Here is a 72089-nt window from a genome sequence, read left to right as displayed (position 1 = left end):
TAACTCTCCTTTGATCCATATGCTATCCTCTCCTTTTGGCCCTTCAGGTCAACAACAATATGGCTTTTGTGTGACAAGGTGGTCCCTCTCTGGGGAAGAATCTTCTGACTACAGTCTTGCCTTGTTTGCCTGTTTCTCCTTTCCTCTCTGCCCAAGGAGGTTATTCATTAATTCATGGAAGACTCTAAGCCAGTGACTGTTCCCATTGATGGCTTTGTCTTGGGTGAGGTTCAGAACCAGGAGGAAGAGAACATGTATTAATTCATCCGGTAAACATGAATTTAGCACCATTTGCGTACAAGGCCCTGGTTCCCAGAGATAAAAGAAGCCGTCAGGAAAACAGAGGAAGATATCTGGAAGTCAATGGGGAAGAGATAGAAAATGGCTATATCTAATTGATGAGATTTCTGCCTGGAGATCAAGGTCTGTTTGCTATGTATACATCTAAGTGCCAGTAAACATAGCTGAGAAAAGGTGAAAAGACTGTCTAAATAAATGAAGCCTTGTTCTATTTCTACAGTAGACTGTAAGCTCCTTTAGGACAGGGGACTGTACCATTTTCATCTTTATAGCCTTAGCATATGTTTTTCACATAGTAGGTACTTAACCGATATTTACTGAATTGAATTGCAGCCTTGGTCAGGAGGCCCCACTGAGACCTTCTTCAGTGATCTTCCCATTTCAGCCATTATGAAGAGGCAGTAGTCCACAGAAAGTGGCCACAAAGGTTAATCAGAAGAGCTGCCAAAGATAAAGAAATGAAAAATCACTACAAGCAAGTCTAGAGGGCAAGGAGAATTATTATTTTTTGTCTAGCAGAAAACCTTATGTTTGTTTCTGACACTACTGAGGAAGATCAACGCGTATGTACAGATTACAAAGCGATCTCTGACTTGGGCAAGAGGATCAACATTCTAGGTTATTGAGAAGAATGAAGTGTTCTTTGTGTGAGTGAAGGGGAAAACATTTCAAAAAGAAAATCAGAATGAAAAAAATGTAAGGGGTAATTAAGGAACATATCAGAAGGTTAAAGAATATGACCTAGAGAAGGAAGGGAAGAAGGAACATCAAACATAAACAAGAATGAGTTTTCTATGGGAGGGTGTTGGGGAGCAATCAGCTGGACACTTTCAGAAGCAAATATCTTCTTGTGTTCCAGGCAAGAGGAACAAATGCAGAGGAGCAGAGGCGGTGCTTGGTAACTTTCTCCTGAGGGTTACTGAGGCAGATGTCAACCCCTCATAAATAGTTGAGCAGTCTACTGTCTTGCCAATCTATGTATTTTGGATACTGCAGAAACTCTCAAGACTCGTCCAGCCTGTTGACTACTATTCACTTTTTGTGATTCATGCAAGGGTATCGCCGAAGGGAATGTAGAAAGCACGACCGAGGATTAGGAAGTCTTGGGCAAAAAAGCTAGACATCTGAGGGTCACAGGTGGTGTTTTCATCCCTATCTCTGACTGAAAATAAAGGATTAAAAAGAGAAAGATAGATTTGAGAAGCAAACAGCTGGCTAAGAAGATTGATTTCTGGACCATGGCTTAAAAACATAGGCACGATGGGCTCTCAGCCAGAGAAGAGGACTTCTCGAGGGATGACAAAGATGTGGTTTTTCTTGTAGTCTTGTGAATCTGATCAAGCGTGCTTAAAATTTAAAAAGGGAAGGAAAGGCAACAGGACTGGATTGGGATCACAAGAAAGAATTGCAAAGGACTGACAAACTTGGTATCATGGAGAGAAAGATCCAGAACGAGGGAAGAAGAGTAAAAGAAAAGACCAATCAGTCACAGGAGGCAGTAACTGAGAAAATACCCAGCAATAACATCCATGACCTCACGTGTCTATATGCAAAAGCAAAAAGGATGACTTATGAGCAAGGTAAACGAAAGATCCTAAGATGAGATGGTACTCGTGGCAGGAATATAGTTCTGGAAGGGTGTGCCTTATTCAGAAAGAATCCAGTGAGATAAAGTGGGTCAATTCTCAGTACTTATTAAGAAGAGTTATTCAAGGAAATCCAGGCATGCAAAGGTAAAAGATGATAAGAGACTTTGAGTGAAGCTCAGTGGAGGGAGAAAGAGTAATGCTTTTTGAAGACATTCTCTGAGTTCCAGTTTTAGCTCTACTACTTTCCACCTACATGACCTTAGGCACATCACTTCCCTTTCAGAGGGCCTCAGTTTCCTCATCTCTCAAATGAGGGACTAAAAGAATTCTAAAGCCCCTTCTAGCCCAAGATTTATAATTCTATGATCCTGTGAATTTTACAGGAAGAATTAGTTAGGCAAGGAATTCAGGAAACATCACAAATTTAGTGAAAAGAAAAACAGAATGGCTATGGGGAATTTTCCACTATCTGGATGTATATTAAAACATGACTCTTAAAAACATGACTTGTCCCAAACTTGAGGCCTAGATTTCCAAGCTCTGGGTTTACACAGATTAAGAGCTGACCCAGGATGACAGTTCTCTTTGGAGAACTATTATATCCTCACCCAGAATTGACTTAGGGAAGGGAAGAGGGGAGGGAAGGAAATAAACATTTAGATAGCACCTACTATGTACTGCTATGTAATTAAACACCTTTCCCCCAAAACAACTAAGATCTCATCTGGGCTGCACAACAACCCTAAGAGGTAGATGCTATTATGATTACCATTTTACAGTTGGGGAAACAGAGGCAGAGGTGAAGGGACTTGCCTAGGGTCACACAGCTAGTATCAGGTCTTCCTGACTGCAGGCCTGGGACGCTGTTCACTTTGCCAACAGCTGCCTCTTTCTGAGTATAAATCTCCACACATAAGGATAAAGGGCCTTGAAGAGCCTATATAAGCACTCGAGATCACTTTACACATACTGGGTACAGGATAGATGTTATTCTCTTCCATAGAAAATGAGAAAGGACTTACAGGGACCTATTAATAATGCAGAAAATTCATCCTCTTCCACCCCCACCTCCCAAGCAATAGCATTTAAGCTCTCTGAGCACAGGGATTCTATCTTTTTTGGCGTCTCTGTTCCCAGCCCAGCACCTAGCACACCACCACCTACTTTGTGCCAGGTAGTAAGTTAGGCGTTGGGAGGCAAAAGACAAAAATGGGACACTACCTGGCATCAAGGGATTTGCCTGCTATTGTGGGACACAATGTATATGTGAGTAAAGAAATATAAGATCATTTGGAAGGGGGAGAGTCCATACCCCTATAAACTAGGGATAATCAGGAAAGGTTTCCTGTAGCATCTGAGCTCAAGCTGAAAGGAATCTCTAGATTCTAAGAGAGCCACAGGAAGGAGCTCAGACCATGGGAACCACAGGCAAAGGTGCAAGATGTGAGGAATGGAAAGACTAGTTTGGGGAACAGCCATTGGACCAGTTTGGCCAGTACAAAGAATTGGTGAAGGGAAATCACGTTCTGCAGGTCTGGAAAGGTATACAAAAAGCAGGTTGTAGAGGGCCCTAAGTGCCAGGCTGAGGATTTCTTATTTTATCTTAGAGAAAAGAGGCAGCCACAGATTTTTGAGTTAGGCAATGGCAAGTCTTTTAGGGACTATCAGCTTGGTACCTGGGTGGAGGGTAGTTTAGAGCAAGAAGACAAAAAGCAGGGGAGACTAATTAGTAGGCTATTGCAGTAGTCCAGGGAAGAGGTGATAAGGGTACATAAGACAGTGTTGACTTTCATCACACAGCAGGATAGTAACCTTCCCACTAAGCTCTGTGTGTGGGCTGGACAGCAATCCCTTTGAGTTCGGTTTCTGTTTATCAAAGGACAGTTGAGAGAAAACAGAACAAACCTTGGTGTTCTTTGGTGTTTCCAGCCTTCTCTTTGGGGGCTCCATTTCTCCCCTAAGGGGGAATAGCTAAAGAAATGTGACCGTCTACTTACAACTTGAAACAATTATAGCGAACACTGGTTAGGATGAGAGTGGATTCTCTGAGTCTCGTTCAGTCATCTGTTTACTTCTGTAATATTTTACTTGGTAATCAGAGGAAAAGAGAAGAGATGCATATGTAGCAGGGAGGAAGAAAGCAATTTCACTGTATTTTTACAGCCCAAAGAGGTGTATGCAATAATGGAGGACAAGTGTCCCATTTTTTAAAGAGCGTATTTTGTCTTTCAGAGCTGTTTTTTTCCCCAGGACTTTGGTAGTTAGATATAATTGCTGTATCCTTGGGTAAAGCAGGCACTAAGAAAGCCCAACGGAAGGGTTCACAGTTGGCAAAGATAGGGTTTGATGAGTGCAGTAGCAAAGCTTTTTCTAGAATCTTCTGCTCTCCCACACAGTGACTCATCTGTTGGTCAGAGAGACATTCACATCTGTAGAATTAAAAGTTAGCTGGATATACCTTTAATTTAGTTGTCAAAGTTTTGCTGAGCTCAATCAGTCTTTCCCTGGGATTGAGCTGGGGTCATTTCCTACACAGCTTAGTCAATTGTGGTTAGAATGGGGAAAAGGACTAAATGGGCATCATAAGACAGAAGTCAGTATCTTGGAGGAACCTCAGGACCTCAGAGACTATTCAGTTCAACCCACACCTGAACAAGAATCTTCTTTATATAATGGGAGACTGACCAGCCAAGAAAGGGTTTGTGGGAGTGGGTGTATTTGGTGAGCCTATACCTGGAAGTAAGTGATGACATGGACAGAAATCTGGGTCTCAAGGCAGAAAAACCTGAGATCAAATCCAGCCTCAGACACTTAGCAGCTGGGTGACCCTGGGTGGGTTACATTGCCGCTATTTGCCTCAGTTTCCCCAACTGTAAAATGGTGCTCATAATAGCACCAAACTCCCAGGGTTGTTGTAAGGATCAAATGAGATAAACATTGGTAAAAAGCATTTACATGATGCCTCACACACAATAGATGTTTAATAAATGCTTTCTGCCTGGTTCCCTGCTGTGTAGCCCAGTCACTCATGGCCCCGCTAGTGCTTTGGTCTCTTTGTGGCGTCTCTCCTTCCCATTGTTTATGTGAAATAGGACTGGGGCTACCGGAGCCCCTGCCAGAGCAGGCCGGCAGCTGATTCTGGGGCACCCATACAATCTCTAGAAATGATCTGCTCGATCCAGAGTAGCAGGGAATCGATGGCCCAGGAGCCAAGGTGTCATCTTCTGCAAGCACAGGAGTGACTTTGTTCATGGGTTATGCCATATTTGGAAGTGATCTTGGTAGGATGAATGCTTTATGAGAACTGCTTTAAGTACGAGCCCATTTCATCTAAGGTCTAGGGGAGATGGTCCCCATGAGTGGTGTATGGAAATGCTCTAATTTCTCTTCTTAATATATCTTCTTGGCAAATACTCTGTATAAAAACTGATGCTAAGTGGTTAAATGATTCGGGAGTACTAATCACTTGGCTCAATCAGTGATATAAGAAAGGTACTAATTGTAACTGGTGATTTATGTTGGGACAAACACACTAAATGGGTTGCTCAGGATTGGATACCCCAACCTCTCAGGGGTACTCCTAGAATCCTGAGGGGGAAATGTATGAATGAAGGACCCATGTTGTCAGTATAAGTGGGAGTTGGGGTAAAGACCCCCAGAGTCTATACAGAGTCTATACTTACCATATACCCACATATCTTGGGTTTCAACTTCCTTTAGCCATTTTTATTCTGTTTTCCAATACAAATGTTTTCTCTGGCTGAGAAAATAGAAACAAAATAAAAGTTAAATAGGTCTGCATTCTCTCTGTTGTCTATCATCATTTCCCATCTATCCTAGGAAATTGTTCTGTCCCTTCTTTGATCTTCTTTTCTTCAATTTGGTTTTTAACAAATCTCACTTTTGTTGCCATTATCTTTCCCCACTATCTTCTCTTCATTCTGAGCTTTAGTGCCCCAGACGTTATTCTTCCAGCACCACATCACGCTTTGGTATTGATCCTTTGTTAGCTGCCCTTGCTCTCATTACATGTCTTTAAAATCTAAGTTGATTTGATGGATCCCCAAGGCAGTCACATTGGTCTCTCTAAACAGCTTCCACACTTCCCCCTCTTCTAAATTGTTTCATTTTGTTATTTCAGATTTCTTTTTTTTTCAGATTTAATTCTTAAAAGAGTTTCTCATCTCTCCTGGGTGACTTTCCCCTAAAGAATTTTAATCCATAGGATCTTCCCTATTCTCTCTATAAACCTTTTGAAATCTGCTCTCAAAATCTAGGGTACGTGTCAGGCTTTCCTCTTTTTCCTTTTAACAAATGGAGATGAGGTTTGTCAACATCTTGTCAATCAAACTTGTCCTCCTCTTCCTCATTTTCCTATTCTTCCTTCTTCTCTGTCACTTTTGCCTCCTCATTATCATCACCCCCATCAAAGCCCCACCCTTTAACCATGCTATAAAGGTTGAGGACCGGCAGCAGGGATGATATACAGTAGGGGATCCAGGGGCTCTAAGTGTGCTACCCTGGCTATTAAAACATGTCAGGTTCCCTTAAACACAAGAAATTTGGAGTAGTCTGCAGAATATTAAATAGAAACAAAATACAATAGTCTGATGACTTGGCTCAGGTCCGTTTCCATCTAAATCCCACCATAAAAGATCAGGAGTACAAGATAAAGTTGGAAGGGGGGGGGGGAGGGACACTCGCCCTAAAATGCATATTTGAGGAAGGACTGACTAGGCAGAGGAATGGGCCATGGGGGTGTGGTTAACTTTGGGGATGGAGTGGGGTGAGAAGGCCTGCAATGAAGGAATCTAGTCTGAAGTGGAACATGAGCTGGGTTCTAAAAGAAGCCCAAAATTCTAAGAGGCAAAGGCAAGCAGGAAGGGAGAAGGAGGTAAAGAGGAAGATGATGAAGAGGAGAGTATTTGAGGGAAGATTCTGCAAATGGTCTCAGTTTTGAAGAGTGAAGCAAAGTCTTTGGCCAAAAGGGTGAGAAGAAGGGGTGGGTGACGTGGGAGATTGACGGGAGAAGACTTGGAGCAGCAGCTGTGGTGAGATTGATGGGAAATAAATTAGGGAGGAGCAATAAGATTGCTTTACTACAGTGAGTAGCACTGAACGTGAATATAAATATACAAAGAGAAAATCCTCTTTTTGACTTGTAAAGTCCCTTGTGTAGGCCCCCTCCTGCCTTTCTAGCCTTCTTTATAGCTTCCTCCCCACCACAAACTCTGTGATCCAGGAATTGCAGCCTGCTTGCACTTCCATTTCCCACCTCCATACTTTTGCACCAGCTGTCTCCCCACGACTGGAATGTTCTGCCCCTTACTTCTGCCTCTTAATTTACCTGGCATTCTTCAAGACTCATCTCAAGTCTCTACAGGAGACCTTTCTTAGTCCACCCCCCATTACTAATGCTTTGCCCTTTCATCTCCAAATTACTTTCATTTCCTGATTTACCTCAAGTATCTCCTTAGCAACCAACCAACACACACATACACACACATACATTTAGAATTAGCGCTCCTTTCTGAAACAACTCAGAAAATTAAGTTCATCAGAAAACTGAAAGAGAAGTTAGCGACTTCTCTTTTTCAATGAAGACACTCCAAATTACTTGATATGAGTTAGGTGTTATTCAAAATCCAAATAGCAGAGGTATGGATTCCTATAGATTAAGGGTTCTTAACTAGGGATCTGGGAACTTAAAAAGAATTTTGATAGTTGCATGTCAGTAAGACTGGTTAACTTGTAATTTTGAAATTGTATTTCGTGCATTTAAAACTATGATACTGAGAAGGGGGCTGTAGACTTCACCACATGACCAAGTGGTGTGGCACACTAAAACAATTAGGAACCCCCAATCTACTCTGTATACATCCTGTATAAATAATTATGGTCCTAGTTACTTAAATGTTGCTTCCCTCCTTAGAATGTGCCCTCCAAGGGAGCAGAGACCTTTTTCCCCCCTTTCTTTGTATTCCCGGAACTTACCATAAAAGGATTTGTAATATAGATGTGGTGACTTAATAAATGTTTTTTGAAATTGAAGGAAGGTGATAGGATAGGTTAAGGTATAGAAAGAAAGTAGCTAGGTGTCTCAACGGACAGGGCATGGGGCCTGGAGTCAAAAGACCAGAGTTCAACTCTGACCTCAGATTACCAGCTGTGGGATCCTGGGCAAGTCTCAGCATATTTGCAGGAGCACAGTGCAGGAGATAATGACTTATATTTTGGACTTATTAAATTTGAAGTGCTTGTGGGATATTAAGGTGGAGATATTCACCAGGTGGTAGGTGATATAGGATTGGTGCTCACAAAAGAAATGAGTGCTGGGTGTGTAGATTTAGGAATCATCTTCATGGAGAAGACAATGGAACACATGAGAGCTGATAAAATCATGAAGACAGTGTAAAGAAAAAAGGAAAATGGCCCAAGACATTTCCCAGTTAGTGGGCATACATTTATTTTGTTTTCAGTTTTTGCCATCCCCCCCAAAAAAATACGAATGTAAATCTTACTCACCCTTATGTGTACTTCCTCCCTGACCAGAAGACTTTCCTATAATGTGCATTAAGCTATGTCTAGAAATCCATATCCCATTCTCAGATATAATTTTTTGCATAACCGAGGCCTGTGGCCTAATTTATGTGGGCTCCAGTTGAGCTGCTGGTGACCCATGGCACCCCAACTGAAGATGAGAGACAAAAGGAGGTCTTCAGTTTCTTACCGAAGCCTTTATAATATTACTTACTTTCTCTTACTAGCTTCCTTTTTCTGCTAGAGTCTTATTCCTCTTTCTCCTCCTCCTCTTCCTCAAGTTGTTCTCCTTCTGGTCTTCCATTTCCTCAGTTCCTTTTGCTTGATTCCTTCTGAAAGAAATTCCTTCTGAAGTATTAAATGAGTTGATATAAAGTGAGCAAAATTAGGAGAACAAGGTACATAGTAATAACAATGTGTAACAATGATAAACTGCTCTGATTAGCTGCTCTAGAGACAATGATCCAGGACAATTCCAAAGGACTCATAATGAAAAATGCAATCCACCTCCAGAGGGAGAACTGATGAACTCTGAATACAGGTTGAAGCATATTTTTAAAAATTGCTTTATTTTTCTTAGGATTTTTTTGTCTATGTCTTCTTTTACATCATGGTTAATATGTAAATATGTTTTTCATGACTTCACATGTATAATTGATAACAAAGTGTTTGCCTTCTCAAGGAGGGGAGAAGGACAGGAAGGAGAAAGAATTTGGAATTAAAAATAAATTTTTACAACTTATTAGAAAATATTTAACAAAATAAATAAAAATACATTGTGGGGAAAAAGAGCTACCTCATAACCTTTGATCATTTGTCAATTAGGAATTTAGAATAACATCTAGTGGCTCATTCTCTTTGTGATCAGCAATCTCTCCTTTCTCATAATTATCTCATTAATTCCCTGTTCTAACTTCATTCACTCTTTTATAACCTCAGCCTTTTAGTTAAGAATTTAAAGGATGCTCCCACAATGATTTAAATCTCACAATCCATATTCCTTCTCTGTCTCCTTAAGAAAAAAAATTCCTGCATTTTGTCTTGTTGCTCTACCACTTCATTGGGCTATCATGAGGCTCATCTATGATAATGATTGGGAAGATGCTTTGACAAGTATTAAAATATTATTAAAAAAAGAAATTCCTTCTGGAAAAACCTCAAGTTTTTCACTTTAATGTCTAACATGTCTCCTTCAGCTTGTGTCCATCTTCTACTGCTTTAATTTCTCAAGTCCCTCCAGATTCCTCCTCCCCAATTCAATCTGTAATCTTTTTTACAACTCCTTGAATCCTCCAGCTCTCCTTCACAATTCCTTCTGTTTCTTCAGCCCAGTTCCTTCCCCTGCTCTTTCTTCACCCCCACCTCAGTGTTTTTCCTTCCAAAGCCAAAAGTCAAATGACCTAAGTTTGAGTTGCAGTTCTATCACTTATTAGCTATATGACATCAGGCTTACCTGAGTTTCAGTTTTCTCATCTGTCAAATTGGGTGGGATAATAATATATACACTACTGCTCTCAGAGTTTCTGTGAAAGAATATTGCATGAAATAACTGTATGGATATATATACATATGTTGTATTTAACTTCTGCTTTAACATTTAACATGTATTGGCCAACCTGCCATCTGGGGGAAAGGGTGAGGGGAAGGAGGGAAAAAGTTGGAACAAAAGGATTTGCAACTCTCAATGCTGAAAAATTACCCATGCATATATCTTGTAATAAAAAGCTATAATAAAAAAGAGAATATTGCATGAGATAATGTATGCAAAGTGCTTTATAAACTTCAAAGCACTGCATGTTAACTACTTTTTTATTGTACCATGGAAATATGGTATTGCCTTAAAAGGTCTTAGTTCATTTGCTCAAAAAGTTATCAAACTGTGCATACCCTTTGATCCAGCAGTGTTATTACTGGGCTTATATCCCAAAGAGATTTTAAAGGAGGGAAAGGGACCTGTATGTGCACGAATGTTTGTGGCAGCCCTCTTTGTAGTGGCCACAAACTGGAAACTGAATGGATGCCCATCAATTGGAGAATGGCTGAGTAAGATGTAGTATATGAATAGTATGCAATATTATTGTTCTGTAAGCAGTGACCAACAGGATGATTTCAGAAAGGCCTGGAGAGACTTACGTGAACTGATGCTCAGTGAAATGAGCAGAACCAAGAGATCATGAGATACTTCAACAGTGATACTTTATGATGACCAACTCTGATGGATGTGGCCATCTTCAGCAATGAGATGAACCAAATCAGTTCTAATGGAGCAGGAATGACCTGAACCAGCTACACCCAGTGAAAAAACTCTGGGAGATGACTAAGAACCATTACATTGAATTCCCAATCCCTCTATTTTTGTCTGCCTGCATTTTTGATTTCCTTCACAGGCTAATTGTACAATATTTCAGAGTCTGATTCTTTTTGTACAACAAAATAATGTTTTGGTCATGTATACTTATTGTGCATCTAATTTATATTTTAATATATTTAACACCTACTGGTCATCTTGTCATCTAGGGGAGGGGGTGTCGGGAAGGAGGGGAAAAATTGGAGCAAAAGGTTTGGCAATTGTCAGTGCTGTAAAATTACCCATGCATATAACTTGTAAATAAAAAGCTATTTAAAAAAGAATGTATTAAGACCAAAAAAAAAAAAGGCTATTAGTTCAGGTGAGGGAAAGGTTGCTATTCTATGGGGGGAAGGAGAGAAGGTTTCTTAAAGAAGGTGGCATTGGAGCTGAACTTTGAAAAGTATGGGTGGTAACTATGAGCACAATTCATGATGTATTGATCAGTCTTGATTTGGAAGTTCTCCATCATCCTTTGGCTCTTCATTGTCCTTCACCTCTCATATCTAATGAGGCACAAAATCCCATCGATTCAACTTCTGGGACATCTTTCCCATCTATCCCCTTCTTTCCTCAAAGGGCCATCAACCTATCTGAAGAAGTGAATCAGAGCTGCCCACCCAATGATTAAGGCACTTGGAGCTTGGAGGGGCTCTCCAAGATTTAAGGGAGTTTTTGTGGTAGGGGCGTCCAAAATTCTTAATCTAAGGTAGCTCCTCCTCCTTGGAAAATTCTCTAAAAGTCTAAAAACCCATCTAGGAACTTGTGACTTTTTTGATTAATCTTAAACTGAACCAAACCACAATAAGGTTTGTTCAAAGTGTGCTGAACTTTCTAGAGGATCAAGACCGGATTTGTCCCAAAAGAAAGAGCAGTATTTCTGAGTGAAGAGGTAAGCATTTGAGGTGGGCCAGAGTCACTGGAGATAATTGTCTAGCTGGCCATGGCCAGTCAGAGTGGGGGCTTCGCTATTGTTCCCCTCCTCCCTGTTGAGTTTCTCCTTTTATAAGTCATCCTGAATTTAGGTTTTCAATCAATAACTTCTGCTTTAACATGACTGGATCTGAGTTCAGAACAAGAGGGCAGTTAACCCTTCTGTTCTGAAGACATAGGTCATAACTAATAATACACTGTTGTTTCTTTCACAACTTTGTATACTTTAGCCAATTATAATAAAGAAAGACACACAACAAAAGAAGTAAGTTGAGAAAATACACTATAAATTTTATTAAAGGAAAATACCTAACATAATTAGCATCCCACTAATAAGGGAAAGTGGGATAAGACATTTTGTTCATCTGTCTTTTAAATAGCTCTCTCCTCTTCTTATATACAGCTTAATACTTCCTCCTTCTGACGAAATATCTGAAAGTAAAAACAGAAAGAACATAAAAGAAAAAAGGATTAACAAGAGGAATATCTAAAAATGTTTTTTTGGGAGGATGGTGAACAGAAATTTTCACTTACAAGTTGATGGCCTGGAAAACTGGCATCAGTAAAAGCAGACAGTGTGAAGGAAGCTCTTGTTGCTCTTCTCCTCAAATTCCTGCAAGAGCTCATCGATCTCATTCTCCATATCTTCTGTGAGCTGTATACACTGGCAGAGTTCACAAATGAGAAAGGCTCCTAGGATGGCTTCCTCCTGGTCATCTTTTATATCCACATTCACGACATGAACCGGCTGGCAGGTTTCTTGCTCTCTGGAAGTTAGATATTCCACTACCTGGTCATAGACTTTTTCTTCACAGGTAAGGATGAGGTCAAACAAATCTTCGCAATTCTGGAATCGTTCTGGCCCGGGCTTGATCCTCTTGTTTCTGTTCAACATATGCAGAATCCCATTCTGGGTGTAGAGCTTCTTGTCCTTCTTGAGGAGATCGTTGTAAATCTGATCATAAGTTGTCTTGAAGTCATAAATATTTGGCTTGTCTGGCGCCGGCCCTGGGAGTTTCACGCGGCTGCCCGACCCAAAGGATCTGACACTGAATCCCCGTTTAAGGAGGATATTGTGGGCCTCCATACTGCGGTTCTGGTTACTAGAGCACACAACTGCCAGTCGAAGTGGCGATAACGGCATGATGGCAGTAGAGCTAGTAGTGACGATGTCAGTACCGACAAGGGATCAACAACCACAGTGGGGATGTGGGAGAGGGCCCCAAGAGTCTCTTTAAGCCCTAGTTACTGCGGGACCTTGAGACGGCAACCACCTCAGCTCAGCAAGTAAAATGGCTTCTGCCCCACCCGACAGACGTAGCAACGTAAAGGTTAAGGCTAAGTTCGTTGACGAGGTTACGCCGTCACAGAATCTCCGCGCGCTCTGGAATCTCTGTGCGCCCTGGAATCTCTGCGGTCTCTGGAATCACCGCACTCTCTCCAAGCTCTCGGAGCCTCTGTAGCCTTTCTCAAGTAACTTAAGCAGGGTTTTTTCTCACTTCTACCTGGCAATCCTTATTTTCTTTCAAATCTCAGTTCAACAACTGTCTTCTTGCTTTTTCTGATCTTCCGACTGTGAGGACCTCCTCCCTGCCTTGTATTTAAATACTGCCCATATTTCTATGTGTACGAGGCACCTCTCGCAATAAAACGCCCCCCCCCCCCAGGGTACAAATTGGTTTTTTTTTGTCTTCGCCCATCACTTGCCACAGCAACAAGCACATAACAGGTGGTTGATTATATTTGTTGATTGATTCCAGAGGACTATCAGTGAGACATCTTTTCTTCTCTCGGCACAGAGATAATAGGTACAGAATGAGGGACTTTCTCAAGTATGGCTGATGTGTCACACTTGGCTTTTCTGAACTTTGCTGGAGAGGAGAGGAAGCTCTGCCATAGTGAATTAGTGGGTTGGCCTCAGAGTTAGGATTGCCCGAGTTTGGTTCCCATCTCTGACATATACCATGTGACCCTGAACAGATAACAACTTTACAGAACTCCAGATCATTCTTTAAGACTATAAGTTGGGGCAGCTAGGGGGCGCAGTGGACAGAGCACCAGCCCTGAAGTGAGGAGAACCGAGTTCAAATCTGGTCTCAGACACGTAACACTTCCTGGCTGTGGGACCCTGGGCAAATCACTTAACCCCAATTGCCTCAGGAAAAGAGAAGGCTAAGTTGCAGAACATGTGCCAATCTTCATTAAGAGAGTTTTCTCATCCCAAGTTCCCTAAAGGAATCCCATGGAATCACAGATCCGATCCAGAAAAAAAAAAAAGAAAACCTGAAACAATGGAGAGTCATTGGGAATTTAGTGTGATATTTAATAATAATCACCATGTTCAGTGTTCAGTCAAAGGACTTTGGACAGAAAATGCCATCTGCATCCAGAAAAAAAAGAACTATGGAGACTGAATGTAAATGAACACATGCCATGTTCACTTCTTTTTCTATTTTGTTTTTATCTCTCTCATGGTTTTTCCCTTTTGCTCTGATTTTTCTCTCCCGATGTGACTCATAAAGTAATGCGTATTAAAAATAAATTTACTAGAATAAAATAACCATAGCTAACATTTATACCAACACTGCTCAACCCCTTAAAATCTCTTTATTCTTATAGCATTAGGAGGTACGTACTGAAGGTGAAGCTGACAGTGACTTTCCCAATGATTCCTCTCAAAACCTGGTTCCTAGACTAGGCACATTGGGATTTTTTGGGGTGGGAGGATTCTCATTGTGTCATTAAGCAGCCCACTGACCGTAGAGCTGAAGGGAAAGGCTGTTCTTTTTGAATCTCTTTGCCCCAAGCCTGAGCCTAGGAGGCTATAGACAGAAAGAGCAGCAAATTGAGTGAGAGGCTTCACAGAATCTCAAAGTTAGGAGGAACTCCAGAAGACATAGAGATGATGGCCTGGATATGCTGAAGAATCACTTATATAACATGAGCTCCAACATGAACACTCCAGAATCTGCTTGAAATTGTCCATTGATGGCAAACCCACTGCTACCTCTCAAGACAGCCCATTCCACTTTGATACCCATGTCATTTTTAGGAAGGTTTTCCTTAAATCAAACCAAAATCTGCCTCTCTCTCTGACTTCTACTCCACTACTCCTAGTTTCACCCTTTGGGGCAAAGCAGAATAACTCTAAGCCAGGCATGTCTCACTTAAATCTTCACAAGTACTTGGTGTGGAATTCGTGAATTCAATAAGACTTGTTAAACATCTATTTTGTTAGGATAAGGGAAATACAAAATTTAAACAATACAAAGCCTCTGCTTTCCTAAAACTTAGCCTAGCAAAAAGAAAAACCCATTGTCTCCAACATGGGTTTTTGAAGCCCTCCACCCCACTACCTCAAACACTTACTACTTGTATGACCATCAGAAAATCATTCTACCTCTCTGAACCTCATTTCCTTTATCTATAAAGTGAAGATTTAATACCCAGAGTTGTGAGGGTAAAATGAGGCACTACAGATAAAGTACTTTGTAAAACCTTTAAAGTGCTAGATAAATATCTCAATGGACCACCAGATTTTCTGTGTCAACAGTTGACTTAACCCTTCAGTTTAGAACCACTGGTCTCTGAGCTGTGTTGAATTGTTTAGTACATCAACCACTGTAGACACACATAGCTAACTATATAGACAGCGTAGATCATGTGAGGTGCCCCATCTGCTTGTCCACCCTTGCCATCCATCTTACTGCAGTACCCTTAAACAAATCAGTACTACCATGCTGATTCTGGAAAGGGTCTTACCAACTGACTACTCTATGGTCCCACCTAATTCTTCCTATGACTTCTCAAGCCAAAACACCTTCTCTGGCCACCACCCTCTTGTAAATGTCTCCCCTTAATAGACTTTAGATTGAGCTTGAGAAAGGAAGTGACAGAGTCACAAGTGTATTGCCATTTTAGGAGTTGATGAGAATCTGTATAAAGGTAGTGACGGGGGAAGTCACTGATCTGAGAAGGCTTGACAAATGATTCAGTGGTGGGGAAAGATTCCCTTAGAGCAAGGACTACCTTTTCCTTTCTGTATTCCCAAAGTTTAGCCCAGTGCTTGGCACACAGTAAATACTTAAGAAATTCATTTTATTCATTCATTTAACTGTTCTTATTATTCTCCTTCAGTTCTCATATACCAATACTGTTGCTTTCGTCCATGTGAACTTGAACAAGTCCCTTAATCTCTCTAGATTTCAGTCCTTACTTCAGCAAAAGACGGGGCTGGATTAGGATATAGAAGGTCTCTTCCAACCCCTTTAGTAGGGAGTGACAGCTGCTATGATTCTGTGATCTTCTGCTGTTTGAAGACCCCACAGAACAATATATTCTTGTACATCAGAATTTTGTAAACAGAATCCCAATTTTAATATATTTAGTGAATCTTATACTGTTTTAACTGCCACCCAGAAGTATCCATGGAGTAAATTCAAATTTCTCCCTCCATACTACTTTCTGATCAGCAACTGCTTTTCCCAGACTCCACAGACAACAATCCCCTATTAACTGACTATTCAACAAAGTCCCAACCAATAGCCACTTTGCTCACTCCTCCTTTCCCCAGTTTGGAACTAAGTTGCTCTCAGAGTTACATCAATCTGCTCCCCATGTCCCCGCTCATTAACCCAATAGCTTTCCAGCCCAAAGCATCTCTCCCTGGCGACCCCTCACCTTTGTGTGTTGTCTTCTTCTCCAGTGGAATGTAAGCTTTTTCAGGGCAAGGAGCAACATTGATTATAGCCTTTGAAACAAAAAAAACACTTAATAAATGCTTTTTTTATTCATTCACTCATTCAGTATGGCATGTTGTAAAATAAAGAACCCTTTTGTAATATTTTCTATACAGTGATTCTCAGATTGCTTTTGCCCAGTTCTGATTTTCCCCCCTGAGCTCCAGCTTTGTATCACCAATTGTCTATTGGTCATTTTGAACTAGTTGTCCAAGTCAACCTATCCAAAACAGAGCTTCTCCAAATCTCTCCCTTTTCAGAACTGCCCTATTACTTCTTCCAGTCACCCAACTTTTGTAGTCTGTGTCATCCTCAATTGCTTTTCCTCATTCAAACTACAGAGCCCATCAGTTATCAAATCTTGCCATTTCTTTCTCCAGAACATCTCTTACATACACATCCTTGTCTATTTAATGACATAACTATTACCCTAGTTCAAATTTTTATCACGCTATAAATCAACTAGTGCTATAGCCTGCTAATGAGACTCTCTGCCTTTAACATTTCCTTCGAATAACTTCAAAAGTGATTTTCCTAACTTGCCAACTGACTCTTGAGAAGTTTCTTTAGTGAGTAATCATGAACTGATTGTCCATCTTTGTCTTTTTTAATGATTGAATCATGTGACTGCTTTTTAAAAATATGACATCTTATTGTTTAAAATATTAGTACCTGAAGGTCTGTATCCAAAGAGATTTAAAAAAAACAAAAAGAAAAAGGATTTATGTGTACAAAAATATTTGTAGCAGGTCTTTTAGAGGTGCCAAAGAATTGGAAATTAAGAGGATGTCCATCAGTTGAAGAATGACTCAACAAGTTGTTGGAATACTATTGTGCTTTAAGAAATGATGAGCAAAATGCTCTCAGAAAAATCTGAGAAAATTTAAATGAGCTGATGCAAAATGAAATGAACAGAACCAAGAGAACATTGTATACAGTGACAGCAATATTGTATGATGATCTACTTGGAATGACTTAGCTATTCTCAGTAATACAATGATCTAAGACAGTTCTGTAGAACTTATATGATGAAAGGTGATGTCCATCTCCAGAGAAAGAACTGGTAGAGCCTGAATACAGATCAAAGATACTTTTTCTTTGCTTACTTTATTTTTCTTGTTTTTTTCCTGTTTTCTTTCACAGAATTACTTATGTAGAAATGTGTTTTGTGTGACTACACATGTATAAGCTGTCATATTGCTTGCCTTCTCAGTGGAGGGGAGAGAGGGAGGAGATTTGGAATTCAGAATTTAAAAAAGAAAAGTATGTTAAAATTCTTTTTACATGTAATTGGGAAAAATAAAATATTAAATAAGAAAAATAAAATAAAATATTAATACCTAAAGATTAATCTTAAAAGTAGGTGCTACAATAACAGCAAGATCGTGTGATGATAATCAACTATGACAGCCTTAGATCTTCTAAGCAATACAGTGATCCAAGACAATTACCATCCAGAGTAAAAAACTATGAAGACTGAGTATGGATCAAAGCATACTTTTTTCACTGTTTTTTTTTTTTTTTTTGTTTTTTCTTTCTCACAGTTTTTCCCATTTGTTTTGATTTTTCTTTCACTCCAGGACTAATATGGAAATGTGTTTAAAATTATTATACATTTATAGCCTATATCAGAGAGCTTGCTCTCTTGGAGAGTGGGTGAGGAAAGGAAGGGAGGAGAAAAAAATTGGAACTCACAATTTTACAAAAGTGAATGTGGAAAACTATCTTTACATGTAATTGGAAAAAATAAAACACTATTAAGTGAAAAAAAAACAAATGTTATGTAAAAGTAGGTGTGCCAGGGTTACCAAGTAGACTAAGGATTGCCTCACACCCTGTCTTGTTTTCTTTCTATATGTAACAAATTGAATTTTTCCCTTTTAATAACCCCCCCATTTTTGTGGGACTTCCCCCCAACATTAAGATTGTTGCTGTGATGCCAGAACAGCCCATAAGAATTGCATGTAAAGAGAATATATGTTGTGTAAACTAAATAAAATATCGTGCTGAATTTTTCACTCTGAATTGCTTATAAATCTAATCATACATTTGAAAAAGTAATTCAAGTGAAAGAAAAATAAAATTTACTGACATAAAAAATAAAATACCTGAGCTCAAATCCAACCTCAGACACTTACTGTGTCCCTGGGCAAATCACTTAACCTTGATTGCCTTCCCCCCAAAAAAATTGAACAAAAAAAAACACCAAAGTGTTTTTCATAAAACATCTGTCTGACCTTGACATATCTTCACTACTCACCTCTAGAATCAAATACCATCCAAACTCTTCTCTTTGCCATTTAAAGTTCTTCATAATCTTTCTCCTTTCCATCTTTTCAGTGTTAACACATTGTTCTCTGCCAAACACCCCATGTTCTACATATACTGACCCACTGTTGGAAGATGCTTTTGTGTTTGTATTAGAAAGAAAAACAGACCTGAGTAGGAAGTAGGGGGTAGAGGAAGACCTGAATTCCAGTCCTAGATCCAATGGCTGCATGACATTTTCCATTTCTGAGACTGTTTCTTCCTCTGTAAAACGGGGATACTAATATTTCTGATATCGGTCTCAAAGGCCTGATATGAGGAAAGTGCTTGTTAAAACTTATAGCATTGCACTATAAATGTGAATTCTTCGTATTCTTAGTTATAAAAGAAAACCAAAAGAAATCATCTTGCCTGCAGCTGTCACTCCCCACTAAAGGGGTTGGAAGAGACCTTTTATATCCTAATGCAGCCCCATCTTTTGCTGAAGCAAGGACTGAAATCTAGAGAGATTAAGGGACTTGTTCAAGTTCACACAGACGAAAGCAAGAGTATTGGTATATGAAACCAAATGTTTTCTTTCCAGATGTAGTGCTTTCTGTCTCTCTAAGGTGATTACCTACATGTGGTACATACAGGAATCATCATTATCATCTAATATTTTTTCCTCATAACAACCCTGAGAGGTAAAATTATTTTACAGATGAGGAAACTGAGGCAGGTAGTGGTTCAATCATTTAGCTAACAAATGTCTGAAGCAGGATTTCCACTCAGGTCTTCCTGACTCCCAATCCAGTATACTATTCTGTGGTTTTCATAGCCCTCTTGTGATTTGGCATTTGGTCAATTCTGTTTGACCCTCTCTGTGAGCAGGAATGTGTGTGACTTGGGCCTTAGTCTAGTGGTACTAATATACAAGAGCCCACTCTTCAGTTTTCATTGTGCCTGCAAATTCACCTGCAAATTCTACAAATCTAGGGTTTGAGGCAGCACTTTGTTGATTGCCTAGACTGGAGAAAATCTTGGAGAATGTTAATAATGCCGAACAGTTATCTGCACACCCCTGCTTCAGTTCTTCCCAACACCCACCTCGGTGTATTTGTTGTTTTCCTGAGCTGCCTTCCAAATCTGGGAGTTTTTTTCATTCTTTTTAAAAATTTCCCTACTTAGTAGTGTTTTATTTTTGGATTCACTTTTGTAAAATTTTGAGTTCTGATTTTTTTCCCTCCCTCTCACCCCTCGCCAATATAGCAATCAATCCGATATAGGTTCTACATGTACAATAAGCCTATTTCTACATTAATCTTATTGTGAAAGAATCAGAACAAAAGGGAAAACCCATGAGAGAGCAAAAAAATGAAAACAGTATACTTTGATCTTCATTTACTTTCCATAGTTCTTTCTCTGGATATGGATGGTATTTTCTATCCCAAGTCTGTCGGGATTGTCCTAGATCACTGTATTACCTAGAAGAGCTGTCTATCATAGTTGATCATTCTACTTGTTGTTACTGTGTACAACGTTCCGGTTTTGCTCACTTCATTCTGCATCAGTTCATATAAGTCTTATTTGTAAAAGCCATGTCCCAAGCCTGGAATGCACTCCATCCTCATTTCTGTTGACTCTCATTCTTCAAGCCTGCCCTCAGATACCATTGTCTCCCTGAAGCATTTTCCCATTCTCCCAGTTCTTCCTCCAGCCTTTCTCCTTTCCTCATTTAAATTACCCTGTATTGACTTATGTGCTTAACAAATGCTTTGTTGACCTTTTTATCATGAGCAAAAATAAAGTGACTCCCATTTCTGTAGAACTTTTAAGCTTAGTTAGTACTTCCTTACAATTAGCCCTATCACTTGGGCAGTGTGTGAATATTTTAGAGATGAGGAAATAAGTCAAATGACTTGCCTAGGGTCACATAGCTAGTTGGCCTGAGGCCCAGTTCCCTTGCTTCCAGGCTTTCTGCTGTCTCCAGTATATACCATACTGTCTTTCTCATATTTCCAACTCTATGAATTTTCTTGTCATTTGAGGGAAGAAATGTGCTTTGCTAATGAGCCTGAGGGATCATGAGTAAATGCTCAAATGTTCTTGAAAATGCTGTTTTCATCCTTAGCAGTATGCCATTTAGTCAGTCATTCCACCTATGCAAAATCAGTTGATGTAACATAACTTCTAGGGAAGACAGCAATAATTTTAAGGTCCCCTGACCTTAGGGGACTTCTGTTCTACAATCTGTCAATGATTCTAAATCTTCTGGGTTTAGAATCTATGATCCTGAGGCCCCCTCATCTAAAAATGTTATTGTCCTGTCAGTGATTATAAAAGTCCTCAGGCCTAGGACTGATTTTTCTTCCCTTAGACTTTAGGGAAGATATGTTAGTGATCCTGAGCCTATTATTCTAATAATCTGTCTGTCATTATTTCAAGTCTCCTGGCCTTAGAACAGTCCTACAAACATTAGTGTCTGTTGGTCAGTGATGACCATTGGAAACCACTCCTTGGTTCTACCCCTAGTCCATAAAATCAGAATGTCAATGAACATGAACAACTGGATAAAGGTATCTCCTTGCTTCTGTTTCTTTGTTAAACTCTCTTGGAATTCAGACCGCATCAATTGGCATTACAATTACAATAAACTTTGCTCCTTGACTTGAATATGGGTTCAAACCTGAAAATTCTTTTGAGACACTCTGTGACAGGTCTGTGACCCCAACCTTTTGGGGTTCGTTCCCAACTTCAGCACAATCACAGAAAAGAAATGAAATAAAAGGCATTTTCACAGTGGATGTAAAAGAGAAAAGGTAACAGCTTTGCAGACCGCACACACTCGTGGGCTTATTCCTGATAGTCACATCTTGTCCTTGTGCCTGTTTTTGGACTTGGAATCAGACCATTCCTAGCTGCCAGTTAAGCATTTTAATTTTGACTGTTGTCAAAGCTTGGAATGGTCTGATTCCAAGTCCAGGGTTCTCCACTAAAAAAGAAACCCAATGTTGGAAAAATGGATTTGCCATCAGAGGAGCTAGGTTTCAACTGACTCTGTCACTTACTATTTGTGTGACTTTTGGCAAATCACATGACATCTCTGGGCCTCAGTTTCCCCAACTGTAAGATGAAAGGGTTGAACCCAAATATTTTTAATGTTATCTTTGGTTCTAAATCTATAATCCCATCATCCTATACTCTATTGTGACAATGTCCACTAGGGTTTCTAAACAAGCACAGCATGATATATGTATCACTAATCTGGGGGTCAGGAAAATCTGGGTTCAAATCCTTCTTTTTGAGACTCTGTGCTAGTGAGGAAGTCACCTAATCTCTATGTTGCTCAAATAACTGCCTAGGCCTTGGCTATTTGCTAGCTGTGTGACTTCAGGCCAATCACTTAACCTCTAAAGCCTCAGTTTCCTCAACTGTAGAATGGGGAAATTGGACTGGAAGATCTCCGAGGTCTCTTCCTGCTCTAGATCTAGGATCTTGTCATCTACAAAATCAATGATGGCTTGCTACCTGGGAGTTTCAAATAGCCTTCGGAATGGCTCACTCGTCAGGGTTTCACAGGCAAGGTGATCTGTGTGTTCATTCATATTTCCTGCTTGCTCCTTTACCCTCTATCAGATTCCCAACAATAGGAAGCTGGGGAGAAAGAACAAGTGCTGGAATCTTCACTTGAGTTATTAGCATCTTGATGCTTCCCGTCACCTCCTCAGTAAGTTATCAGGCTTTTGGGCCACAGTAGATCAGTCCAACAAAACCCCATGATTCTGCTCTGACTCTGTCTTCTGGTTTCCTTTAAGACTCAGCTCAGATTCCACCTTCTGCAAGAGGCTATTCCCAGTTTTACCGCCTTTCCTTAGAGATTACTTCCCATTGAAACTAGGCCTAGTGTCTCACTAGCATGTGAGCTTCTCAAAGGCAGGAGCTGTTTTTTCCCCCATTCTTTGTATCCCTATCACTTAGCACAGTGCCTGGCACAGTTAGTGCCTAATAAATGATGATAAACTGATATATGTTCAATAGAAGCTTCTTCTGGGTGCCATCTCTTCCCCATCCCCACTAGGCCCTCCCCAGATCCTCTCCACTTAAAAGTGTTCTCTCTCTCCAAATTGTCCTAGAGTGCTTGCCAGGATCTCTCCTTTCCCCTCCATTGCTTCCTACATTGTATAAGACTTATCGGTATACTTGTAATTCCCTACCACCCTCCTTCTCCATGTGAAATAGAATGTAATGTCTCCTTGAGGAAAGCGATTTCATCATTTTTCATCTTTCCTTCCCCTGTGCCCTCCATACAGAAGATGCTTAATAACCAAGAGGATGAAGGGATTCAACATCTTCTTATAAGGAGCTGGGGATGTTTAGCCTGCAGAAGAAGAGACTTAAGGGGGACATGATCACTGTCTTCAGATATCAGAAGGGCTACCATGTGGAAAAGGGAGTCGATTTCTTATTCCATGTAAGCTTCTGAGTGCAATATACAAATGGGCAAAAGTCATAACGAAGTAGATTGGAGTTCAATAAAAGGAAGCATTAACACTTAGAACCTTCCATCAATGAAATGGACTGCTCGGCACCAGCACTGGAACTGTCACTTGTTGAGAATGTTAAAAGGATGTTGATTAATCCACTTGTCAGGTGTGAGGGGAGATTAGATCATCTCTTAGAGCCCTCCGGCCTCAGATTCCATGAGCCTTCGATTCTAATCTGAGAAATTAATCCATGTTAAGTACTTTTAGTGGCTACACTGGCAATAATCCCATATCTACCATCCACATATTCTGACAGATGCCTTTTGGAAGCACAGAACTTTAATTTAAAGCAATAATTCTAATAGTGGGGATTTTAGACTGGAGTCGAGGCAGGGAAGGAGGAAAGAAAGAGAATTTCAGGGCAGATGGGCCCTTGTAGAACCTTTCTTATGACACTATACAGCTATCTACTCCACCATTAGGTAAAGAGAGTCATGATTCCTAGTACCTTGGGCACAAATAGACCCGACCTTTACTTTTCCTTATAGCAAGTTGGAACAGTCAGACATCCAAGATCTGTGATCTCATTGCTGTGGAAACTCCCTCCATCAATGCAAATTGCAATGTATTTGTAAATTAGCAGATAAGTCAGGGTGTCTAAATGACTTGTCCATGGTCACACAGTTAGTAATGGGAGAGGTGGGATGGGAAGCAAGATCTTCTGGCTCCAGGACCAGTTCTCTAGTCATTTATACCATGACAACTCTTACTCTAGAAATCTGTCTCATGAAGTAATAGATCCTTGAAGTATTGATGATAATAACAACCATAACAATAGCTAATATTTATATGGCACTTTATAGCTTGCAAAGCCTATTGCATACAACAGCTCCACTGATTTTCCCATGTTACACTTTGCAAAGAATGCCTCTTATATATAAGTCTAATCTCATCTGAGCCTCACCATAACCCTATAAGGTAGATGCTATTTTTTTTACTTTATTATATTTTTTAAAAAATTCAATAGTATTTTATTTTTCCAATTTACAAGTAAAAATGGTTTGCAACATTTATTTTTATAAGATTTTGAGTTCCGCGTATTTTTCTCCTTCTTCCCTTCCCTTCCCTCTCCCTAAGACAGCAAGCTATCTGATATAGATTATATATGTACATGTTTAAACATGTTTCCCTATTAGTCATTTTGTGAAAGAAAAATCAGAACAAAAGGGAAAACTCATGAGGAAAGAAACAGCAAACAAAAATGATGAAAATAGTATGTTTTGATGCGTATTCAGTCTCCATAGTGCTCTGGATGTGAATGGCATTTTCTATTCCAAGTTGTTGAAATCAATGTATTGCTGAGAAGAACCAAGTCTATCATACTTGATCACCATATAATCTTGTTGTTGCTGTGTACAAATGTTCTCCTGGTTCTGCTCACTTCATCAGTGTCAATTCATGTCTTTCTAGGTTTTTTTTTCTGAAATTAGCCTGCTTGGGTAGGTGCCATAATTATATCTGTTTTACAGATGAGAAAACCGAGGCTCAGAGAGGTAAAGCAGCAAGGATCCCGGGTCATAAAACCAGAGATAAGCACTGAATTTGATATATGGAAGGGGCCTTCTAGTCTCATCCAGTCTAAGTCATACTCAACAGGAATCCCTCCAACTGTGACACATCCAGCCTCTGCTTAAACCTCCAAGGAAGTGGATTCATCTCTTAAAGTAACCTATTTTATTTTGGGCCAGTTCTCATTGTTAAGAAGTTTACCTAAATTTGCCTTCTTATAATTCTCCCTCTCCTCCCCCCTCTGCTCCTGCTTCTGCTCTCTGGGACCAAACAAAGAATCTAATCTTTCTTTCTTATGACGGCCTTCAAAAACATAGCTTCCATACCCTGATTTTTCTCTTATCTAGGCTAAACATCCTGAGTTTCTTCAACTGATTCTCATATGGGTTCAAGGCCCTTCATCATCTTCTGCTATAGTCTTATGCTTTATTTCTGCTATGACTATTCCTTGAGGCCTTGGTATTATGTTTTGGGCAAACAGCTCCAGTAGATGTCTGGATAACCGAAGTCTCCCATTACTACCATATTGGACTTCTGTGTTAAATCTGTGATGTTTCTTGGATTCTTCATCTATTTTCTTTTTCTATCCATGAATGTTAATAACAAAACTCTTTTTCTTCCTCTGCTAAATTCTATCCAAATGCTCTCTGTGTTTTCCTGCCTCTCTATGCCTAGGCTCGCTCATATGAGTATGCCTATTTAAAATACAATGCTACCCTGCTCTCCCTTGCCTGGATCTTTGGAATAAGTCATCTTCCTACCATGAGATTTTCATTCCATCTGAGGCCATTTGCTTCCTCTTAGGACTTTTAGATCTTCCTGCTATTTGCTCAAGCTTTGGGTACTTAAGTGTAGCAGGCTTTGCAATTGGGGACTACCTGATAATATTGGTCTACTCACTGATATGGCCTGCTTAGCAATACAGCCTGGTTGGCAATATGATCTACTCGATAATATGGTCTACTTGGTGCTCCCAGTATGTGCCATTCTGTAGCCTGCCATCATATTTTCACCAAGGCTTTGTCCTGTGCCTGGAAAATGCTCTTTTACTAGGTTTCTTAGAATCTAGAGCATCCTCCAGATTCACTTCAAAGGCTACCTTCTATGTGAAGATATTCCTATTCTCCTGCTTTCAGTAGAGCTCTCCTCACCCCCGTACATGTTGTTGCCACCAATAACATAAGTTGTTCAAGAGCAGGAACATTTTCACTCGTTGTCTTTATATCCTCAACATTTGTGATGGTGTCTGGTACACAGCAGGGTTCTTAATAAATGGCAGTTGATTTTATGGAAAACTTAGGCCCACAAGAGAAACAACTGTCCCAAATTAGAAGTGGTTTTGCCCAGAATATAAACTTGGACTGGAGGATACCAGGCTTTCTTAACTAATATTTAAATATATGTTAAACTAGAACTCCTGATGTTGCTGATGCCATTGCTGAAACTTAAGCTCATGAGTTAAATTGTGGTCTTTGCATTGTGGTTAAGCAGACTCTAAACTAACTTGCATCAGATAAGATCAATGGAAAGAGGATGCTCATAAGCAACGTAGACCTTGGAAAGCTGTAAAGGTGCAGAAATAAGTATCTCTTCCTTCAGTATTACTGCCTAGAAGCTGGTCTCTTGCTTCAGATGGTCTCACTTATATTTCTCAGGCCTAATGGGGCTTGGGGGATGTGAAGAGAACACCTTTCTCCTTGGCAATCACATTTCAATGAGTTTAAAAGTACCAAGAGGTTAGTGTCATAGTTTCTGGATCATCCAGCAAGAATTCGATCACCAGGAGGGCAGGTGACAGACCCAGGATGGGAGAAGTTATAGGAAGAGATGAAATGGACACCCTCAAACTTGTGTTTCCCTTTTTCCAATCCTTACTACCAAAATGAAACCCCAAAATGTGAACAGGCCAACCACAGGAACCCCAAAGTTCATTCTGGCTCGAAGATACGATGATCCCAGGAAAATCAATGATGCAACTGATTTATGTATGCTCTTTAATGGGAAAATAACAATACTATTTCTATGGTGCCTTTAGGTTTACAAAATATTTCATGAACATCTCTTTTGATGTTACAATGCCCCTGAGAAAAAATGATATTATTACTCATTTTAGAGACAAAATCGACAACAAAGATGATGGTGGTCCCAGTGACTGGTCCAGGGTCATAACAGCTAGTAAATCCCGAGGCAGGATTCAAAGCCATGTGTTTCTGATGTCGAGTTATGTCGTCTTCTACCACAGTACTTTGGTGATGAAGCAGTTTTATCACAGCCATCTGCAGAGTGAATGAAAGGAGAAACCTTAAAAAATGGCTCTCTTGTCCTCCTCCTACTCCTCACTTCCCTTGTCCCCTCCCACACTCTTGGGTTGGATTTTTTTCAGTCTAACATCATCATGGTCTCATCTTGCCCAGACCCCATTATGACCACAAAGCACAGATTTAACTACTAGCTTTCCATGACTGTGGAAACAGCTTTTGTTTCACTAGCTTTCCCTCATAAGACTCCATCACCTTGACTGGTACTTGATTAGTTCAAAGGCACCAATAAACTGAGCTTAATAGCCTAGACTAGGAAACAGTACAGGATGTGTAAGATAGAAACACCTTAGAACACAGAAGGTCAGAATTTAGATCAGAGAGCATGAACCCATGTTCATGACACTGTTGATGAAAACATTTGTCCTTGGTGATCTCAAAGATCAACAGCTTTAAATCTATGATGGTAAGGATACCTAAAGGCTGGTGAGCTCAGATTAATTGTGGAAACTACTTGTGGTTCTCCAAATGATGGCATGTATACTTTATAACAGAAAAGCAACATCAGTGGCCAAGCCAGAACTCAAACCAATTACTTTGATTTCTAGTAGCGGTAACCCTTTCATTGGTCTACTTTTGCTCCCATGATGGGAAAAAACCATTTTGCAAACTAGAAAGGGTCACCCTATTATGAGGTATGTTGGCAATCCTCCTTCAGCCTCAGAGGTCAGCTAGCTTTCCTTATGAGGGAAAAAACCCTGTATCTATGACCTTATTAGGACATGCTAATCAGTGCCTCAGTGGTCAGCTAGCTTTCCTTAGAAGGAAAAAAATCCCTGTGTCTATGACCTCATTAGGACATGTATGTTAATCAGTGTCTCAGTGGTCAGCTAGCTTTCCTTATAAGGGGAAAAAACCCTGTGCCTGTGATCTTGTTAGGACACGTGTGTTAATCAGTTGAGCTCACTCACCCAGCCTGGTTTTCCTGGATGAAATTATGTCAAAGTTATATGCTTTATCTGTGCCTAAATTCATATGGCCCACCGTAAAATCTCCAGATTTCCTCATGGAAGGAATATCAGGGGCCATGGAGTCATAGGCTAATAGGATCATAGAGCTAATGATTCCAATCCAATTTCCTCAAATTTCCAAAGCCTAGATATCAGTGACATGTTTAGGGTCACACAGACTGGGATTTCAAGAGAGATTCTCTGACCCCAAATCCAATGCTGTCCACTGCCCAGTGGACATTGATTTGGGGGTGAAAACATCAGGGGGCCCTTCCATCCTTCCTTCCCCCCAAACCCCTAAGCCAAGCATCAGCATGGAATGCTTCTTACCACTTTGGACTTTTGTGAAGATATCATTCCTGTGTTGAGAGCCCCTGAAAGTGGACAGAGGCTGATTGCGTGGCATGGTTACCTCTTGGGACTGTATTACCAATAAATCCTCACAGTTCTCTTGTGTTTGGTGATGTTTGCCCTTACATTTTAGTCCAGATCTTCTGGGCCCACCTAAAATGATAGCAAATCAGTGCATGAATTAAAATGCTGGCATCATGACTCAGTGGCCTCCATGACTCATTTTGTGTGATGACATAAGAGATAGGATTATGATGTATGACATGGGAAAATCAATATAAAGGGCTGCCCAAGGCTTGCCTGGCAGTTTTTCTGAGCTGCCTCAATGTTCAGGAAAGGGCTTCTGGCTGGCCTCCTCCCCAAACCCAAGCCTTCCCAGAAATCAAACCCCCCAGAGGCCCAAAAGAAAAAATATATGTTGCCTGAGCCCCAGACAGCATCATTTTCTATGAAATCTGATGTTGATGCAACAGTACGTTTAGAGAATGACAGTATCATTGTGATCCAGATGATAGCTCCAGAGAATTCCACCATTTTCTCTAGCCTACCTGACCATAAAGGAATGTTTTCAGGTGTGCTGGTGAGTCATTTTGGCACTGAGGCCTTAAATTTCATTGTAGAAGTGATAGAAGAACCCAGTCCTCAAGAGCAGCAGACCGAGAAGCAACCAGAGAGCCCACCTCAGAAGCACATGCGTTCCAAATCTACCCCAAAGAAACGCTCCTATAGAACCAAGTGGCCAATGAAAACTTTCTTCCGTTTGCGTCGCCGTTGGGCCCAGACCAAGCCCAGTACCGAATGCCAAGAGTGTTCATGGGAAGAAGGTAAAGAGTCTGAACTTATGCCAAATAAGACTCTGAGAGAAATTATTTGCTAAGTTAAATAAACTTTGCCATGCTTTAACTGTCAGGTGTCTTACCAGATTTGTTATTCCGTTGCAGCCTTCTACAACACAAACAGTCTTGCCAATGTTTTCTCACATTCTTCTTCAATAGGCAGTGAAACACAAAGACAAAGAATCCTATATTGGGCAAAGGAAGCATTAATGGGTAGAATCTTGTACTTTCTGGGCTCGGCTCTGTTCTTTGAATAGTAGTATCAGAGCCATCCCATGCCTTTGTTGGTAGGTTTCCAAATGTGAGACTGGGGGGGCTGTTGGGATTCTATGTGTCAGGGCTTTGCCCACGAGTCCCTTTGTTTCCTTTCCCTTTTCTCATTGCCCACACCAGCCCGGTACAGTAATGAATTGGAAACAGAACAGGGGTGTCATCTATTCTAAATAGGTTTACTATAACACCATACAACTCATGGTATTCCACTTCCCTTTCTAGGAGCCCCAGATTGCTGACACCTATAAAATGAGGAGGAGGGGAGTCTAAGTGATTTCTATGGGAAGAGTTATGGTGACCCTTTCTAGAATCTGTGAATTTAGTGATACATGGCTATTCTAGACTGAGCTGAGTGCCGTCACTAACCATGGCTACTTGACACCAATTCTTCCTCAACTCCATACTCTATATACGATATGAAAGCTCTTCAGTGACCACTTTAGTCTTACCCCTCCCCTCCCACATCAAATCATTCCTTTCCCTAAAGGATTCCCACCTCAATGCAGAGCATCTAGTACAATCCTCATTTTCTCGGCACAGAAATTGAGCAACAGAAACCCAATATGTCTAAGATGAACCCAGGGGAACTTTATTACCTGTGGATTCTATAGCCCCGGAAGTCCCTTTTACCCACTCCAACTCTTTTATCTCTCTCATTCCCTTACCCTCCCCATCCCTCGGGCTTTTCTCTCAGGACCCTTCTCTGGGAATCGGCTTCCCCACTAATGGGGGGGGGGGGTGGCTGGGAAACAACAGGACTCATTCAGGTAAAGAGAAGTCCATCTCTCTAACATTCTGACTCCATGAAAGGGTTGAATTTTGTGATCTAAAAACGTGGCCAACTGCTACTCCCATCCCAAGTCCCATCTTCTTCTGCTTGTTTTTTTTTTTTTTAAGAGAATTCACCAAGTGAAGGACAGTGTTGGCTGTTCTTAGAATAGCATCAAGTCCAGATATGTCAGACCTAGATTTTGAACTCAGGTTTTTGTGTCTTGGAGACAGAAAGGAGAAGCTGGTAAAATGAGTTCAGAGAACGGTATTAGGACTTGAGAAAAAAGCAACCATTCCTCCTTTTCTCTCATTCCACCCTCCACATCTTTGTCTTTGTCTCTCATTCCCTTCCCACTCTGCCTTTCTCTTTGTCTCTTTCTCTCTCCACTTGTCCTTCTCCCTTGGTCTCTATTTTCTGTTTGTTCACTCTTATCTATTTTTGGACAGAATAGTCACTTCTGCCTGGACCTGTTTTCTCCTCCTAACCATATCCTACTTACCTCAAAAGAATGCCTGTGAAGATCAATTTAGATAATGGTATAAAATATGCTACAAAAATAACCATAAATTGCAATGCCTTGTAACTATTTACTATTTGCCTTTGTTATTTTGAATGTAATATTAGGCTTTGGACTTTTTCATATGGAAGTTCTTGAGTTTCTAAAGAGCCTGAGAAGCCACTCTACTAACATGGTTAATGGAGTAGGGTATACGGTAGGATCCCTTTGTCTAAGCCTCAGTTTCCTTGTCCATGAAGTAAAGTAATTATAGGAAGCTTTTCTATCTGAATGGGTTTTGATTTAACCCCCTTTGCTACTTTTCGTCTCTCGGAAGGACTGAACAAATCCTTATATATTGTCTGGGCCCCAAATGGCATCATTTTCTATAAAATCTGATGCTGAAGCAACAATACAACTAGAGAATGGCAGTGTCATTGTAATACAGATGATAGGTCCCAATAATTCAACCATTTTCTCTAGCCTACACATCCTGTTTTCTTAAAACAGACCTCTCCTGTCTTTTCTAACCCTGTTTGGATCCTTGATCTAGAAGGACTCTGTATTGGAGGGGTTTTATTTAGTTGGGTAGGAGAAGATATTTGCTAAATACTTTTTCTTATCTGGTTGCTTTTTTTCTCAAGTCCTAATATTAGTTCTCTCAAATCATTTTACTGGTTTCTCCTTCGTTCCCTCTCCATGACACAGAAGCCTGAATTCAAAATCCATCCAGGCCTGATATATCTGGACTTTGAGAGGGTTGCTGTTCCAAGGTCAGCTAGCATGGTCCTTCACCCAGTGCCTTCTCAGAAAAAAAAAGAAAGAACAGAAGAGGGGTTTGGAGTGGGGGTTATCAGTTGGCCACATTTTTAGATCATAAAGTTCAACCCCTGCACGAAGTCAGAATGTAAGGGTCAGAATTCTCTTTACCTGAATGACTTGAACGACTCCCTGTTGTTTCCCAGTCACTACCCCCATTAGTGGGGAAGCTGAGACCCAGAGAGGGGTACTGATCATTGATAGGCTCTATTTGGAATCATAAACTTCATCTGGCCTTCACAAAATGAGAATGTTCCCCAACCACCCCTTACAGGTGGAAGAACTGAGGCCAAGGAAGGAGGGGCAGTTCTTGTCAAGACTCCAAGAATCAAAATCTTAAGAGATGAAAATCAAACTAGCTTTAGAGTTACTCTCCTTCTCTACTCCTTTCCCCCTGACAGGGGGGAAACTGAGATCCACAAAAGGGGAGAGTGGTTGTCAAGGGTGGCTAGACTACTAAGTCAACAGCCTTCACAAAGAATCAGAACTCATCCCATCTCCAAGAGAAAGACTATAATACCCTTGCTCTTTCCCTACCCCTCTGCAGGTGAAAAAACTACGACCCAGAATGGGCAGCCAGACAGTGGCTATGCTTAAGAGTCATCTAGTTAATCTTCTTCACAGAATTAAAATATTATTAGAGTTGGAACTCTCACTAGCCTTAGAATGACTCAAAACCCTTGTTGTTTCCCCAGCCCCCTCCCCATCACAATGGGGACTGAAGTTCAGTGATAGAGACAGTGATGTCAAAGTGATGTTGAAAATCATCTAGAATGTTAGAACCAGAACTCTCACTAGACCTAGATGACTCAAACCATTGTTGTTTTCTCCTCCCGCCCCACTCCCTAACCTGCTTCAGATACACAGGCACACAAAAGGGTAGTAATTATATCAAAAGATTTCAGGTAGCCTTTAAAACTAGGTCCAAACTTTTTTTGCCTCCTTCTCAAGCTCCCAGGGGAATAATGGAAGGCAATTTGCTAAGTCTGCTGTCATCCTCACTGCCCTTGGTCTTAAACCATGCATCAGATTACAGTGACGGCAGCCTAATAAAATGAACTTCAAGAAATGCTAGAAAATCTATACTGTGGCTTGGACTCCGGTTGCTTTTCAGTCTTCTCCCCATTCCCTTGAATAATGAGGTGGTTCAAATCTCCAATATCTAACAGATGCCAAGTTGTCAGCCCAATAGATAATGAAAGACTTGGCGTACAATGGTGGCAGCTCCCTTGCCTTTGAGAACATCAGACCTCTACTAATGTCCTTCTCTGATGCTCCATCATGTCATGTTCTCCAAGGTTATTAGCTTTGGAGAACATGTAGACTCCAGTAAGCATCAGTTAATAAGCCTGGACAGGCAGTGAGCGTGTGCCCAAGGACCAGCCCATCTCTCTCAGCAGCCCAGCTGCACAGAGTAATGAATCTTTCAGGCACAGTGACTTGGCTCAAGACCTTTTCTAAGTGTCAGCAGTGAAATCGCAGGTCAGAACGGTCAAGAGAATTCATCCTGCGGCCAAATGGCATAGGACTTTGAAATATAACAGGCACGCGACTGTTCTTAAAGACAATGGGATTGAGCTTCAGGCCACTGATGCTAATTTATAATAATAATAACAGGTGTTGATAATCGGGTTTGCAAAGCGCTTTCCATGTATGGGTCAGCTCATATGGATTACCTTGTGCCACATTGAGAAAGGAAAAGAAATAAAAAAAATAGGTCCTCACAGGGCCCCAAGCAAAAAAGGCCAGGCTCCAGGTGAGACCAAACAGGAAGATGAGGCTCGCAACACTCTTGAGGTCATGCAGGACTATGCTTCTCAACACTCTGTGCTTCTGGGATTTCATGAAACTGACTTGATAAAGGACAGTGAAGAATATGGCTAGATTTATGAGAAATATGAGGCAAAAATAGGCCACAGTAGAGATGTAAAAGGTAAGATCATCTTCAATCCAGCAGCTGTAAAAGAAAAAAAGAAGAGAAAGGGGGGAAAATGTGTCAGAGAAAAATAGAACCGCACACTGTCAGAACTGAAAAGAATCTGTAAAACCCTCAGGTCCTGAATATGTCCCCTCCCCATTTTACAAAGCAGGAAAATGAGACCCAGAGATGGGCAAGTTAAGCTGTCTGAAGTCACATAGAGGTGGTATTCTATAATAGAACTTGTGTCTCTGGACTCCAGTCTAGGCCCACACCATGATGATGACATTTATTACCACAAAGGGGGCATGTATTAAGTACCTCACACTTATTTTTCAATGTATTTTTAATTTTTTTAATTTAATTTTAATCTTTTTGTAATTACACGTAAAGATTGTTTTCAACATCCATTTTGGTAAGATTTTGAGTTCCAATTTTTTTTTCTCCCTCCCTCCCTTCCATCCCCCAGATGGAGAAGCAATTTGATATAGGTTATCCATGTTCAATCGTGTTAAACGTATTTCCATGCCTCCTACTTATTGTAGGCTAGAATTGAATATAGGGCCTTTGAAGTCCAATCCCCAGTGTTGTTATAGGGGATGAAACCAAGGCTCTGAGAGGCTAAGTTGCTTGTACCAGGTCATACAGCATGGCCAAGCTGGACTTAGACCCAAGGAACTATGGGAACTCTTCTTTTGCTAGGAGCTCAGTGGTGGCAAGTCCCCATCTGAACAATAGAGTTGGCTCCTTTTGTGAAAGTTCCTACTCAGAGTTGGAAAGGTTTTCAGAGGCTGTCTAAACATAGCTGAACAGTCATTGTACTGCTTTTTCTTGAAGATTTACAGTGAGGGGAGACCCCCGCTACCTCCCAAGGAGGCAGCCCATTCTACTCTGGGACAGCCCTCAGTGCTAAGAAAAATGACCCTTACAAATCAGGCCTAAATTTGCTTCCTTACAGTTTTTCTACCAATTATTGCTTCCTTTTCTGCCCCCGGGGCCCAATAAAACAAGTCGGATCCCACTCCATTTTCTTGACTACGGTGAAACTGTCAACGATAATGAAAATACAATGGAAGGAGAACTGAGGAGGAACATGTTGTGTTTATGTGTATTTCGAGCCTCCTACTATAACCATGACAGGGACAAAGGGAAATACTGGGCCCTAAGGGGGTGATGGACGGTGTTTTTCTATTAAGAAGTGTGCAATGGTGCATGTGTAACATCTCCAATTACCTACCAGAGGCATTCATTAATCATCTCTCTGTTGTGGGACATGGGTACAAGACCAATTTAATATAATAACCAACTCTCTTGTAGCCTGCAGCCCCACAGAACGACGTCTGTATCTCACTTTAAAGTTTCTTGAGCATCGCCCTCACAACCTCAAACTAATGATGCCTGTTTTACGGCTGAAGAAACTGAGTCAGAAAGAGAAACTTAGACACTTGCTATATGTTTTCAAGTAAGAGCAATAATAATAATAGGTAATATTTCTGTAGCAGTTATTGTGTGCCAAGCACCGTGCTAAGTAAACAAGTTATAAATGATCTCATTTGATCCTTATAACAGCCCTAGCAGATAGGTGCTATTATTGTCATTCTCATTTTACAGATGAAGAAACTGAGGCAAACAGGCTTGTCCAGGGGCACATAGCTAATAAGTTTCTGAGGCTGAATTTGAATTTAGGCATGGTGTACTGTCTACTGCATTACCCAGCTGCCTCAAGGGTCTGAAAGAGAAGGATGAAGCTTGTTCTATCAGTCTCAGAGAACAGAACTAGCAACAGTGGAACTGGAGGCTGCATAGATGCAGACAGAAGTTTGACATGAGAAAAACTCTCTTAACAATTAAGAAGACGGTGTCCCAGAGTAGGATGACTTATTGCAGAGGTGAGGAGTCTGCAGGTATTTAGAGAAGATTCCTGATCTAGTAGGGAGTTATAGACTTATTAGTTTCTCTCCGTGGGGGGCAATCAGCTTCAGGAAAGTCAGGCTTGCCATATACCTGGTGGAGTCAAATGAACTCTGGACTTGGAATCAGAAAACATGGGTCTAACCAGGTTTCAGCTAGCTCATGAGCCTCTGTTTCCTCAGTTCCCCAGAAAACTAGATCTGCACTAGTAGAGGGAGACTAGTAGAGGGAGTTTTCACACTGGGAGTTCCTTATCTAGGCCAAAGGGAGCCAATGAGCCTGTATCATGGGATTTCTACTACATCGTCCTCTGGTGCTTCTCAAATCCTGAGTTCTCAATGGCAGAGCTCAAATCCAGAATTTGAAAAAGTGGGAGCCTATAGGACATGTCTGTCATTCGAGGTCCGGCCTAGCTGTGTATGAAGAAGCTTACCCCACGGGTGGCACCAGAGTTTGGAAAGCTAAGTTTGAGTCCCTCCTTTGGGTGACCATCCCAATGACTTTCCTGGACTAGGGTAATCCAAGAGTCAGAGCTTTGGAAGGGAGGCCAGGTTACAACAGAATTGACAAGTTGTGGTCCAGCATTTGCTTCCCTCTAGTGCCAGCCAATTTACTTCCTCCCAAAGTAACCCTTTCCACTTTAGCCAGATCTAATTGTTAGAAACTTTTTTTCTTTTCATCAAGCTGAAATATGGTGCCTCTGATAATTTCTGCCTATTATTCCATTTTCTGCCCTCTGGCATCAAGTAAAATGAGACTAAGCCTTCTCTCACAAGAGGGCACTTCAAATATACAATAACAATATTAATAACTAAGATTTACAAAATACTTTACATATATACATAAAAGATTAAAAAATCATAGCTATCAACCTAGAGGGACCTCAGAGGCCATCTTTTTCAGATAAGGAAACAGAGGTCTGAAAAATGTTTTCATTTTTTTCACAAATGTGAATCACAATTCACAATTTCACAAAATGTGACTGGTCCAGGGACATACTGATTTTAAGTATTTAAGATGAGGTCTTCCTGCCTCTGGGTCTAGCATTTTGCCCACTAATCTTCACTGCTTCTGCTCACCAACACCTTCTCGGATGCCCCCTGAGATTCCTTTTTGGGATAACCATCTGGAAATAGTTCCTTTAGCCCATCCTCATACATTATGATCTCAAGGTTCCTAAACCATCCCAGTCCACCTAAAATGTGGCTTCCGGGACTGAACATAGCACCTGAACTGTGGTCTGACTCTCGTATCCTCAGCACGATAACTCGGTAGGAAAGCATGGTGATGGGGGATGAGGAATGGAGGAGCAGTAGCAGTGGGGCACTTGTGTTTTGTCCCAGTGGAGAGAGTGCTTTCCTAATCAATAAAATCAGCCCTCCTTGCGCTACTAAAATCTGGAAGACTGGTCTGCCCCTTACTTTATCCAACAGAAAGTCCCATACATCCTTCCCCGTCACATATGTCTCCTGTCACCTCACACGATTTTCATTCATTCATTCAAGACACTTATACTTACAATGATGAAGATGACTTCAAAATGCCATATAAATCCTTCTTCACAATAGAGATGATTCCCACGATGGTTGCTGGAACCCCTAGTGGGAAAATGGGGCAGGGAGGGGTGAATAAAGAAAGACCATATCAGGCAGGAACACATACACAGAGCATACCTCAAGAAACCACCTGCCACGTTAAATGAGTCACAAACAAATGGGCAGCAGAAAACCAGAATGGTTTGGGTATTCTCCAAAGCTAAACATCCCAAGGAGGAGTTTTCCAATCTGCGAATGGAAACAGTGGGCCAACAGCTCAAACACAGAACCCACAGCTTATTACATACGGCAGTCATGCCAAAAAGCAACTTGGCAGTGGGTTGCACTGGCATGCAGATTTTCCTCGAGCATTTTTTCCTCCAAGGTAGGCCGCCCCAATTTTCTCCTTTGGCACGCTGCTTCCAGGCAGGTCCTTGTGCCTCCGGAGGCCTACTGTCACACTGCCTTGGAAAAGGGGGAAGAATCAAGTCACTAAGTGATCATTTGAGTGCTTTTCCAGCCTCAGTCTGCTTAGCTATAAAATAGGTATAATAATGCTGGCACTGAGAGATACCATAGCCTAGTGGGCAGAGAACTGAACTGGATTCAAATCTCACCTCTAATAGCCTGTGTGACATGGAGCCACTTTATCTCTAAGTTGCAGATGAGTTGCTGACCTACCTCAGAAACTACCATAGTTTTGACATGGGGAAATTCAGTGAAACCATAGAACAAATAAAAAATCTTCTAAGATTGTAAATTTGTAAAGTTTAACTTCTCTCAGTCTCAGTTTCCTCATTTGTAAAATGTTGTTGTAAAGTGTTGTTTTCTGAATCCCAAATAAATTATGGCTAATGTCCCTCCTAGCTCTAAAGTGAAGTGAAGAAGGCTCTTCCTGTGTTCAAATTTTGCCTCAGACACTTACTAGCTGTGTGACCCTGGGCAAGTCACTTAGCCCTGTTTGCTTCAGTTTCCTCATCTGTAAAATGAGCTGAAGAAGGCATTCCAGTATCTTTGCCAAGAAAACCCCAAATGGGGTCACCAGGAACCGAAATGCCTAATGAGATGCTTTTTTAAGCAGATAAATCCTAGCAAATAGTCTGAAGGCAAGATTCAAAGACTTATCTAGGAAGCTAGTAAGCAGTAGCATAGCTGTGTTGTCATGATATGCAAGTGAATCAGATTGGAGTGGGAGGGGACTGGGCAAAGTCAGGAAACACCAAGATATCTGGGGAAATTTGGGATCAAAATTTAAATTCCCTTGAGCAGAACACTCGCAGGTAAGGGTATAATACCCTATGAGGACACAGGAAAGAGAAGAGGAAACGAGAGGAGGCAAAACAATATGAGAGGAAGCAAGAGGAGAGAGTTATGTTGGGTAACTGGCCATGCCAGTTGGGCCCCCCGTAGGGTAGCTCCTACTCCTACATTGTAGTGTAGTGAAGCACACTACAAATGGGACTTATCAAAGAATTGGGAGGACAACAAAATGGAGGAATGGCTTGAGACTCAAACCCAGTAGCATCAGTACTTACCCCAGCCAATCAAGCAAAATTTAAATACATAATTTTTCACATTAATGTTGAAGACTTTGACCACAAGAAAGTACAGGTGGATAGCTTCCAGACCCATCCAAGTGAAGGATGAGAGCAGAAAATAATGAAGTAGCATAGCCATGGCGATACAGAGGCCAGAGTTGTCAAAGGTTGCAGACCAGGTACAGGTTAGAAATGACAGATTCAACATCAGCAATACAACACACAGATTGATTAGGATTTTGGATGAATTATCTTGACGAAGTTGGCTAAGAGAAAAAAAAAACATAAGTAGAATTTAATTGGAGTCTCTGCAAATTTGTTTTGGCTTGTTTTTTTTTAAAACATACTATTGATGGTTTTTGTTTTAAAATCATTTATTTCCAGCTATATTGCTCCCCTAAATCAGCAAGCCTTACTCTGTAATGTAAGTTCTTAACTTCTGGGGTGTCCTAGACCTCTTAGGCAATCAGTTTGGTGAAGTCTATGGACCTCTTCTGAGAACTAGGTTTTTAAATGCATAAAATATATAGTATTACAAAAGAAACCAATCACATTAAATTCAGTTATCAAAGCATTTTAAACCAATTCATACTCCCCAGGTCAAGAGCCCTGAATATCTAACAAGGACCCCAAAAATCAGTTAAGAAAATCAGGAGATATATTGGTTGTATCTGATCGTGTCTATCAGAATTCGACACTCACGGTTCCCCATTTCTCCAAGGGAAAAAGGAAGCTACATTTCCCATCTTTTCTATAAGGCTAAGACTGATCATTAGAATTACAAAGTATTCATCCCTGTACAATTTTAAATGGTTTTCATCTGGCAGTCATCCTTTTTTAATGCAAACGTGTTTTCATCTGCATGGGGGAACTTTTGGTATAGAAATTCCCTCCAGTGATGGAGGGCCGCAACTGGTCTATAATTTACGATCTTACATAATTGCCAAGGACACAGAGAAGCTAAACAAGCAGTTCCACAAAGGTAAGACTTGATCCCAGGCCTTCCTGACTCTTAACCACATCTCCATGCTACCTCTCTTCTTCGACATAATATCTAGACAACACACGTACATAAATATATATGGATATAATGTATACATACATGTTTAAATGTATGCATGTATATGTACACACACATTTTTGTTAGTCATTTCCATTTGTGTTTGACTTTTCATGCTCCCATATGGGGTTTTCTGGCCTCTTTTCAAGCTTATTTTATAGATGAGGAAATTGAAGTGAATAGGGGAAAGTGAATTCTCCAGGGTCACACAGTTAGTAAGTGTCTGAAATCAGATTTGAACTCAGGAAGAGGAGTCTTTCTGACACCAAACCCAGCACTCTACTATTGTACCAACTAGTTGATATACATCTACATTCACATATGTACGATATCTGTATGTATACATACATGCAAGGTAGCAAGTTGTCTTGGGATTAGGGTTTTGAGGCAGACCTCAAAACTCAACAGTTGTGTGATTTCTGGACACGCCATCCTTCCCCTTTGAGCTTGATCTTCTGCAAAATGGGACCGACCATATTTGTCTTTCATGCCTCGCAGGGCTATTGCCCTGTGAGACGAGAAGGCATTCTGGAAGTGGCAAAACACTCCACAAAAAGTGAACTATGACTAGGATTTTACAGGATAGATTGGAGTGGAAATTTATTAAGCACTTTGTAAGTGGAATCACAGTTGGTTGTTCATTGCATTGATCTTTCATAGTTCCTTTCTTTCACAGTTTTGTAATCATTGTATAGATCATTTTCCTGGTTCTTATTGCACTTGGTATTAGTTCATAGTCTTCTTAGTGTTCTCTGAATCTGACACATTTATTATTTATGGTACAAAAATATTCCATTACATTAATAAACCATAATTTAATCAGCCATTTTCCTATTGATGGGCACCCCCACCCACCCATCTACATATTGAATTTCCAGGTTTTTTCCTGCTATTAAAAGTTATTACAAATGTTTTTGTATATATAAATACATTTCCTCTTTTTTCAGTATTTAGACTTAAATATTGTGTTTTCACAGTATAGTGACTCTGGAATTGTTTTCCAGAATGGTTGATCAGTCCACCACTAGTGTATTAATGTGCCCATTTTCCCAAAACTCCTACAACATTTGTCATTTTCATTTAGGTCATCTTTGCCAATCTGATGGGTATAAGATGGAACCTTAGAATTGAGAAATTAATTTGCATTTCTCCTAGTATTAGTAATTTGAAACCTTTTTTTTCCATATGGTAGCTGATAGCTTGAATTTTTTTTTTGAGAATTGTCAGTCTCTGTCCTTCAATGGTTTATCTATTGTGGAATAAACCCTGTTCTTATATTTGAATCAGTGCCTCCTACATCGACATATTTGACTTTTATCATGTTAGACCCTGACTGATAGACCATAGCATCCCTCACCCCGGAAAAATTGACATTGAAAACTGGGTTTTAAAAAGCCCTAAACTTAAGATGACCCAGAAATCCCACTCCCCTTCGCATACCAAAAAGACTCCTGTCTCCCCATTTCTCTCAGAACCCTCTTTTGCAAACAAACAGCAAAGGAAACCTCATGCAAGATTCCTGTCTCCCTGCTCTTGTCTTTGAAGTGTTATCTTAAAGATAACAACAGCTGCAAAGATGTTGGACAAGGAAATAGGCTGACCACTTGTCTGGTTTCTGTCAACCCTACTTACACGGAAGCCTAGAAAAGGGCCTGTGCTCTCTTTGTTTGATGTCACACGCTTTGGATGGAACTCCCGTGTGGTCAGTTGACTTTCAATAAATTCTCCATTAAATGAAATGGTCTCTACTCACCTCTGTATCATGGAATAATATTTATTGGAGGCCCCAGTGAGATGAAGAGAGAGAGATTAGAGACTGCAGGCCTGGGAGGGAAGTCTTGAAACAGCTTATCCTATCTGCCCCTAGGGGAACTGGCCCCCAAGCCGGTTCAGGACCCCGGAGGATGGGCGGGTGGGGACTAGGTCTGTCCACATTGAAGACAGCCTAACAGCTGACAGACCCCCTATTGGGCCTAAGTGGAGAATCTGGTCTGAAACCTTTGTAGGGTAAGTTTCTCTGGTATGGTTGCTAGCATTTGGGTCCCCAGAAATGTTGAGCTGGACACAGCCATACCATATCTGGGCGGTTGTTGTCAGGGCACTAATCAACACCTTTGGTGCCATTTGGCTCATGAGGTTTGGGTATTTTCTTGTATAAAAAGCAAGACAATGCATCTGGGTACTCCCTGTGAAGGCAGGGAGCATGTCTGGTCTGGTCCCTCCAGTTTTAAGCTGGAGCCTGGGAGCCTGGTTTCTCTCTAGAAGGCTCAGTCTGGGCATCTCTGTCTCTAGGAGGCAGAGATTGTCAAACTGATATCTCCCCTCACGGCACTCCTGAGATATTGGGAGCTTGCCCCTAGTTGTATTTGCTGATATACAGTGAAGTTGTTGGTCTGAAAAAAATCTGTTGCCTTTGTGTAGTCTGTGTTTGTGCCATGTCTGTCTTTGTTATGTGTCACTTTGAGGAGCTCTGTTACACCATAATTAGCCTAAACCCCTCCTTCAGCTCTGGCCAAGCTGGGGGCTGCAGAGATAACATTAGCTAATTAAAATTAAAATAACATCTTAGCAGATTCTAAAAGTTTTAAGAACAATGACTGAAGAGTTTGGTAATTGGTTGTTTCAAGATTGCAAAGATGCTTAGAATAAAACAAATGCTCTATGAGTGTTAACTTCTTTATTAGATTTAATTGTGATCCATTTGTACTAACTTTGGGAAAAACAGAAGTGGGGAGACAGGAGTTGTTTTGGTATGCGAAGGGGGCTGGGATTTCTGGGGCATCTTAAGTTTAGGAGTTATTTTAAACCCAGTTTTTCAGCAGTGTGGGGGGGAGAGAGGGGGTTGCAGACTATAGCCTATCATCCAGGGTCTAACAATCAGAGCCATTTGTTGCAAATCTTGTCCTATTTCCTTCTAATTTTAACTACATTGATTTTTGTTTGTATAAAAAGTTTTCAAATTTATATAATCAGGCTTTTCTCTTCTGTGATTCTTTCTGTCCCTTGTTTGGACAATGACTATTACTTTATCCATAATTATGAAATGTGTCTTCTTCCCTGCTCCTTTCATTTGTCTATGACCTTTCACATCTAGATCATACATCCATTTGGAATTTATCATGGCATGTGGTATAATATACTTGAAAGAAATTTCCATTAGACTGCTTTCCAGTGCTCCCGACTGTTTTTGTTGATTAGTGAGTTCTAATCTCAATACCGAGACCCTTGTGTTAATCAAACACTGTGGTAGCACCATGTCTGTTTGTTTCTGGAGCGTGTCTACCTAATCTATCCCACTGACTGAATTTTTTATTTTTTAATTAGTTCCAAATAGTTTTTGATGGTTATTACCATATAGTGTAGTTAGGGATCTGATACTGCTAGGTGGCCTTTTCTTATCTTCCCACACACACATTATTTCCCTTAAGATCCTTGACCTTTTGTTCCTCCAAGTGAATTGTGTTATTTTATTTTCTTGTTCTCTAAAGTAACCCTTTGATAAACCCTTTGTAGTGGTGTAGTGTAGCTCCTAGTAAGATAACCCTAAGGCTGTCTGGTCTTAACCCTAAGGCCTTGGGAGTGCTGTAGTTCCACAAGCAATGCTAGCTGTCAGATAAAAATCTATAGGTCAGTAATAACAAAGTTTCTGAAGCTAAGCCATAGAATTTAAATAATGAGGTGCAATTCCACCTCTAAGCCATAGAACTCAACAATGGGGTGCAATTCCACCTCTAAGCCATAGAATTCAATCCCAAGACTGCTCTTTAATTCCATAAAATTAGCATATCAGTGACATGAAGCACCTGATCTCCTATCTTTTTCCTATAAATTTATCTTCTTGCTCCTGGTTCTTTGCTAAATTCTTTGGGGACTTAGCCCACTTCAATCGGCATTATAAATATCATAAACTTTGGGTTCCAGCCTGCAAATTCTTTTGAGATACCTCAGGATCCTGGTCTGGAACCCCAACCTCTTTAGGGTCTCCTTTGAATCTCAATAATAGTTTAATGTATATAATATTAAATAAGTAAATAAATTTGAGCAAGATAAGTAATTTTTATTACTTTGGCATGGCCCATACAAGAGGAATCAATATCTTGTCATGATTTAAATTTGTCTATTTCTAGAAAAAAAATGGTTGGTAGTTAGACAGACCTGATTAAAAGGGATACTCTGCTTATCCCTTTCAAGCAGGTCTGTCTCTACTGATGCCTTATTTCAAACCAAGACTACCACAGCCTTTTCAAATTCATGGAACACAAAAAAAATTCTGCTCTGGAGAGGGGGTAGCCAAGATGACAGAACAAAGCCAAGGGCTCATCTGACCTCTCTCAAATTCCTCTCCAAAAACCTTTAAAATAATGCTGTGAACTGAATTCTGGAGCGGCAAAAGCCTCAAAAGGATGGAGTCCAATAATATTCCTGCCCAAGAAAACTTAGACGTTCTCGGCAAGACAGGTCTGTCCCGTCAGAGGGGAAAATGTAACATGGTGCATATACATTCACAAGGCCCTTCCTCCCCCATAGCCCGTAGACCAGCAGCAGGTGAGAACCACGTCTGACTTCAGACTTTTGGAGCCCTGGGGATAAGAGAGCTGGACAACTGGTCAAAAGATTACAGGGGACCCTTAATTGGTTAGACCTGGAATCAAGAAGACCTGAGTTCAAATGTGGCTTTAGACATTTACTAGTTATGTGAGCTTGGACAAGTCACTTAACTATTTCCTCAGTTTCCCTATCTGTAAACTAAGGATAATAATAGCATCTCTCAGGGCAGTTATAAGATGAGGTAATATTGTAAAGTACTTTGCAAACATTCAAATGCTAGACAGATATATATATATATATATATATAAATGCTATATATATAATATACAAATATTGTATAAATGCTAGCTAGCTATTTTGACTACTAGGGTCTCTGATCTACTGAGGCCTGCCACCACTTCTATCCCTACCTAAAGCTGTCTCTGAACCCATGCCAAATGTTTAGATTAAAATCCGAAAGCAAACTCCTTGCAAGTTTCTCTGATAAAGATTTCATTCCAAAAAATATGCATACATTTACACACATGTTACAGATATGGAACTGATTCACATTTACAAGAACAAGAGCTATTCTTTAAAAGATAAAGGATATAAAAATCGGAATAAAAAAAGAAATCCAAGTTATTAACAACCACATAACGAATGTTCCAAATCACTAATAATAAATAGAGAAATGCAAATTAAGGAAATTCTGAGGCATTACCTCATATCCATCAGTCTGGAAAAGGTGACAAAAAAGGAAAAATGACAAATGTCGGAGAGGCTGCAAGAAAACAGGCACACTAATTACTCTCCATCCATTCTAAAAAATATTTGGAACTAGGTCCAAAAAGTTACTAAATGGTGCATACTCTTTGACTCAATGATATCACTGCAAATCCCAAATCCCCAAGAGATCAAAGAAAGAAGAATGGGAACCAAATGTATAAAAAAATATCCATGGCAGCTCTTTTTGTAGCAGCAAAGAAGTAGAAATTAAGGAGGTATCTATCAATTGGGGGAATGATTGGACAAATTATGAATTTAATGAAATACAATTGTGCAATAAAAAAAATGACAAAACTTACCTTTTTCGAGAAACCTGGGAACCCTTGAATAAAATGATGCAGAGTGAAATGAGCAGAACCAGAACAATGTATACAATAACTTTATAAAGATAAACAACTTTGAAGGACTTAAGAACTCTGATCGGTACAATAACTCACTTCAGATTCCAAAGGACTAATGTCAAAGCATGCTACCTACACATCTCCTGACAGACAGGTAAGTGACTCAGGGTATAGAATGAGACATATAATTTTTATTCAAGGCCAATTTGTTCTGCTTGAAAATGCATATTTATTACTAAGGTTTTATAGTTTTTTTGTTTCTAATAGGGGGAGGGAGGTAGGAGGAAGAAATAAATGTTTTTCGATTTTAAAAAAATGTTTTTTTTTAAAGAGGTACTTTCCACCCCTCAAAACAAACAAAATCACCAGTTACATTCCATATTACCCAAATTTTGGATGCTTCTCAGGGTATAGGTGCAATTTAAGTTTTACCCAGAAAAGAGAGTTTAGCCCTATAGAAACGTGCCAAATATTTTTTTTGGCTATTTTACCCATTTATCTTCTGTCCCCTGATTTCTTAATGGTCTGATTATATTTAAGTCGAAAAATCATTGCCAATAAACGGAATCCTAATTGGGCTAACCTTTTAAAACCTGCCCACTTCATTTTTCATTTGGTCAGACCTCTTCCTTTATTCTCTGCCCTTGAAATAGATATACTAAGTAGGAAAATAACCATCAGAGTTAGTTATACATGCACATATACACAGGCACACAGAGAAAAGATTGCATGTACTTACTGAAAAACTAGGTGAGTCACTATTGTAATTCCCACAAAAAGAGAAGAGATTCCACATCCAGAATATGCTACGATCATTAAGATGTGTTCGTGAACCTTATCCACCACAGACCTAGACAAATCCTAAGGAACAGAATACATACATATTAGAGATTCAACTTGGGAGACCTGGGGCAAAATGTTGCAGGCATTCAAAAATGGAAGGCTCCTGGGGTCTGCCATTAATCGCTTCTGCCATCATCTTTCATGAATTTTTTAAGCTTTGGACTTGAAAACTCAATTCTTTTCCTTAATTCCCCTCAGTGGTCCCCTAGCCAACAAATTAGGTTCAAGGATCCACCTTTCTGTTCTGCAAAGAATCTCTGGTTACAGAGTATGTGTATATGTGGATGGACAGATGGATTGTGTGTATGTACGCATCTATCTATCTATCTATATATATATAACATTTGTATACATCCCCCCTACAGGGCCCCCCAAATATATCATAGTAATATAGAATAGTTGCAGAAGTCACCTCTGTCTAGTAAGTTGAGAAGGGATGAGGAGATGGTAGTTATGTCATGGAAGCAGGAAGTGACAAAACTTGAGTTGTCTGCCTTTGGTCCAGTGCCCATTATCCTGTACCACTATGCCTCTCTAATATGCATGTGAAGGAGATATTACTTCCAGGTAAGCTCAGTGGAATCACAGAATGTTGGAGCTAGAATAGACCTTAGAGATTATCTAGTCTGACTTCTATATGTTCAGAGGTGAATATTTAAAAGCTCTCACAAAAGACATAACATTTGATGTGGCCCTTAAGAATAGGCAGAATGGGGTAGCCAGACAGCACAGTGGATAGAGCACTAGGCCTGGAGTCAGGAGAACCTGAATTCAAATCTGGCCTCAAAGCTAGCTGTGTGATCCTGGGCAAGTCACAACTCAATTGCCTCTCAAAAAAAGGGAAAAAAAAAGAATGGATAGAATAGCTTTTGGTTGAGATGGGGGGCAATTTCAGGTATAAGGTGGTAGAGAAAAGGGTGTTATTTCTGGTTCAAGGTCTTAACATGCATGAAGATGCGGTGATAGGAAAGTACGGAACAGATTCAGAGAACAGAAAATGGTCAATTTTGGCTAGAGTGAGAGTGGAGCATGTAAATGGAAGAAGAAAATTGTAAACCTGAAGAGGTAGGCTGAACCAAATCGTGAACGCCAACCTTAGGAGTCTGCATTTTGTTTTGTCACTGGAGGGCCATTGGAGGGCTTGGGGCAGAAGTACAATGTGGTGAGACACTAATGTGGCAGTGGTGGCTAGAAAATATTTTGAATGGCCTGGGTGGGAAGTAATAGGAGACTTTTTCATGAAAGTAGAGCCAGTTGGTTATGCCTCCATAACCACAGCCTAGTAGATGAAAGCTAGATTTATCTTGGGGCACTTCAGCCCTGGGATAGTAAATTTCCTTTAAGAAATCTCATGCTTGTCATTCCGCGTACATCTCTGAGTATTTCTTTCCACGGCTTTAGGTCTGATGTACCCGAGGGCCTTAGAGACCCCAAAGCAACAGCTTTCACTTATATAAAACTTTCTTCTGTGACTCAGCTTACATGCAAATGTTGTTTGCAATTTAATGACATTTGCCTCAATTCTCTCTGGGAAAGATTCATGGCCAACTTACCATTAAGACTCCAAAGTGAGTAAGACGATTACACTGACAGCTTGTATAATTGACATCGGTTTTGTTTACTTCACAGCCTGATGAATTCCATCCACCTGGTCCATCTGCAGGACACAGAAGGGAATTTCAAAGCAATTTCATTTTTCCCAGAAATGTTTAGCTTTGAATTGGGCAAACACCATGTGAACGTGTGTTAATGATTGGTATTGTCTGGTAGGATGGTGAAACAGTAGCATAACTTAAAACTAAAATCCAATTAAGTCGAAATATGTGGGGATTTAATATATGGCATAACTTCTGTGGATTATACTTTTCTTGAATTGGTATTAGGCCTCTTTAGCTAGGATGAATTAGAATTAGCAACAGCTACCCCATGACCACAAACAAGGGAGAGAAGGAAAGTGGGCCTAAATACAACAGGTAAGAAGGGAATGAGAAATTCTTGGAGGTTAACAGCTATGATATTAGAGCTGGACATTTGAACCACCCTCGGAGGCAGTGGAATGGCCCTCTGAAATATCAGGGGTTGTGGGAAACCTGGCAATGCAAATGCCCATTGACCCCTGCTGAGGTAATAAGAACCCAAATCATGTTCAAAATCAAATTACCCACTTCAGATATAAGGAACTCGAGCATATATGGAGCAGAACCTCAGAAAACAGCTCTAGACCCAACAATTTGCCCGAGAACATGCCCTTTCGGGACAATTCCACAGTCTCTACAAGCTCTATAAGCAAAGTGACTTATCAGAAGATGGAGTAATCATTTCCCGTACTTATATATAGTCATTCTCGGAATTGTCGGATAGTTATCACGTTACACTTTTATCTCTTCACAGATTGTGGGAGAACCCCCCCCCCCCAATAAATACAGGAACCCGTACTAGATGCAATTCATATAATACCAATCGCTTGCCCCTCCCCCCAAGAGCTATTAGTATTCTCACCTGCTGAATTGATTGAAAGAAGAGTAAAAACAAGGGTGAGAAACATTCTTCCTATTTTTCTTCCTTCCATCTCTGGCGGATGGCTATCCAAGGCTGGCGGCCTCAAGTCACTCTGTGCAGTTAAGGGTTTTCAGAGAAGTCACGGGGTCCGAGGATCGGCGCTTCAGACCTGAAAGGAACCCCGGAAGTCAGGCAGGTCCTCGATCAGCTGACGAGTCCGGGATCTGAGGGGGTCACGAGAACCTTATTGAGAGGTCACAGGTTTTTTTAATCCCTGATTGGCTAGAGGAAGCATGTGATATTTCTCAACCAATTAGAGAGCAGGATAGCGTTTGTCAAAGTAAAAGCTTCTGTACCATCACTGAATGTATGCAGCCATGTGCTTAGGCCTTTTCGGAATTACTGTGGCTTTCTGGCTTCAAAATCAGTCGATTAGTTAAAAAGCCTTTCATGTTACCGTCATGGAACTCTGGCCATATATATTGTTTCGTCTCTGCCGAGTAATATGGGGCAGCAGAGAGAATATAGGACATGCGGTCAGAAAGATCTGGGTTCAAATTCCGCCTCAGACACTTCATTTAAACCTCTCTGACCTCTATTTCCTCATCTGTAAAATGAGGACAATAATAATGCCTATCTCATAGGGTTGTTACCAAGATCAAACATCAAATCTCTTAATTTGAAAAACCTTAAAAGTAGCATATTGATGTCAGCTATAGTGATGATGATAGTTATTATTATCATTATTCATATAAAGACCCAACAGAATGAAAATCCCAGACAATCCAAACGTTTCACAAGATCTGTAGAACATTAGAACTAGAGAGGGCCAAAAAAAAAAGATTTGGTTCAATGAGTCCCATTTTGCAGATGAGGAAACTGAGGCCCTACAATTGGAAGTTACTGGTCCAAAGTCAAACTAAAACTAAAGAAATTAAACTTCTCTTACTAAAAATTTTCTACTAAAAAAGTACAACTTCTGTGATCCAGGCCAGGAGTGCTGACTCCCTGGCCAGGGTTTTTCTTTTTTTGTTTGTTTTGTCTTGGCAAAGCGATTGGGGTTAAGTGACTTGCCCAGGATCACAAAGCTATTAAGTATCAAGAGTCTGAGGTCACATTTGAATTCAGGTCCTCCTGACTCCACATACAGTGCTCTAACCATCGCACCTTCTAGCTGCCCCAAAGCTAGAATTTTTCACACTAAACTGCAATGCCTTTTCTACTCAACATCAGAGATTATTAAATAATTTGTTTCCTGTTTTTTAAACAAATTTGCTTTATTATTGTTTTTAATAAATTGTGACTTAATGATATTTTACTCACCTTAATCTCAAGATGATTTTGCATTCTCTGAGTATACACAAATAGAAGGCTGGAGAAGGTAGCCCCAAAGTATGCTGGGTGTCAGAAAAAAGTTCTCTCCATATGGATGAGCCACAGGTGGAAAACAAAAGAGTTGTCCCAGTTGTATTTCACTCTTCCCCATAGCATTATTCCTAAAGATCAAGCCGCCAAAAGATCCAAGAAATCAATTTCTCCTAAGCAAAGTTAGAGGATCTAAATCACTGGCGGCCATATTCCCCATTCTTCTCAAAGTCCCAGACTACTTACTGGATATGAGCCCGCTTCTGGAGGAAATAGAACCTGGCATTAATGAAGTCTCTTCTTGTAGCATCTGGGCAAAAAGACCAATGTCTTTCTAGTTTTAGGAATAAACAAGATCAGAAGATCTGCTAGATACCCTTGAAAATATTTTAGGAGGTGTTTGGGGGCAGACCACACTGTCCCAAACCTATGCTGGTGGAATTATAGTCTCAGGATACCGTAGCTCAGACCTCACCTCAAAGGGCCAAATTACAGCCAGAACTGAAGATGAATCTCATTTGTTCTAGGCTGCTTGGTCTACCTCCATATCAGGCCATAATGGACATTCAGAATAATTATATAGAAACATTAATAACAATAACATCAACAGCTACTATTTATATTGCACTAAGTTTTACAAAGCCTTTTACAAATATTATCTCATTTGATCTTTACAACAACTCTGGGAGGTAGGTGTTGTTTTTATTCCCATTTTGCAGCTGAGGAAAATGAGGCTGACATAAGTGAACTGAGCAATTCCAGGCAAGTCAGCTAAATAAATGTCTAAGACAAAATTTTAACTGAGATTTACCTGACTCCAGTTCTGCCCTCTATCCACTATGTTTCTTAGCTACCACAGAATCATTTACTTAAGAAACTAAAGGCCTTTGTTAAAGCAAAAATCTATAAAGTCATTATCAGTCACTAAAAACATTTTTTTATGAGAATACAAGTCATTCCCCAATTGTCTGTACATATAAAAAGATACGAACAGACAATTTTCAGATGAATAAATTAAAGCCAAGTATAGACGTATGAAAAACAATGCTCCTAAACACTCTTGATTAGAGAAATGCAAATTAAAACAACACTGAGGTACTACTTCACTCCTCTCAGATTGGTTAAGATGACAGGAAAAGATAGTGAAAAATGTTGGCAGGGAGATGGAAAAACTGGCACACTTGCACTTTGTTGATGGAGTTGTGAAATGATCTAGCCATTCTGGAGAGCAATTTAGAACTCTGCCCAAAGGGCCATCAGACTCTGCATCCCCTTTGACCCAGCAGTGTCTCTATTGGGCCTGCATCCCAAAGGATGAAAAGGAACCCACGTGTGCAAAAATGTTTGTAGCAGCTCTTTTTTTGATGGTAAAGAATTGGAAAATGAATAGATGTCCATCAATTGGGGAGGGGCTGAATAAGTTATAGTATTAAGAAAACACACAACAATTTTAGGGTTAGAAGGGACCTGGTCCCTGGTCACTTGGTCCAACCCATATCTAAGTAAGAAATCCTCTTTATTGCTTTAATCTCTGCTTGAATACCTCCAGGGATGGGGAAATCACTATCTGCAAAAGACAGCCTCTCCTGCTTGGGATTAGCTCAAATTGTTAGGATATTTCCCCCTTATATGAACTGAGATCTGCCTTGGATCTTTAAAGTTAGGGAGAATAGAAAATAATTAATTTTTTTCACTGAATCAGAATTACAGTAAAAGATGACAATAAAATCACAGAATTGCAGAGTTGGAAAGGATTCCAGCACCATCTTGACCAAATATATTCATGCAAAAGGATGTCCTCTAAGGGCAGCTAGGTGGCACAGTGGATAAAGCACCAGCCCTGAAGTCAGCAGGACTTGAGTTCAAATGCAGCCTCAGATCCTCACTACCTGTGTGACTCTGGGAAAGTCACTTAACTCAGATTGCCTCCCAAAAAAGTCCTCCATGCCATGATTGAAAAATGGCCATCTGGCTTCTAGTGAGGGAGATTCCCCTCCCTCTAGAGATAGCCCATTCGCCTTTGAGACAGCTCTCACTGTTATGAGCTCTAGCTCATAACTTTGCAGCTTTTCTCCCTGGCTGCCCCCTGACACCAAGCACATGGCTCTGATTGGGCTTCTTCAGGATAGTGCTTCCTTCGAAAATTTGCACAGACACTAGTCCTTCTCTGCCCCCTCCCCAACTGCCTGTCCCCAAGCTTTCTGTTTCAAGGCAAACATTCTTAGTTCCTGACATCTGGACGTAAGAAGATTTGGGTTAAAATTTCACCTGACTCTAGCAAGCTAGTCCAGGGAGTGGATAGAAGTCTGGGCTGGGAGTCAAGATCTGAGTTCAATTTCAGACATTCCCTAGCTATGTAACTCTGGGCAAGTGAGTTGATCTCTGTTTGCCTCAGTTTCCTCATCTGTAAAATGTAAATAATAATAACATCTGCCCCCTCCCGGGGTGTTGTGAAGATCAAATGAGATAATTGTAAAGTAGTTAGCACAGAGCCTGGCACATGGCATTATCTAAATGTTGACCATTATTATTATCATGCTTCCTCCGGTTGTATGATTGTGAGCCAATGACTAAATCTCTCTGAGCCTCAGCTTCCTCATCTGCAAAACAGGGAGAATGATGCCTTTCAGAGTTTCTTATCTGCTCTTGTGAGGCCGAAATAAGATAAAATATGTAAAGAACTTTGTAAACTTTAAAGGCCTATGTAAATATCAATTATTTTATTCTGCCAACTGCACTGAATCCATATTTATTCTGTGCTATTTATTCACAATACTTCTATGTTATTAGCCTTTTAACTTCAGTAAGCTGTTATGCATCATTGGACATAATGAAGAAGAAAAAAAGATTGCTGATTTCATCGGTGTGGGTGTTGAGTGTCAGAATGTTCCCAAGGTCACACAGTTAATAAAGGTCGGAGCTGAAATCCAGATCTCTTATCCCTTCCCTACGTCGCCTTTCATTAATAATGACTCAGATTTCTAGGGCTCCTTAACTTTTTAAAAAGCCTTTCTTCACAATAACCCTTCAAGTTTATGTTTCTCTTCCCACTTCATAGATAAGAAAACTGAGGCAGAGAGAGATAGACTTGCCTAAGGTCACATATCCAATGATAAGTGTCAGAGCCTGGATTTCAGGTTGAGCCTTCTGAGAGAGGGGCTCTTCACTGAACAAATACAATTAGTATCGGGCACTCAGAAAGCAGAGAGGGATCACAGAGGCAAGTGGGCTAGCCCTGGAACCTTTGGCCACCAACAAGGACTGGAGCTTACTAGAGTTAAAGGATGGCTACTAGCAGTCAAACATTACTGTGCTTCAGCATCCTATCAGTATACCAAGAAAAATCTTTAAACACACACACACACACACACACACACACACAGAGTCTAGAATTTAAATGAGAGATAAAAGAATGGCCCTCGAATTGTAACTAGGAATTGTCAGGGCCTTGTGCAAGTGATACAAAATCCATTCTCAGAAGGGACCAGGTAGAGAGACACAAGGTCATTATCATTCTACCAGATGGATGCTGGAGAATGACCAGGATAAGTATGCTGGGAGGGGAGTACTCAAGCACAATCCTTGGCAGCATCCTATCATGAATAACTAGCTTCTAAAATCTGTGATTCATTCAGCAAATACTGAGTATCTACAAGGTGCTGGGGTACTGTGTTAAGTAGACAAAGACTAAGCTGAAGACTTCTTGCCCTCAGGGAGTTTTCTTTCTTTCTTAAAAAAAGTTGTTTCCAAGTGATTAAAGGACTCCCAGTGGTATCAGCTCCCAGTTGCCTCAGTCTAGTTGCAGCCATCTTTGTTACTGTCTTTCCTCCAGTATGTTGTAAGGTGAATTTTGTCGGGTCAGCCAGTTTCTAGATGGATGTATTTGCACACAGGTGCTCACAATATAAGTGGCTAAGTGTTCATTTGGGGGAAAACATGGTGCTGGAGTATAAACACAGAGAAGAATTTGGTTCACATTTCATAGACTGAAAAATATAAATGGTGGGAAAGAATAATGAGAACAGCTAATCCCATCCTTTCATTGCAGATAAGCAATTGAAGCTCACAGTATAAAGGACTTTCTGAAAGTCATCAATCTAATAAATGGCCAGTGAGAACAAGAATCCAGGGCCCTCGCCTCCTAATCAAACTTTCTTTATGCTAGACAGCCTGGGCTCGCAGAGTGGGCTCCCCTGTACAATTGCTCTAAACTCCCCAGAATTTCTTCTGCTTTCAATAAACAAGCCAGAATTTAAAGGCCGGAAATAGGAGATGAGTGTTGTGGATGGGCAAGTAAGGAGATCAGTTTGGTGAGACTGGAGAGTATATGAGGAAATATGATGTAAAAATCAGTCATGTCGAGTCCAAATGATTCAATGCTGGTGTCTTTTGTTTGCTATACCATAATCATCTCCATATTCAGAGCAGACAAAGTGATCATCCTATGCAACATTTGGCACCTGGACACCTTTCATCATCTGATTTTGTGAAAGTGACCCTAGATTTGTAAGAGCCCACCTACCGAGCAGATGTTCCCACAAGACCTCCTATGCCGGAAAGGCTTCAATCCAGAGCCCAATGCGGTCTTATCTCTGATGCCCAAGAACCAGCAAGGCTAAATGTAGAGTGAGGGTCTCATCATTGACTACTCGGTTTAAAATGAATTGGTTGATTCAATTGATTTCTCTAACCTATAACCAGGGCTTCCTTCAATAGTAGCAATGAGAGACATGTACAGCATTGGTAGGTTAATTTTGGCAAAGTTCTTTTATTCTTCTTGGTGAAAAATATTCATGGATATTACTAATTCCACAATTAATCCATGCAAAATCAGTTTGTGTCTTATCCTCTGCTGCTGTTCAAAAGGAATGATCTTTGACCTTAAAAACTTCTAATCTAGCAGGGGAGAAAGGAGATGGTGGTAACTAGCAAATAAAACTCAAATATTTGAGATTTTCCCCAAGAGAGGCAAGAAATGGCCTGGAGTCCTAGATCCCAGCAAGATCAAATGAAATCTGACCTTTCAGAGCCAGGGGATCTGCAGCAGAGGAAACAAAACTATTGATTTGTCAAATGATATAATGATCTAGAGGAGAGATTTCCAACTGGCATTTCTCCTAAGTGCCTCTGAATCAGATTAAGATATAATTGGGAAATGTCTAACAAAGTACACAGAAACATAATACAAACATAGATAATGTTATTTTGTGGTTTTTGAAGTCAATATGTACCCACAGAGATCAATCGCTACTCTGGTTTGGTACCACTAGACTCTAGAGAACCCTGAAAAGTCAACTAAAACCTAATGGAAAAAAATAGCTTAAGCCAAGTTGCAGGATGTCCAATAAATCACCATTAGTTATCAGCATTCCTGTATATTAACCGACAGATCTCAGCAGGAAGAGGCAGAGAGAGAAATTCCATTCAAAGAAACTACATGATCATATAACAAATTTGGGATTTCTACCAAAGACATATCCAGGTACTATAAGAATAAAACTATCAAACAACCAAGCTACTAAAGCTTAAATTTAAGTTAAATTAATTTTGTTATTAAATTATTTCCTAATGTTAATAATCAAATTAAATTAAAAATAAATGAATGAACGAATGAATAAAATTAATTATTAAATTAAATCAAAATGAAATGCATTAAGACTTTTGGGGACATTCTGCAAAGATTGTTAGTTAGCTATTTCCCTTGTAATTTTAAATGCATTAGCTTCATTTGTGTAAAAAAAAAATGAATGGACCTAAGGTGCATGCAGAAAGAGACATTTTTGGACATGGCCAATGAGGGAATTTGCCTGTATTTGATTATGAATATTTTTATCAATGGGAAAGAGAGAATTGGAGGAAAAGAAAATAAACGCTTGTTAATTGAAAAAAATGAAATGAAATTTTAAAAAGAACAGCCACTGAAATATTCTTCCCTCCTCTTAGTAGAGAGGTGAAGTTACTTACTACAGGTGCAAAATGTTGCATACAATGTCAGATATAGTTTGTCAGTCATTTTGCTTTAACTGTCGTGCATGTGTGTGACAAATAGAGTTTAGTGATGTTTGGGGGCGATATATTGGGGAGTTATTGCAATACAAAACATAAAAGACCTCCATATGGATAACCTGGCTCTAAACTGACAGATTTCATATCAGGTCCCCTCACAGACTGTCTGGTTCTACCATACACAGCATTCCATCTGTTTTGTGCCTGGAACATTCTCCCTTCTCACTCTTTGGAACCTCTAGACTACCTTCAAGTCTCAGCTCAGACACTACTGCCTCCATGAAATTTTTCCTAATCCCTTTGAGGAGGACCCCTGAAATTACTTTGCATTTCCTTTGCATATGTTTGTATTTATTCATTTGTATACATGTTATTTTTCATAGCAGATTGTAAATGCTTTGAGAGCAAAGAATATTTTTCTTTCTATATTTGTCTTTCCAATATCTAGAGTAGGGCCTGACACATAGTAGCTCCTTAATAAATGCTTGCCTTTTTGAATATAAGCGGGCAGGTCCTTCAAATAGGAAATCTCTATTCTTGTGGTAGGCCAAGGTGCATTCAAATAATTGTGGAGCAAGTTAAAGTGAGAAATATAACTTCACTAACAACACAAAATGGTAGGAATTATCATCTACCTTGATCCTATCCCTAAATGTAAGATTAATGTTTGCCCAAAGAAGCAAAACAAGATCTCCCGTAGGTTGAAAGGAATTCTGTCCTTTGGTGATTTGGGCAAATATATGGAAGCCAAAGCCATTCTCTGAGTTTCCACTATCTAGATGAACCTGTGGAGAGAGACCCTGACATGAAGGAAGGCGTGCAAAAGCTCTGCTCCATGAGCAAGGCCCCCAAATTCAACATGGCTGCTACCATTCCAGGTCCCCTTTAGAAGACAGAAAGCCTTCATGTTTCAAAGAAACATCCATCACATCACCATGGGAATAATTAAATGATCCCTTAAAACCTATTGAAGAAAGGAAACCTTTCTCCATCCCCACTTAAGAGTCTTCTCTTTCCCCAAGCCTAGGTTACACTCACCTCAGGATCTATGCTGTCTTTATAGTAGTGAATGCAAAAGGAAATGTCTTCAAATTGAAGTAGAGCTAAAGCCAATGAGATCACAGTTACCTTGGCAGTCTTCTCAGAAAACTTCATCTTGTAACCTCCTGCTAAGTTGTCCTCAAGACTCTTTCAAGTACAAAAAATTTTTTTAAAACAACATACCATTAGGGTGATTTAAGGTTTACATAGTGTGTTAGATGTATCATCTCATTTAATCCTCACAACAACTTACTATCATCCCCATTTTATAGAAGAGGAAACTAAGGTCACGAGAAGCTGAGTGACTTATCCAGAATATGCAACTGAGTGTATGAGGCAAGATATGAACTCAGGTCTTCTTTATTCCATATCCAGCACTATATACTGTACCACCTAGCTGCAGTCATTAGCTAGAATGGTTCATCAAACAAGATTTCTCATCTTGGAAGATAAAAAGATAAGGCTGTGGCAGGTTCATCTAAACTGGAAAAGCTTCACATACAGTCCTGGGAAGGGACTGTGTATTTGGAATCTAAGGCCTGTCTAGGCCTATTACACAAAGACCAGCTAAATTTAGAGAGGTTCTTCTCCAAGGACCAGCCATGAGGGAATGGATGTTTTTCCACTATCGCATCTTATGAATAACAGAGGGCTTGTGACATAGATGAGAACAATAGTACTCTCACCATTCTTTTGGAGTCAGAGTGTCATATTATAAATAATTTTGCTGGGGGTGGCAGGAGAGGTGGAGATGAGAGGGGTACCCATGAATATGGAACATTGCCTACAATGGAAGATTTCTTTTTGATGTAGTAATTCATTTTGCTGCTTTTCCCTCTTCTTCCTACTCTTTCTTTTTCTTTCTTTCTTTTTTTTTAAATGTCTTTGATTTATAGGAGGACTCTCTGGGATGGTGGAGAAGGGATACAAGAAAAAATTTAGGTGATGTAAAAACAAAAGATATTGCTAAATTTCCCCTTCAGCCAACCTGGTGATTAGTGTTTCTGAATTTAGCTGAGCTTGTGTTAGCTGGGCTTATGTTAAAGTGATGTATAGATGTCAGTTACTACTATTACTACTATTACTACCACCACTACTATTACTATCACTACTATTATTATTACTGTTACTACCAACACTACTATTACTACTACTACTACTGCTACTACTACCATCACCACCACCCACAACAACAATAGTGATAATACTATTAGCTAGCATTTATATAGCGCTTTAAGGTGAGTCTTTTTGACTCTAGGCCTCGGCCTCTATCCACAATTAGTAATAAATATTAATGAAGGGCAAGTAGAATATAGTGGAGTCTGCAAAATTAGGTTTGACTTCTGGTTCTACTACTTAGTGGTAGTGTGAGATTTTATCATTTTAGGGGACTCCCAGAGTGGAAACTCCCTCTGCAGGTACAGATCAGAAACTCATCTGAAACATAGAATATTAGAGATTGTGTAGAGTACTGAGAAGTTAAATCACTTACCCATGGTCATACAGCTAATATGTATCAGAGGCCCGAGATTTAATCCCAGTTCTTTCTGATACCAAGTAATATATAAATATCAGCTCTTTATCTATTCCACCACACTTAATGCTATTCTTACTATTAAAAACTCTCTAGTGTCCACTGCATCAAATCCAAAATTCTTTGCTTGTCATTCAAAGCCTTCCATAATTACCCAACCCCAAGCCGCTCCCCTGCTGCTCATGCATATGACCCCTGTGTTCTAGGCCTCCTCCCTGTCCTTAGTACATACAAAACTCATTCTCACCTCTGTAATTTGTTCATGGCATTGTCCCCTTGTCTGAAATGGTCTCCCCTTTCCTTTACTACCTCTACATATCTTCTAGGGCTGTCACCTCTAGAAAGTCATTCCTTACTACTTAAACTGCTGTGGATTTTTCCTTTCTTGTGGTCTGTGTCACGTTTTGTATTGTGCTTGTAATAATGGTAACGGAGAACACATTATATCTCAAGCACGATCCTGAGATGAAAGGAAAGAAGCCGCTGCCACTATATTACCTCCCATTAAGAGTTGAGGCTCTGAAAAGTTTTAACAACTTGTCCATAGCGAGTGATGCACTTAGTGGGCGTTCTGGGATTGAAATGTCCAGATCTTTTTCTTCCAAATCTGGGTGTTTTCTCTATCCCACAGAATCTAAACTCAGGTCATTGGATTATATCCTTAAAGAGAGACTCATCATTCTCTCTTTGAAAACTGCTTGAGGTCATGGATCAATACTGTCATTTGTTAGCATCTTTCATAAACCCTGATAGAGCTCTGGAAACACAATAGGCAGATGATTGGTTGATTCATCTAGTCAGATACTGACATTTGGACCATAAGGTGGGTTTAAATTATAAAATAACAACCATTTTGATTCAAGGCAATTTTAATAGACTTGGGATGGAAAGTGCCATCCACATCCAGGGAGAGAACCATGGAGATTGAATAGGGACCAAATTTTTGTTGTTTGTTTGTTTGCTTGTTTTTTTTTTTTCTTTCTCATCTTTTTCTTAACTTTTAATTTAATTTTTCTTGCTTTGCATGACAAATATGGAAATATGTTGAGAAGAATTGCACATATTTAACCTATATCTCATTGTTTGCTGTCTTGGGGAAGGGGAAGAGAGGGAAAAAATTTGGAACACAAGGTTTTGCTAAGGTGAATGTTGAAAACTATCTTTGCATGTATTTAGAAAAGTAAAGAAAAGAAATAATCATTTTACAAAAGTAGCCATTGATTTATGACTAAGTCATAGAATCATCAAATTTCAGGGTTGGAAGAGTTTTCATAGGCCACCTAGTCCAAACCATTCCCCCAAAGGCATGTCATACCTACCAATTAGTCATCCCGTCCTTGTCTAAAGTACTTTGACTCTGTCTTGAGCCCCCCCCCCCCATTCCATGGCTCAGATAAGCCAGTCTGGGCTGAGGTCAGTTTGTTACTAGGTGCTTACTATGTGCTCAGCACTGTGCTAAGCACCTAGGATACAAAGAAATCTAAGGAACTTAGTTAGATTCTAATGGCTACTTACTATCTGTGACCCTGAGCAAATCCTATGGCCTCTCCAGTCCTCCATTTTTACCAAGTCTTGACATCTCTGTAGGGCTGGAAGGGGCCTCAGAGGTAATTTGGCCCAAGTCCCTCTTTTGGAAAAAAATGAAAAATGAGACCCAGAGAAGCTTGTTACTTTTTACTTACTCATTTCTTAGCGAGGGCTGATCAGGCAGCAATCCAATCCCCCAAATCACATCGAATTTCTGTAGCAGAACCTGTGCTAGATTCAGGTTTAATTCATCACATTTTGAAATTTTGGACACCTTCAAAACAATAATCTTTCTTTTTTGTTCAGGCTCAGGGAGCCACGTATCAGACTTAAAATATGCTCGGCAACATCCTCGGCATTCTCTATAAGAGATTGGAAACAATGATGGCAAATCTATGTTAGAGTATGAGTTTTTAAGTCTTTCCATCTGATGCTTTCTCACTAACATTAAAAAAGTTTCTCATATTTTCATGGATAAATTTTTTAGTCATCACATATCCAGATAAATCCCCCATCTCCTAGTAAGCCAGTTCTTGTAACAAAGAAATGAAAAGCAGTTCATTGAATTGAAATTGAAATTGAAAAACAAAACTAACACAATGACCATGTCTGGCAGTACCATTCGTCATGCACCATTCATCACCTGTAGTTCCCTACCTCTTTAATGAAGGAAGGGCAGTATCATATCTTGACTCTTCTCTATCTCCCCTTAATTTGGATCAAAAAAGGAAACATTGATCCAGATTAAACCTTGATTTCTACTTTTCTTTAAACCTTGATTTCTACCTTTTTTTTAGCCTTGATTTCTACCTTTTTGACAAAGTTGTAGATAAAGCATATCTGGCTTATCTAGGTCCCAAGGAGCACCTCAAATCCTATGGTGAATCTCTTTGGAATGGAAGAGATTCTTGAATGATGCAGATAATCTACTCCCCAGAATAGTCCTTCTTATAAGGATGGAGTTGTGTGTAGAGCTCACCTGGGTTCAAATCTCACTAATAATTATTTTCATGTGTGTAAAGAGTTATGTTATTGAGATTTGCTTTTGAAATATTATAAATGACCATGCAAAGTTTGAAATAACAACATGAAAATAAATTTTCAGATGAGGAAACTGAGATTCAGAGAGGTCTAGATATTTGTCCAGGGTCACTCAGCTAGTAAGTGTCAGAGATGGCAGCTGAAATCTGATCTTAGCCCTAGGCTTCCATGATTTCTAGTAGGGACAACCAGCTCACAGGGGGGAAAGCATCAGGGTCTAAGTCAATGATGATCTGTGTGAGATTTCCTTCAGTGACAGAAGTTACAACTAATCTATAACTTATATTCTTAAAGAGTCTCTTGAAGCTCAGGGAGGCTGTGATGTGCCCCAAATCACACAGCCAGAAGAAGGACCAGACCTTGATTCTCTGCCCAGCACTCTATGTATCATGATGGGCTGTCTCTCTATAGTGATGGAGAAAGCAACTTCTGTTAGAATTGTTTTGACGACAGAAAAATAGAATAAGTCCTGATCATCTTAAGATGTGGTTTCTATGGCAACCAAACTCCCTGTACATTCTTCTTTCGCTGAGAAATTAACTCTTGCTCAGTATCACAATGAGAATGACGTAAAGGAAAATGTTACTAAACTGCGTCAGAATGCAGATCAATGAATCGACCTATGTTGATTCCAGAATCCAGGGATCTCCCTCCTCTTGGCAGAGAGATTGAATGGCAGGTACAGTATGAGAGAAGCAACATCAGTTTTCTTTGTTTTGTCAAACTCTACGACCTTATTAACAAGAGAAGATTCCATGGAAGTACTGGGGGAAATGACAAAAAAAATTTCTTTCTTTTTAAAAATTTATTTTATTTTTTTCGTTGGTCAACTGTTATTTATTAGGAGTCTACTACAAGCCAGAAACCATGCCAATCAATAGGGATAATATACACAAAGATAAGCAAAAGGCAGTCCCTGCTGTCACAGTCTACAAATGATAATAATTTTTAAAATGGATAAAATATTTTTAAAAGTAATGTACTTCTCCTCGGTCGGTAATTTTACCCTTCTCAGGGCAAAGCCTTAAGAATTTTATCCCTAGATTTCCTTGTAATTCACTGTAGACAGATCTGACTCTTATACATCAATCGGAGCCTAAGAAATTGTCTAAATTTAATTTTTGTAACTTGAATCACATTTTAAACATACTCAGAGTGCTAGCTACCTAAAGGGACCTTGCAGTAACCCCTTTTGTAAGAGTGAATAATGAGTTTTCTCCTTACCCCATCCTCCATATTTTATCTACTTTTTATAAGACTGGATTATTTAATTGGGTTTTCTGAAAGTGAGACTCGCCTAAACTAAGTAGGTAATCTGGCCCCAAGCCTTTGAATATGTGTCTAATCAACTTACCATCAATTATAAGAATAGCTTCAAGGTTGACAGTCTTATCTGGAAGTGTCTGGAGCACTTTACATGGTCTATATTGGAGGGTTCCCCATTCTCAACACTAGTAATACTGAAAAAGAAGAAAGTGGGATTATTTTCCTTTCCTTGCTGCCTTTCTTGAGGATTTTTGACAATTCTGGCCTCCAGATAAAGAACAAGCTCAGTGGTTCTCTGCAGTTTTTGATTCTAAGAGCTCCTCCCTCTTTCTGGGCCCTCTTTCCTCCCTTAGCTTCTGTGACACTGCTCTCTCTTGGCTCTCCTCCTATCTATCCAAAAGTTCTTATTTAGTTTCTTTTGTTGGCTTATCATCCATTTCCAGCAAGGGAATCTTTCCTAGCCCTCTCTCCTCTCTAATATTCTTGCTTTGTGATCTCATTCACTCTTAGAGGTTCAGTTTGAGACATGATATTTAGGATGACTCCAGAATCCATCTGTTTCCTGAACTCTGGTCATACATATATCACAGACTGAAAGTTAGATCGCTCCTTCTGGGTAGCCAATAGGTATCTCAAATGCAGCCACAGGCATGCACAGGTCTAGGTCAAGGACCAGACCCAGCCCTTCCATACTCTTATGAATAACTAGGAACTTAACACATACAAAACAGAAGGAAAGAAAGAAACAAAGGTTTGGAATATGGACCATGGACAGCCCTTCCATATTCTAGGAATACCTAGAAACTTAACACATACAAAATAGAAGGAAGGAAAGAAACAAAGATTTGGAATATGGACTATGGGCAGCCCTGCCATACTCTATGAATACCTAGGAACTGAACAAATCAAAAGTAGAAGGAAGGAAAGAAACAAAGGTTTGGAATATGGACCATGAAGAGTGTGATGAGTCAATCATAGATGAATAAAGCATTACTGTGTATCCTATGATTCATAGAAGCTTAGACTACAGCACTGAAAAGAATCTCACAAATTACTCTCTCCCAATTTTAGATATAAGGAAAATGAGACCCTTACGGGTAAAGTGAATTGACCAAGATTGCCTAGTTAATTAATATCAAATCTTTAAAACTAGGCCCTCTGAAACTACAGGGTTCTTTCTATGATCCCATGCTATAGACGAAAGATCATTAGCAAGGGACTATTTCTTCTTTTTCTTCCCCCTTCCTAATTATAATAATAATAGCATTTATTTAGTCTTTTAAGGTTTGCAAAGTGCTTAAAAAATTATCTTATCCTCACGACAGTGATGAAAAGGTGCTAATATTTCCCCCATTTTACAGATTGAGAAACTGAAGCCCACAGGACTAAATACCTTTTTCCAGAAGTACCCAGATAGTATCTGAGGCCAGATTTGAACTTTTCTCTTTCTGACTCCAGGTCTAATGCTCTACCCACTGCATAGCTCAGCTATACAATATAGCTAAAAAGACCTTTTTATTATCCTTAGCTTTCACCACCAACCTCAGGACATGGCTGACACCATACTTACAAGTCTTTTGACATTGTTCTGTACTTCTCCTTTGTATTTGTCCTCAGTTCCTGGTCCTTGCTTCTACCTTCATGAAACTATGAATCTCTATAATGTGCAACTTGTTTTTCCTTTAAAGGAAAAACATGTAACTTTCAAAAACTGTCATGCTTGTCTATGATTCATTCCTTCTGGTCTTCCTTTTCTTCTCTTCTGTGCATTTTAAAAAATGCTTCAATGACCTTTTTTGGGGGGGGTTTCTTTCTCTTTTTTAGCAACTTTATCATTAGCCCTACTACCTTTTGGGGGAAAAACCCTTTGTTTTTCCAATTGATTAAAGGATATGAACAGGCAATATTCAAAGGAAAAAAATTAGCCATCAAAAATCATATTTTTTAAATGTTCCATGCAAAAAAAAAATCCTGACAAAGTAAAAATACTCCAAATAAATACTCCAAATCACTAATAATTTGATAAATGCAAATTAAAACAACTCCCAGATAGGCAAATTTGACAAAAAGGGAAAGTGACAGATGTGGGAAGGGCTGCAGGAAAATAGGAAGTTATTGCATTGTTGGAACTGTATTTGTCCAGCCATTCTGGAAAGCAATTTGGAACTTTGCCCCCAAATCACAAACCTTTTAGAATCTGCTATATATCTCTACTAGATCTACACTCTCAAAGAGATCAAAGAAAGAGGGAAAGTGACCCATACAAACAAAAATATTTACAGCAACTCTTTGTAGTGTTAAAGAATTGGAAATTAAAGGAGCATCCCTTAGTCAAGGAATACCTACAGAAACTTAGGGTAGGTATATGAATGGAACTGAATGCCATTGTGCCATAAGAAATGATGAAAGAAATGGTTTCAGAGAAACCTAGGAAGACTAACATCAATTAACACAAAGTGAAGTGAGCAGAAACCAAGAAGACAATTTATACAATAACATTATAAAGACACATAACTTGATAAAACTTAAGAATTCTGATCAACACAAACAACTAAACACGATTCCAAAGTACCAGTAATGACTTACTGAAAGAGAGGTGATAGACTTAAGATATAGAATGAAATATACATTTTTGGACATAGCCAACACAAAAATTTGTTTTCCTTGACTATGCATATTTGTTACAAGAATTTTGTCTTTTATATGGAGAGTGGGATTGGACTGGAAGAAGAAAAAAAATTAAGTCAAATGTAATAACATTACATTTCACAATGCCCTTATAACAAATATAGTTAAAGAAAATAAATTCCCACATTGGCTGTGTCTGAAATATATATTGTTCAGTCATTCAGTCATGTGTGACTCTTCATCCATGGGGTTTTCTTAGCAAAGATACTGGAGTTATTTGCTACTTCCTTCTGTGACTCATTTTTCACTTTTTGAGGAAAGTGAAGCAAACTATCAAATGACTTCCCCAGGGTCACACAGTTAGTAAATGTCTGAGGCTGGATTTGAACTTAGATCTTCATGACTCTAGGTCTAGTACTCTATCCACTGAGCCATCTTAGCTGCCTTTTTAGCATCAAAGTTGATCAATGAAAGTTCCTTATACATTCAAATCAATTCCTTACGCGGTTTTCCTCCTCTTCCTCAATGGAATAATTGATTTTTGTGTTCATATCAACTGAATTTTATCTTTCGGAGATCCTACTCCTTTCTCTGAAGTCTTTAAAATCTGTTTTCTCCAAATCTAGGGCATTATGCCCAATTTGCCTCTACTGCCCTATCATGAACATTCTTCCCCTAGCCAGAATGGAATGGCCTCTGTTCTGGTGGCACCTGTTACCCCACAATCCTTGGAGTCCAAAAAGCTGCTTCCCCCTCAGAGGGTCCAAGTCTCTGGCTTTCATACCTCTTGTATAGCCCTAAGTATTGAGTGGTACATCTTCTTCCCTTCCCCCTCTGTGTCATATTCCTCTTACACAAGCTAGAATTCTTGTCCCTCCTGATTTCTTTTTTCCTTTGTTCCCCCTGAAGCAGTTTTTCCAAGAAATCTCTCATTTTCCCTGGTAATCTGAAGAGCAGAAAGCATTACTCCAGCCCTTTCATCTTCCTCTCTAAAAGGGAGACCAAAATGCACTTAATGTACACAACTGTTACTCAACACTGGCAGGAACAGAAATGGTTGGTGAGCTCTTTGCAAGGCACTAGACCATTTTTCTTATCCTTTGTACTTGCTAGAAATGAGATTCTCCCTTCTGTGCTATTCTTAAGGGAAGTTTCTGTGGCTAATTAACAAAGCAAACTCGCTGCTTCCTGCATTGGGGGCTTAGTCACTGGGGGCTTCAGAGTAACCCCTTGAAGACACAAGCTTCTAGTCCCAGGACCTAAGACCCAACCCTATTCTTTCATTATCTGTGCACAAATTCCTTTTCCTCTGATGGTCTCAGTTTCCTCATCTGCCAAGTTCAAGAAACTGAATTTGTTCTTGAGTCGTTTCAGCCTTTCTAACTCTCTGTGACCCCATTTGGGGTTTTCTTGGCAGACACTGGTGTGGTTTTGCCATTTCCTTCTCCAGCTCATTTTACAGAAGAGGAAACTGAGGCAAACAGGATAAAGTGACCTGCCCAAGGTCACACAGCTAGGAAGTATCTGAGACCCGATTTGAATTCACGAAGAAGAGTCTTCTTTTCTCCAGGCCCAGCTCCCTAATGCAAATGGCAGCTGCCTTTGGCTGTTGTCTGTGAAAAGAACCTAGGTAGAAATTATGCTTCCAGTCACTTTGGCACTTCTTCCTCTCCTCACCCAAAAAGCTCCTCTTCCCATATTGTCTCTTCATCCAGTACCTGCTTTCTGTTCCACTGCACTGATCAGAGCCCACCTGGATTCTTGCAGTTAGTTCTGGGCACCATGTTTTAGGAAGAACATTGACAAGATGGGAGTTTCCAGAGAAGGGCATCCAGGAGAGGATTTGCCATCCTACTCTATGAGGAGCATTTGAAAATCCTAAAGATGCTTAGCCTGGAGAAGAGAAGACTTGGTGGAGAAACGCTAGTGATTTTCAAATAATTAAGTAAGGTAGAAGAATGAGATTTGCTTGGCTTGGTTTCAGAGAGCAGAATAAGGAGCTTCAGAGAGGCAGATTTAGCTCACCACAGAGAAAAAATGTCCAAACAATTAAAGAAGTACCAAAGTATAATGGACTGCCTTAGAATTTTCCATCAATGTGGTGTTCAAGAAGAGGCAATTAACCTGAGATGAATGAAAAGACTGTGAGATGGAGTTTCTCAGTAATTAATAATCAATTTTTTCATTAGGCTGGCAGGGCAGTCAATAAATTGATGGTCAGTGGTTTCTCAGTAACCAGAGATGCCAAGGGAGACCCTGAACATCTGAAATCCCTTCCAAAAGGGAACTCCCTTGACAAGTGAAGATCAGTCCTGTTTGGTGGACATTTAATGAGGAGCTAGGCTAAAAGTCTTCAGCTCTTCCTACTGAGAATGTGGCTTGATCATGAAATCCAACAGTCTCAAGGCATCTGCACTGGGAAAGGGAATTCCATCCCAACCTCTCTAGCTGGTTTTCTCCTTCATGGGCTGGACTACCAGTAACTCTAGTGGAGGGCACCAAGGACAGGGGCTTCCTCCTCCAAGCAAAGGCTCACCAGGCTGGATTCTCTTTTATGCTCTTAAATTGTGGTTCGCCACCTCATATGGAGTCTTATAACTGAACGTAGAGATCACAAAATTATGACTTAGTATCAGTAAATGTTTGATTTGTATGCCTATTTTATCTACCAATATACCTGGGGTCACATAAAAATTTCTCAAGTATAAAGGGGTCATAAGTGGAAAAAGTTTGAGAAGCCTTGCTCTAAAGAGAAATTAGGTCTTCCAATTGGGTGGGGTCCCCCAACTAACAGGTCAACTAACAGACCACATGTGCCTTGAGGGCTGGAAGCAAATCTCTTCACTCAGCAGTATCCTTCAGGCTGACTGATCTTTTCAGGAAATGGGTTTTAACTGAAATAAGAGGGGAAAAGTGGATCATAATTCTAGTTATTAATTATTAATATAATAGTATAACATTAATTTCTCTCAAATCACTAATTAGGGAAGGAAATTTTAAAGGGGATTCCTGCTCAGAGATGGATCTTTGGAGATAACCTCCACCTTTAAAGCTGATAATCCTATCACTACTGAGGCCCCTTCTAGCTCTAGGATTTGCAAAGTCTACTTCTCTCCAATTTGCCAACCTCAAACACTACCCAGATGAGAAATCGGATGACAAGTAGTGTCTGATGTTGTTTTCTATTTTTTGTGAGAATCATACTCTTTTGAAAACAACACAGTTAGCAACAACAAGGAGTGACGTCCAGAGGTGACAGAAGGGAGATTGGCATAGGATGGGCGAAAGGCAGCTAGCATAATTGGTTTTATGAAATAAATCAGCAAATGTCAATTTGTAGCTAATAGAAATTGATTCTGTACTTACCAAATTCCGGTAGTATTTCGGCTACGATTCTTAACACACCTGCTTTGAGCTGTCTCTGGAGGATTGGTTAATGGCCATTTAAATGTTCTTCTGTATCTGGAGGTAGTTTCCTCTTCTATGAACTTTCCAGACTCTAAAGGGAGGATATATAGGGACCAGCTGTCACCATGTCTGTTGGACAAGAGCACCAGGAAACCTAGGTGATGCCCAAGGTCCTACTTAGTTCTAATATTCTTTGGCCCTAAATAAAAATCAAGGTTGCTTTTCCAAGGTTGTTTTGACCAGTCTCACTTGGTCACTTAATGTAAGTCTCACTTTAAACAGCTCAAAAAGTAGCTGGTACAGAGGAGAAAATATGAAATCTGAGGTCAGAGGACCCAGGTTCAAAGTCTAGCTCTGCCAATTGCTACCTACATGAACTTGGATCAGTAATTTCCCTGGAGTTTCAACTAGATGACTTCTGAGTCCTTTGAAGTTCTGAATCCATGTTTCTATGAGCCAGATAGACATTGAAAAGGAAGATTCCAGCAGATTTGCTCCTTGGGGTCACTCTGTCCTTACTAATGGATAGCTGAGACTTCTTTTTTTTCATTTTCATATGTTAATTCTCGACATACTTGACCTATGAATGCAGTGGAGGGATAGATAATGGTACTGAAGGATAGGACAAATACCTATCCGACTGACTAATGGTATACAGTAGGATTGTATGGTTTAGATCATAGATTTGGAATCAGAAAGAACCTTAGAAGCCACTGAATCCAACACCATTGTTTTACAGATGAGGAAAATGACACACAGAGAATAAGGCTCTGTGACTTGCTCAGGGTCTCATAGCTAATAAGAATCTGAGGCAGGATTTGAACTCGGGTCTTCTTGATTCCAAGTGTAGTACGCCATCTATCCATCATGCCAAGTTGCCCTTCTTTTACAAGGTAAGTTTTGAACTATACTCTCTCAGCTCTCAAATGATCTAGAATGTGCAAATATCAGCTATAATAATTCATGTTAAAATGAAATTCTTTGATGTTTATGGAACCAAGTCGATGTTCTTCCAAGTTAATAGAAGCTTACTGAGTAACTACTGTATGCAAGGGACCATGTTCAGCATATCCACTGCTTGATTAGTTGTTTTCTTCTTTGGAGGACAAATTAACCCAAAGAATATAGAAAGCCGGAATTTCCCAGGATCATCTACCCTCTGATGAAACTGTCATCACCACCATTGAGGAGAATATAATGATGCCAGAGGGACTAATATCCTAACCCCGCTCCTTGAACAATAAACTGAATTTTCCTTTAAAGATATTGAGACCCAACAATGCACTGATTCAAAGCAATTCCTATAGACTTGGGATGGAAAATACTACCCGCATCTAGAGAGAGAACTAAAAGTGGATTGAAGAATAGCATTTTCACCTTTTGTTTGTTTGTTTGTTTTTTCTTTCTTGTGCTTTTTTCTCTTTTGGTCTGCTTTTTCTTGCACAACATGACAAATATGGAAATGTATTTAAAAGGGTTGCACATGTTTAACCTATAACAGATTGCTTGCAGTCTCAGGGAGGGAGAAGGTAAGGGAGAGAGGGGGGAAATTTTGGAACACAAAGTCTAAAAATGAATCTTGAAAACTATCTTTACGTGTATTTGGAAAAATAAAATAATTTTGAGGAAAAAAAAGATGTTAAGACCCAAAGGAAGAAGTACAAATTATTAACAACCATATGGAAGGATGCACTGAAATCAAAATAACCCTGAAGTTTTACCTCACAATAAAAAATTGGCAAAGATGGGAATAGTCAGTACTGAAAAGGTTGTGGGAAGATAGGCCCACTAGTACCTTATTGGTGGAATTGTGAATCGCTATAACTACTTTGTTTTTTCTTTCTTTCAAAAAAAGTCTATTTATTTATTTAAAACTTGCATCCAAAAAAATATTGTCATGTGCACAACAGAAGGCAAGAGAGGATTCAAAATATAAAGCAATAAATTTCCATTCCAAGAAAGCCTATACAATATTAAACATGGTGTTCAGAGCTGTCTATATTTTCTTTGCTTCCTTGTAGGTTTTCTTTTGCTCTCTGTACTTTTTACTTTATTCTTTTCCCCCTTCCCCCTTCAAGAAAGCTGCAATTAAGCATGGATATACATACATACATACATATAGATAGATAGATATATACACATGCATATACATAGATATCTATAATCAGACACATATATACACACACATGCATTCATATACATCTATGGACTATGATTGTCATCCTTTGGAAGTTAAGATCTTTCTATATTTTTCAAATCTACAAGCTCATCATCTCCTATACCACAGCACTATTCCAACCTTATATTGTCTAGTTGTTTTAAATAGTCTAAAACAATATTGATTACTATGGCTGATATATAGTGTGATTTCTCTATTTTTTCTTTTGATTAAATCTATTTTAGCTTTAACTTTGTCTGAAATCATGATCACTACCTCTGCTTTTTTACCTAATAAATTCTATTCCTGATCTTTATTATTTTGTTTATATCTCTTGTTTCCTATCATTCCTGACTCCTCTGTTTTACTTCTACTCTCCTATTATTGTCTACTCCCCATCCCTCTTTTATCTTCTCCCCCCACCTTTATCCTATTCCTATTAATCCTTCTATATCCCTCTAATCTTATTCCTTTACCCTCTTATTTCTTTATTAATATAGAAGACTTTCATGTGATTTTCTCTTTAACCCTGATCTGATGTGAGTAGCGTTCCCTCTAAAAATCCTTCCCTAAACCTTACCCCCTTCTCTATTTACTCATCCTCTTATTTCTTTCTGAATTTAGAAGATTTTTTTATACTCTCCTAAAATATATATTTCCCACTTTAACCCATTCCCAATAAGAGCAAGGTTCCAGAATTACTAGCCCTCTTCCTCCATTTAATTCCTCTGTGTTTCTTACACAGTTTTGCTTTTTAGGTCACATCATACTCTGCTCTACCTCAATCTTTCTTTTGAACTACACAATTACTAATGACAATCTTAGATATACCATTTACAATTCCTTATTTGTCCTTTTTGTCCTTACTGAGTCCCTTGTAATTATTCTTTGATGTTTCCTTTATATTTCTTTTGGATCTTGTATGAGAAATTTTCTATTAAGGTCAACAATTTGCAATAAAATCCTTAAAATCTGGCATTTCATTGAATATTCTTTTTTTTTTTTCATTCAGGAATACACTTAAATTTGCTGGATATGTTAGTTTTGGCTACAAACCCATGTTTTTTTGTTCTTCAATATATAGTGTTCTAAGAACTACAGTCTTTTAATGTAGATGCTGCTAGATCTTGTATGATTCTAATTGTGACTCTGCCATATATGAATTGTTTTCTTCTTGTTGCTCACAATATCTTCTTGATCTGGGGGTTCCCAGAATTTGGCTATGATGTTCCTGTAGATTTTTTTCATAGGCTCTCTTTCAGATGGTGATTGGTAAATTTTTTCTGTTTCTTTTTTCCCCTCTTGTTCCAACACTTCAGGACAATTTTCTTTAATTACTTCTTATATTATTGTATCAAGATTTGTTTTTTGATTGTAGCTTTCAGGTAGTTTAATTATTCTTGTTTTCTCTTCTTGAACTGTTCTCCAGATCAGTTCTTTTTCTTATTAGATGTCTTGTATTCTCTTCTATTTTTTCATTCTTTATATCTTGTTTTATTATACTTGGCTTCTTATAACTTCACCAGCTTCCCCTTGCCCACTTCTAGTTTCCAAGGAGTCTTTAAGATTTTGGATCTTTTTCTAGTTGATA

General features: G+C 39.7%; 1 protein-coding gene and 1 pseudogene across 2 annotated transcripts; both read right to left on the bottom strand.

Annotated features, from left to right (window-relative positions):
* Window positions 1-11992: 11992 nt before the first annotated feature.
* LOC100917806 lies at window positions 11993-13020 on the bottom strand (annotated as a pseudogene).
* A 13714-nt stretch (window positions 13021-26734) lies between these two features.
* On the bottom strand, window positions 26735-48737 carry LOC116420239 (adhesion G-protein coupled receptor G4-like). Of its 2 annotated transcripts, XM_031944586.1 has the most exons (10): window positions 48525-48737; window positions 47579-47682; window positions 45922-46043; window positions 44777-44836; window positions 38463-38731; window positions 36912-36990; window positions 33240-33520; window positions 29287-29388; window positions 28347-28520; window positions 26735-27024 (listed from the first exon to the last, which is right to left on the bottom strand). In XM_031944586.1, exons 1-10 carry the CDS (start codon window positions 48592-48594, stop codon window positions 26921-26923), a joined length of 1365 nt encoding a protein of 454 aa, XP_031800446.1. In that variant the 5' UTR covers window positions 48595-48737; the 3' UTR covers window positions 26735-26920. The 2 variants fall into 2 exon arrangements, with proteins under 2 accessions (XP_031800446.1, XP_031800447.1); XM_031944587.1 differs by lacking the exon at window positions 44777-44836.
* Between the last annotated feature and the right edge of the window lie 23352 nt (window positions 48738-72089).

The sequence above is a fragment of the Sarcophilus harrisii genome, chromosome X (assembly GCF_902635505.1).
Source record: "Sarcophilus harrisii chromosome X, mSarHar1.11, whole genome shotgun sequence".
In the NCBI taxonomy this organism is placed as follows: Eukaryota; Metazoa; Chordata; class Mammalia; order Dasyuromorphia; family Dasyuridae; genus Sarcophilus; species Sarcophilus harrisii.
The sequence above is the reverse complement of the archived record's forward strand: the minus strand, read 5'-3'. Positions and strand labels throughout refer to the sequence as shown.

Excerpts from the sequence above, each read along its gene's own strand:
- LOC116420239 (XM_031944586.1), bottom strand. The coding sequence starts at position 48,594 with ATGGAAGGAAGAAAAATAGGAAGAATGTTTCTCACCCTTGTTTTTACT. Across the intron at positions 29,389-33,239 it reads CTTTCTCAATGTGGCACAAG|GATTCTTTGTCTTTGTGTTT; the intron begins GTAATCCATATG and ends TGCCCAATATAG. Across the intron at positions 28,521-29,286 it reads GCAACGGAATAACAAATCTG|GTGGGCCCAGAAGATCTGGA; the intron begins GTAAGACACCTG and ends CTATCATTTTAG.